At 51.5% G+C, this 70114-nt stretch overlaps 1 protein-coding gene across 5 annotated transcripts; it reads left to right on the top strand.

Annotated features, from left to right (window-relative positions):
- Positions 1-33086: 33086 nt before the first annotated feature.
- KCNK5 (potassium two pore domain channel subfamily K member 5) lies at positions 33087-69529 on the top strand. 5 transcript variants are annotated; one of them, XM_060162784.1, is made up of 7 exons: positions 33545-33631; positions 42061-42262; positions 62415-62541; positions 62841-62952; positions 64137-64303; positions 64615-64783; positions 66970-69529. In XM_060162784.1, the coding sequence occupies exons 4-7, from the start codon at positions 62919-62921 to the stop codon at positions 67833-67835; spliced, it is 1236 nt and encodes a 411-aa protein (XP_060018767.1). In that variant the 5' UTR covers positions 33545-33631; positions 42061-42262; positions 62415-62541; positions 62841-62918; the 3' UTR covers positions 67836-69529. The 5 variants fall into 5 exon arrangements, with proteins under 5 accessions (XP_060018764.1, XP_060018766.1, XP_060018767.1 ...); XM_060162782.1 differs by having other exon boundaries at positions 62415-62587; XM_060162783.1 differs by lacking the exon at positions 42061-42262 and having other exon boundaries at positions 33511-33631; positions 62415-62587.
- Positions 69530-70114: the final 585 nt, after the last annotated feature.

Raw genomic sequence — 70114 nt, 5'->3', positions numbered from 1 at the left:
GCATAGACTACTCTGGAGGAGTCCTGCCCAGTTTTCGTCTGCCCTCCAACGGTAACAGTGTTTGGAGATGATCATAAAAATTACTATTCTAATACCGAATCACCGTGTTGTGTAACAGGAATTAACATAGTGTTGTAGGTTTAATTACCCTTCAAAAACAAACTCATAGAGGGACTTCCCTGGCAGTCCAGTGGTTAGGACCCTGTGCTTCCACTGCAAGGGGCACAGGTTGTTTCTTTTTTTTAATAAATTTATTTATTTATTTATTTTTGGCTGTGTTGCGTCTTCGTTACTGCGCGCAGGCTTTTCTCTAGTTGCGGCGAGCGAGGGCTACTCTTCTTTGCGGTGCGCGGGCTTCTCATTGCAGTGGCTTCTCTTGTTGCAGAGCACGGGCTCTAGGCACGCGGGCTTCAGTAGATGTGGCACGCGGGCTCAGTGGTTGTGACGCATGGGTTTAGTTGCTCCGCGGCATGTGGGATCTTCCCGGACCAGGGCACGAACCCGTGTCCCCTGCATTGGCAGGCGGATTCTTAACCACTGAGCCACCAGGGAAGTCCGGGGCCACAGGTTTGATCCCTGGTCGGAGAACAAAGATCCCACAAGCCTCACGGTGTGGCAAAAAAAAAAAAAAAAAAACCTCATAGAATAAGAGATCAAATTTGTGGTTACCAGAGGTGGGAGGTTGGGGGAGGGGGAATTGGATGAGTCAAAAGGTACAAACTTCCAGTTATAAGATAAATAAGTACTAGGGATGTGATGTACACCATGAGGAATATACTGAACACTGCTGTCTGTTACATATGGAAGTTAAGAGAGTAAATCCTAAGAGTTCTCATCACAAGGAAAAAAATTTTTTTCTATTTCTTTTATTTTGTATCTATGTGACATGATGGATTTTCACTAAACTTACTGTGATAAGTATGTAAGTCGAGTCAGTATGCTGCACACCTTAAACTTACACAACGCTGTATGTCAGTTATAACTCAATAAAACTGGAAGAAGAAAAAAATTGCTTTTCTAATTTACTCTGCCCATCACTACACATATATTTCCTCACCTAAGTCTCTTAACAGTTCAGTGAGGTCGTAGTGTTACTATGTTATCACCCCCATTTTACAGGATGAGGACATTGGGGTGCTAAGAGGCACAGTGGCTTGTCCAGGTGGCATAGCTGGTAAGTGGTGGAGCTGGGACTGCCCTGCTCCAAATCCTAGCTTTATATCACCGCACTGCCAGTGACCCAGCTTCCGCAGCACCCCTCCCAACCTCCCAAACTCCTTCCTAGGAGAAGAGCACCCAGAACCCTGAGAGCAGGAAACAATGGCTGCAGGTGCAGGGGGAGTGGGTGGTGGTGGGGCCCCTCTGCTTCACAGAAGTGTATACTGGAAACCCATTTGGACTGTCCCCTTTGCCCACCTTCACCTTCTGGGAAGGGGAGGGGGCAGGAATTAACATTTGACATCAGGGAAGCACCTACTGCCAGCCCTGGGTTGGGCACTTGTAAGATGATATTTGACCCAGGGCAGGGCAGGTAATTTCAAAGTTCTTTGGTGTTTGAACCAGCTGTATTTGTAGGACTGGTGCCCTGAGCGTGACAGCCTCTATAGAGGGGGTCCAGGGCTCTGCCCTTAAATCTTTCCTGCTTGGTACTGTCATTAGAGCCCACCCACCGCCCACCTACTGAGTTTCTAAGAGGATCATGGAGGAGGAGGCTAATGAACACTGTGGAAGACAGAATCCAGAGGGCAGTCTCCCCCGTGAATGATGAGTCGGTGTCATTCAATGTTTATAGAACAGCCACTGAAGCCCTACTGCGTGCCAGGCCCTAGGGAACAAAAGGGACAATGAGGGGTCACTCCCCTTGATGCAGGTGGGGGGTCGAGTGGAGCTGCAGGAACCATTGCCAGATTCAGAGGGCTGCCCAGCCCCCAGGGTGGAATGATTAGCCTGGGGGTGGGGGTGGGGAAAAGGGTTTCCTGGAGAAAGGCTTATCTGAACTAAGCTTTGAAAGGCAGATCAGAATAATAGGCCTTCCTGCCCAGATAACCACAGGATTAGTGTGAAAATCAAATGAGACAATGGAGAGAGAAAGTATCTTGTGACCTGATTTTTAAAAAGACGAGACAGTTTCAAGGTCCCTGTTATGCTTCCACAAGTGAGGAAACTGAGGCTTCTGAGTCTAGCACTAGGTTTTGGATCCTCTACGCTGACTTCTCCAGAGAGTGAATTCCATTGTAAAACTGGTTTTCTTAGTATCCTGTTTTATGAATGGTAATACAGAGTGGGAGTCTTTTACACTATAGTATAAATTAGCGGTCAGCCTGCTTTGCAAAGAGACAGCAAAGAACAGGGCTGTGAGGGAAATGTAAAGTGGAGAGGGAGGTTGGGTATGAAAAGGGACAATTTGGGAGTATGTAAGGCTTGAGTGGAGGAGGTCTATTAAAAAACCCAGATGATGAGGGACAAGAAGCGAAGAGATAGCTCAGGAAAGAGAGTGAGAGTGCCAAACACAAACTTTACTAGATTATCAAAGGGCTCCGTGTCCAGACTCTTCTTCTTCAGGATGAGAAGCTGAGCCTGGTATTAAATTGTATACCCTCTCTGAGCTTCCAGCTCATCCGAGCACTGCCCTGGGAGCAAACCAGTCCTCTATCTCCATTTGCCTTCCTTGTGTAGAAGGGAAGAATAAGTGAGAATCTGAGATGATCATTCAGGCTTCCTGGGCCGCCCTTACTCCCATCCTGAATGGGGTTTAAAGAGCCTTGCTGGATTTCTTTCACCTGTTGGCTAGACACCATATGCTCCAGTGGATTCTCATTCATTATGTGAAAATGCTGATTCTAGAAGCTCACCTTCAAGTTAAATGGATAATACATTTTTTTAAATATATGATGACTTCCTTCACTCCACCCTCCATCCACCTACATCGTCAAGCCATGGAGAACAAACTCAGAGAAAACAAAAAAAGTATAAGGAAGAAAATTAAAAGTACCCATTATCCCACTCCCTAAGTGAAAAAAAGATGGTTAACACTTTGATGTATTTCCTTCCAGTCTTTATTCCATATGTCCACGTGTGTATTCCACAGAGCACCAGACCACGTAAAGGCTTTCTTTACGTGCAACCTCCTGCCTCCTAGGAGGAGAAGGGAACAGTCTCCTTTCTAAAAAGCCCCAGGTCACCCACAGAAAGGCAGGTCTGTGGGTCTTTGTGGTGGATCCCAGGTACCAAATCATTTGCATATATTGATCCTTCAGGCTGATTTACATGAACATCCCTGGGACATTGACCAAACCCTAATCCTGTAAATACAGAGGCCGTTCCACTTCCCACACTCCCCACCAAGCTCTGCCTGGGGCTGGAAACTTGAGGATTCTTGTTGTACTTCACTCTTCCAGCTTGTCCCTGGCTCCCAGGGAGCTTAGCCTTGGTTCCCAGGGAGCTTGGCCCAGCTCATGCCAGCGTTTGCTGTGGCCTCGGAGTTGGGGTCCTCTCTTATTCTCAAAATGAATGGTCTCTGTCCCGACCTGGTCCATGCAAAGCAGTTAGGCCAGTCACCTCCAATCATCCCTTACGGCACTCGTGCCCATCAATTCCATCTTTTAAAAGGTTGTGATGGGCAAACTATGGGAGTTAGCTGTTGATACTAGTAGCTGCCACTCTACTCAGGGCTAAACACTGTAGTGAGCTCTTTACATCGTGGTCTCATCTAAACCTCACAGCCCCTATAACAGGACATTCCTAGATCCCACTTGACAGATGGGGGAACTGAGGCTCAGTGATTTGCCTGAGGATACCTGGTACAACAGTCCAAAGCCACTGAGCTTCCCACTGCTCTCCTCTGCCCCAGTTATGCCCAGTGAAAAACATGTACCGATGGAAATTATTGCTTATCCAAGATAAGACTGGGTTGCCACACCGCTCTGATATCATTCCCACCAAAAGCAAAAGATCGGGCCTTTTCATGAACCCGAGTGACCTTATCTCATCTAAAAGCGTAAATTCCATGCGACCATTTAAACCGTGGAAGCAGCTCTGTCGCCTCCGTTACTGCCTACAAGTGTGCCTTGGGAACCTCAGTTTGGAGACATCTAGCAAGGTCAGCATATCTAGTCACTGGATTCCACCAGGTGTTCAGACCCTTGGGGATCTCTTCGCCATTCAGTCAGTCCTTGGTGATTTATTGAGCATCTCTGTATGCCAGGCATTACGTCCAGGACTGGGCATGAGGTACTCCCAGGGGCATGTGTGCTTTACTTTGTAATCACCAGGAAGCAGCTGCTGCGATGAAGATACACATGGGAAAGGGTCCCTGGGGAGTCACTTCAGTGAAAGGAAACAGGATTGGGCAGATCTGACAGTTCTCTACCAGAGCAAAGTTTCTCTTGAGCAAAGATTGCCCAGGGGAGGAGCCCGGCCTGAGCTGGGCAGAAATGACCAGGCCCTAGAACCACTGCTGTGCTCAGACCCGGCCGGCCCTCAAAGGCCAAGACTAGAGACAGGTGAGTGAGGTGTCTCAGGCAAAAAGTAAAAGGTGTTTGCATGGTCCTGAGAGCCAGTACCTCCTTACATTTTGTGTCCTAGATGCCTTGCTCGCCTCACCCTAGGCCCTGCACTGGGGACCAGGGAGAGGCTAAGAACTGAACTTGTCAGCTCACTACACTCCTTGCAACAGGCAGCAAGTCCTTTCTTGAAGGGAGGTCTGCAGGCACGTCTCTGTGTCTGCCGCTTTCTTTCAACAAGTATTTACTGAGCACCTCCTGGGTGCCAGGCTTTGGGGATGTGCAATGAGCAAATCAGACCAGGCTCTGCCCTGGGGACCTTCCAGTCTAGCATATCTCCCTGCACGAACCTGGTTATGTGCCCAGATTCCTTATTCTGGGGTCAGGGTGGCCACCTGTCAGGATCAGAGCCGACCTATAGCTCAGCACACGAGAGGTATGTGCACGCACGCAGAATCAAGGGGCTCTAGAAGGGTTGGGAAGATTTTCAAAGAAGCTGCAGCTTCAGGAGAAAGATGAGAGAAGCAAAGAGGAAGGAAGGGGCTTCAGGGCAAGTGGCCCAACAGGTAAGCAGAAAACCCTGGTGGGAGAAAGGGAAATTGAGTTGAAGGCCGAGCCTGTGTCTAGTGGGGCATGTCCCTGCAGGAGTGAGTAAGGAGCAGGTGACAGGGAGGGGACTCATGCAATGAGGCTGACAGCTGGGCTCAGGGCCAGGAAGGAAAAATTTTTTGCTTCCTTAGGAGCTAGGGGGTGGAGGGAGGAGAAAGCAGCCTGAAGCAAATCCACAGACCGAGAACGCTGGCTGGGAGAGTCTTTCAAAAGGAAGGAGCAGGCTGGCAAGGGGAGGGCAGGGGCCTGGGAGCCAGCTGAGCCCGGGGCAGGGCACCTGCCACTTCTATCAGTCATCACTGACTGGGAGCCACATGCAAACAATGCATTTGAATAATAATAAGAAGTAGCAGTAACATTTGTGTAGCTTCATAATATCCCCAGAGCCCTCCACCCATATTGAGTCTGTTTTCCAGGCCAGAAACCTGGGAGGCATGCTAGGCTCTTCTCTCTCCTTCACCCACTCAGTCCTCGGCCCCCAAGACCAGTCTACCTTTAGAAGACTCTGTGATTCCTGTCCTTTCCTATCCCCTTGGCCTCTGCCCTTGCCCGGACCACCCTCCCCTCCATCCCCTGGTGTTAACAGTCTCACCTGCCTGGCTCCCATCTCCCTGCCCCCTCACGTCTATTCCATTTGCTATGAAATTTATCACAGCACTCTCTTGCCTAAACCCCATTGTCCTCAAGACAAAGCCCCGTATACTTCCTTTGGCCTTCAAGTACGACCCCGTACTCTGCTTTGCAGCCACCTCTGCTCCCCTTCTGCAACTCTACCCTGCAGCTGTCATCCTCAAACTCACCCCCATGCCCCAGCCACACACATATACACCCCAGTGCTCTCTTGCCTCTGGGTCTCCCTTTTTTCTAGTTGTGGCAAGCAGGGGCTACTCTTCGTTGCGGTTCCCAGGCTTCTCATTGGGTGGCTTCCCTTGCTGCAGAGCACGGGCTCTAGATGTGCTTCAGTAGTTGTGGCACTCAGGCTCAGCAGTTGTGGTTCACGAGCTCTAGAGCGTAGACTCAGTAGTTGTGGTGCATGGGCTTAGTTCCTCCGCGGCATGTGGGATCTGCCCGGACCAGGGCTCGAACCCGTGTCCCCTGCACTGGCAGGCGGATTCTTAACCACTGCACCACCAGGGAAGTCCCGGGAGTATTGGTTTTATAAAGGGAAAAGAAAAAGTGAAAAAACGAAAGAAGGAAGGGAGAGAGGGAGAGAGACAGAGACAGGGAGAAGGAAAGAAAGAAAGAAAGAGAGAGAGAGAGAGAAAGATAGAAAGAAAGAAGGAAGGAAGGAAGAAAAGAAAGAAAGAAAGAAAGAAAGAAAGAAAGAAAGCAAGAAAGAAAGAAAGAAAGAAAGAAAGAGAGAAAGAGAGAAAGAAAGAAAGAAAGAGAGAAAGAGAGAGAGAGAGAGAAAGGAAGGAAGGAAGGAAGAAAGAAATGAGGGAGGGAGGGAAAGGTTGACTCCTGTCCAAACTGTAAATCAAGATCTTCACGATTCGGGGCCCTGCCCTGCCCAAGTTTCTTGCCTCACTTCTCTTCACTTCCCTGCACAAACTTTCTGCTCCAGAGAAAATGCAGTTCCCCAAAGCGCATGCTTTTTCCCACCCTTGAGCCTCTGACCCTGCTGGCCCTGCCTGGACCACCTCTGCTGGTCCTGGGGGTCCTGTTCCCTTCAGGACTCAGCTCTCCTGTGTCGGCTCCCCAGCCCCGAAAGATGCTTCCTCCTCAGGGCTCCCGTGACATGGGCACACACCTCCCTGGTGGCACTCACCATGTTGCATGTTAGCTGTTCACACAGACGCCGCATCTTCCTCCCACCAGACTGCGAGCCCCGCGAGAGCTGAGACCAGGTCTTACTCCTCTTGGATCCTAGAGAACCGAGGCTGTGTCTGGCACGGAGCAGGTACCTGGGTGTCTGTTGAACTGAACAGAAAGGCTTTTGACTCAAATCCTGCGCTTTATTCACCAGCGCACCATTCTTCCCAGCCCTGCTGTAGCCAACGTGCTGCTCAGGCGAAGTTGAGGGCTGATCGTCCAGCCCACATGGCCCCCGTGGGGCTCCCCACACTTCTCAGACACAAAGACTTCCCTCTGCCATGATGTCCCCCATCCCATTTTCTTGTGGGTCCTCAATCCTAGTGCACTGTACACCCTGGACAGGCACAGGAGATTCAGGGTCCGAGCCGAGAGGGGCACACACAGCACTTCAGAAACCCCTCTCCTGGCTGCCCCCATTTCCACCCTCTCTCCCCGCAGATGTCACCACAGCCTGACACCTAAGACAGCAGATTCATCATTGCTGCGCTAAATCTTTGCATAAACAGTTACATACGCCCCTTGTGAATCTGGCTTTGTCAGCACGTTTGTGGGACACGCCCAGCTGTGCTATCATTTTTATCACTGTTTGCTGTCCCATTAGAAGGATATCTTAGAACTCATTTATCCTTTCTGCCTTCCATGGATTGTTGGTTGTTTCCAATGATTGACTCTTACGCATGATGCTGTCGTGAACATTTTGGAACAGTCTTGTGGTGAGCAGACATGTGCATCTCTGTTGGAAAGAAACCTAGAAAAGAAACTGTGTGGTCATAGGATAGGCGGTGGTCAGCTTTAAAGAGATCGCCAAGAGTTTTCTGAAGTGGTTGCACACCATTGATTTTTTTAAATACAAGGGGAAGTCTAAGCTTATATAACCCTCTGCATTCTCCCCCCGCCCATTTCATATACACTGTGTGTGCTTGTGCAGGGGCAATAGTGTTTGAGGGGAAGGAGGGGAACTGGGGGTTTAGAGGACGGGGCTGGAGGAGACAGATGTCCCTCAGCACTCTTTATTTACGCCTTTGGAATTTTGAAGCATGTTGAAGTGTAACCTAGTAACGACCTCTTTAATTAACAAAGAAGAAAGGGGGAAGCCCATGTGCAATTCAGACACCTTCTTGGGGTCTTTGTAACAGCCCCTTGTTTCCACTCAACCCCAGATCCCCCGTCTGAGAGCGACACTCCCCACACGACACTCCGCCCTTAACTTTTACCGAAATGCCAACGGTTATCAGGGAACAGAGAGCACCTAGTCTGAGGGGGGAGGCACCGTCCCCATCAGGAAGGAGCCCCCAGCACGACATGGGGAGCAGGGATTACAGAGCCTTGGAGGGAACAGAGGAGACAGAACAATGGGTGTGAAGAAACACAGATTTAATCACGTTCCAGATTTGTTGGAGATAATCGGGAAAGGCTTGTTAGTTAGGAAGGGTTGGGAGGGCAGAATGACAGAAGGTAAGGGAAGAAGGGAAATACCACCCAAAAGCGCATGGAGGGAGGCGGTGGTGAGTATACGTGGACAGTGGGGTGCTGCCCCCCATCTCCTTCCCTCTCAGAAACTTCCACCACCCATCACCTCCCCGCCACAGGACCCCCCTGGACACTTCTCATTCAAGGACATCTCCCACGACCTACTCACTCAGGCCCGGGGGAATAAAGAGAGGGTCCCAACCCACCCAGCCCAGCCCCCGGGACCAGGGGGGCGCCTGCACCTCTACCTGCAGCCAAGGGGAAGTGGCTGCTGAGCTGGGCCTGGAGGAAGGAACCAGCACCTTCTGGCTGCATCTCCTCCTCTCCACCCTGCATCCTCGGAGAGGGGCTGAGAGAGGAGAAGCAGCGGGTGGAGTGTTGCTGTGACACCTGGCGGAGTTGGGGGCTGTCACTCACGCACTCACTCATCCATTCACCCCGTCAGTAAAGTCCTGCTGTGGGCCAGGCTCGGTGTAAGGAGCTGCTGGCAACAGGCTGACGTTGCTCTGCTGAGCTTGTGACTAAGACGGTTCCCTGGCTTGATGTGAAGTTAGAGACGGCAGGAAGATCCCCTCCCACACGGGGCTTTCCCTCTAGCTGGCCTGAAATCCCACCATTATTGCTGCTTAACTATAGATCGGCAGTGGATTGAGGGGCTGAAAGCCCCAGTTGGGGAGGGAGCACTCTTAGAAAAATAATTCAAAACGGCAATTTTTACAAAAATATATGACCCTGGGAGCACATTGCTGGGGTCCATCGCAGCCTGGGAAGGACCCGCATAAGCAAGGCAGATGCTGGGGCTTCTTGAGCTGTGCGGTAAACGCAGTTCACTGCTTCCTAGAAATGCAGAGATGAATGAAAGGAACCCATCCTCAGGATAAGGCTCTTGGAAAGGTGCTGGGCACTAAGGAATGGCATTCGGACAGGTCAGGAGGGGCTCCAGGAGGGGCGAGGCCCAGAGAAGATGGTAGACGGGGAGGTGCCGAGGCTCCTCCCACACCTGGCTGACTCCTCCCACCTGCACAGGCTCTGAGCACAGTCTCAGCTCCCCACGGAGAATCTGCCTCCCTGTTGCAGCCAATGGGAGCCTCTCTTCCCCTTCCCAGCAGAGTCGGGGAGAGTGTGCTGTAAGCAGAAATGTGGCCCAGTTTGAGTTCCCCTCACCTGGGGGTTCCTTGAGAAGAGAAAGCAATGCCCCCCCTGCGGGAAGCTGGGTGGGCTGGCTCTACACCAACCCTGGGTGGACTTTCTGTCTCTGGGTATCAGTCTTCACTCTGGCTCAGTGCAGAGGTTGGGATAAATCAGCTTATACCAGCCAAAGGCTTGTGAAAGTGCAAGGTCTCCCAAACTCTTCCTAGCCCGGGACTTTTAAAGGAAATGATGGTGTCTATTCCATCTCCAACTCTTACTATTTTAATACATTAAATAATCATTCTTCTCACCCTGAAGGCCTTTCTAATTAGGACACAAAAGCTAGAAGTCATAAAATAGAAGCTTGATAAATTCCACTCCAAAAAATTATATATATATATAAAAGTTCTGCATGACAGAAACTATCATAAACAAACCCAGAGGACAAACAACAAACTTGGAATAGTATTCGTGGTTAATGTCATAAACATACAGCTAATTTCCTTCATATACAAGAAGCTCCTACAAATTAATTAAAAAAAAAAAACTTACAATCCTCAATAGAAAAAAGTGAGCAAAGGACATCAACGATCTACAGGGGAAAAAAAATTCAAATGACTCTTAAACATTTGAAAAGATGCCAACCTCATCTGCAGAAAGAGAATTGCATATTTAAACTAGCACTAACATACCACTTCCACGTATCAGATTGGCCAAGATCAAACATTCGTCAGCACCCTGAGTTGGCAAAGATGTGTAGAAACAGCACTCAGATCTTTCTGCTGAGCAAGTAAATTGGAACAAACCCTTTGGAGAAACAGTCTGGCAACAGCTATTGAAATTATAAATGCGTGTTGAATTTAACCCAGCAATTCCACTTTGCTGTGGTAGTTTTGGCATTTAAAACCACCTAACCATATTAGCTACTTAAAAATAAATTAAAACAAATTAAAAAGCTTCCCGCTAGAGCGAAGGGAGTGCTCACTGAGTGAGCAAACAGTTCTTGTGACTTGTCTCTCTGGGACACATCTTCTTACTCAACTGCACATGATAGTCGATGTGTACTTTTTGACCATTAAACAACTTTAAATAGTTTTTCAATACTGTCATTTATCGTTTTATGTCTATCCACAATGGCTGGTTGGTTAGTAAGGGGAAAGAGAAAAAAATACTGATGTTGAAGCATAGCAACTTCACAAGGAAGGAGTCTTGCAATTTGCCTCAACGTATTATCGCCAGGTTTACAGTTTGCATTCATCTGATTGAAATTATTTTAAAATACAACAAGACATCTTGGGTTCTTCCAAAATAATATTAAAACAAAACCAGAAAACAAGCTGATTCCTTCCAATTCGGCTTTGCTTCGATTGGAAATGGAGACTATATATAGTGTTAAGAGTGGAGACGTGCTTAGAAAAACCAGCCTGAAACCTTCCTCCCATCTAGTAGAAACCAGGCTTGAAAGGTACGGGAGGGGACCGGTTGCTTTTTCATGATGGAAAATGCAAGAATTCCACATACCACGTCCTGAAATTGTTGATGTTCTAACATATAGAATAGTATCAACCCACTTTTAAATACATTCAATCCCTAATCTAAACATGATATAACTTGTCAGTTTGAAGTTGTCCAACAAATCATGCTTTTCCTTAGATAGTAAGTGTCAGTTCCATTGGAAAAACTCAAAGTCTTTAAACATTATGTTTAATTAAAATGAACTCTATAATATAATCTTTAATAATACATTTCTAAGATATATATTTTTTTACTGAAAAACACTTAAATAAAAAAAGTGCTGAAATGCCCCTTTAACAAAATGTTGGCAGCTCTCAGTACTCTCAGTTGAAAGTGTCAGAAACTTCTGAATAATTGAGAAACGCTATCGAAGCTATGACATTCTTGGCTTATAAGACTTCACAGCCGGACATGTGTTCCCGCAGCATCTGGCACCACAGCTACACAAATGCTGATAAAAGAAACCAGGTGAGAGTTAAACATTTTCTTGTAGATAGTCCCTATTTTCAGCAATTTAAAAGTACTCATGATCTTCCTTGAGGCTTGCAAAACTTCTAGTATCTATCTATCTATCTATCCATCCACCTACCTATCTAGTTATTCCCATTTTATAGATGAGGACGTGGGGGCCCAGAGAGGTTTACATCACTTGTCTAAGGCCACATGGATGTGAAAGCCAGGTCTCCAGCTCCCTGACCTGTCACTCAGAATGGCTGTGGCTATAACAACCACCAGCCTCCCCCATCTACCCCTCCCCATTCCCCTTGTATTCTGGGGACAAACCTGGTGCTTTTGTGGTAAAGTAACTCAGAGCAATGGCTCCTGGGAGTCTGGGAGGTAGGCCAAGGCTGAAGGGTTGTCTAGTGGTGTGGACCTTAGTGGGGGCCTTTGTAGGGGGCCGGGGGCAGAGGGCATTGAAGTCAGCGTCAGCAATTCTGCTCCGTGGACCGCTGAATGACGCTCAGCGCTCATCAGTGCCTGACGGGGCCAAAGCTCCTGGAAAACCGCCTGACTAGGCTTTGGTAAATGTTTAAGCACTGGGGGTGGTGGTAAGGAGCAAATCTTGGGGTTGGGGGGCAGGGAGGGTTCAGGGGCAAGAAGCACGGAAACAGAGACTTGTGGGTAGTTGCTCCCACCTCCACTGTGTTCGTTGGAGGCCAAGAAGGGGCTGCCGGTCAGGCTGGCAAGGCCCCATCTCAGGAGTCCTGCTCTAAGCCATTCCAAGCAAGGAACCCCTTTCCCCACCAGCAGTCCTACTCAGTCAGTTAAGCTGGGACTGGCCACTGAATTGGGGTTTGGCTGCTTTCTTTTCGGGGTCAGACTCTTCGGGGTACGCAGCTGTCTGGGCTCTCTACCCCCATCCCTTTGCCATCTCCTGACAGGGCCAGTCCACAGGCCTCTGCTTTCCCGCTCCACCTCAGATTCCTCCCGGGTATGAAGCCACTGATCCCTGAAAGTCCCCTGGCCCAGGCAAGTGGAAAATAGTAAGAGTTCGTGTGGCTGAGTCATGGAAAAGAGAACGCAAGCCGGACCCATGAACGAGGCCTGCTCTCCCCTTGACGGAGGCCATTCACTGGGCTTCCCCAGTGGCCTTGCCGCCGGCTTGAAGCCCTCGCCTTAAACAGCCAGCACCCCTTCCTCACCATCAGTTTCATCACCACCACCATCTGATGGCTGGGCAGGGTATTGTCACACAGCTGGGGCTTCCTTCCACATATTCTGTCTGCCCTGGATTTGAACCAGTTACGTTGGGGCCAGGAGATCTCTTAGCCCTCTGTTAAGGCTATTGGTTGCCACTTTCCCTCAGTGGCCCAATGTTCGCTAATCTGGTGTTTGCAGCGACTTTATAAAACATAACCACTGCAAATAATGAAAAGTGTATACAAACATGTCCTAGCTCTGTCTTTTCAGGGGGCCGAGAAGTAACGATACCCCAGTAACAGCAGCCCAGTAAGCACCCAGATCTCAGTATCTAAATGCTATCCTTCACTGAAAGAAACCAGGGCTCCTTGAGGCAATGGCTGATTCCAGGGCTGGAGCAGGGAAAGTACAAATGAGGCTGGAATATTTTCTTGTGCCAGAAAGTAAGGAAATGCTCAAAGAATGATGAGGACATGTCAAAGGACACAGGAGCCAGCTTGAAAGGGGTCTGTCTGGCCCAATCTGGGACAATTTGATAACCAAAATAAACATAATATTAATGCATTTCCACCAAATAAGTAAAATAAGAATAAACGAGTCCATGCAGATATAAACAAACAAATGGAGAAAGGAAGGTATTCCTTGTAGTAGAATGCTAACTAAAAATTGGTAGAAGGAATGCTGGGTATAGAAAAATTCCCATTTGGTAACCACCAAAGTGGTGTCTAATTCAGACAGGATGGTCAACAGAGGCTAAAGCTGGTGTGGAGAGAGTCAGTAAGGATCAGGATATTGGCGTAATTCCATAACATCTCCCTACAAAGTATAAATTAATTACAAAGGGGAGATGTTGACTTTGTGAGGTAGGAGTCTGGCGGCCAGCAACCTGACCAAATGATGAAGACACAGAACCATTTCTGTGGTAGTCCTGTCAAGACTGTTTGCATGGTCTGGGCTGGTCGGAAGAAAACATCAGATGATCCCAAGTTGAAGGTCATCCTGCAGAATACAAAGTCTGATTTCTTTTTTTTTTTCTTTTTAATTTTTTTTAATTTTATTTTTTGGCTGCATTGGGCTTTTGTTGCTGCGTGCGGGCTTTCTCTGGTTGCAGCAAACAGGGGCTACTACTGTTCATTGCGGTGTGCAGGCTTCTCATTGCGGTGGCTTCTCTTGCTGCGGAGCATGGGCTCTAGGCACCTGGGCTTCAGTAGTTGTGGCTCACGGGCTCTAGAGCACAGGCTCAGTAGTTGTGGTTCACGGGCTTAGCTGCTCTACGGCACGTGGGACTTTCCCGGATCAGGAATCGAACCCATGTCCCCTGCATTGGCAGGCAGATTCTTAACCCCTGCGCCACCAGGGAAGTCCTGAATTCTTTTTTTTTTTAAATTGATATAATGTACCTTATTTTATTTTCAAGTTTTATTGAGATATAGTTGAAATATAATGTTATATTAATTTAAGGTGTACAGCATAATGACTTGATATATGTATATATTATGAAATGATCACCACAGTAAGTTTAGTTAACATCTATCCCCTCACATAGTTACAATTTTTTTCTTGTAATGAAAGCTTAAGATCTACTTTCTTAGCAACTTTCAAAAATACAATGCGGGGCTTCCCTGGTGGCGCAGTGGTTGAGAGTCCGCCTGCCGATGCAGGGGACATGGGTTCGTGCCCCGGTCTGAGAAGATCCCACATGCCACGGAGCGGCTGGGCCTGTGAGCCATGGCCGCTGAGCCTGCGCGTCTGGAGCCTGTGCTCCGCAACGGAAGAGGCCACAACAGGGAGAGGCCCGTGTAGCACAAAAAAAAAAAAAAAAAAATGCGGTATTGGTAACTATAGTCACCATGCTGTACATTATGTCCCTAGAACTTATTTCTCTTATAACTGGAAGTTTGTACCTGAACTCTTTAGGACTGCTAAGGATGCAAAAGTCAGAGAAAGATGAAGAAACTTAGATTAAAAAAGATGGATGAGGGGAACTCCTTGGCGGTCCAGTGGTTAGGACTCTGCGCTTTCACTGCTGAGGGCCAGGGTTTGATCCCTGGTCGGGAAACTAAGATCCCGCAAGCTGCGGTATGGCCAAAAAAAAAAAAAAGATGGCTGAGCCATGACAACATTTAGCATTGCATGGTCCGGGATTCCATCCTGAACCAGAAGAGGAAAAAGACATCGTTGGGACAGTGGCCATCTGAACAGAGTCTATGGGTTGAATGGTAGGGTCTTACCAATGTCAATTCCCTACACTGGAGAGCCCTAGAGTGACTCATACAGGAGATTATTCTTGTATTTTCGGGCAATCATTTCTGCAACTTGCTCTGAAATTCAGAAAAAGATTAATGGGTGTATATTAAAAGAGAGAAGGTGACAAAGCAAATGTGGAGAAATGTTAAAGAATCTGGGTGAAAGAGACAGGGGGGTTCTTAGTACTGTTCTTGCAGTGTTTCTTTAAAGTTGAAATGATCTCAAAATGAAGTATTTAAAATTTTTAAAAAAGAAGTGTACCCGAGTGCTTTGCAAACGACACAGAAGGTAAGGGGGGACTGCTGTTATATGAGGTGTTCGAATGTGGGATTATTCCCGGAGGGTATGCAATGTGTGTGTTTGTGGGGGGAGGGGGTGGCAGTGTTGCCATGGAGTGTGTGCTTATTTATTTTCCATCCCCCCAGATTAACCCCTTCTTCCCCAGGGCAACAGGTGATGCAATCCGTGCTGTGGCCAGGGAAGGGTCACATCTGAGCAAACACCAAGCCCGGGCTCAGCTGGGCTGAAGACTGCCAGAGTGTTTGTGACTCTTCATGCCTTACCCTCCCTTCCTGTCACAACTGAGTGTTTCCCTGCCATCTGTTTATACAGACACTTATAAAACAGCACAGCCTCATGCCTGGCTTGCTCAAACCTTGGGAATATCAATATAGTGATGCTGGCTGAAACAACTTGCATCCTGTTTCCCTGGCTGAGTTTTCCCACCCTGTGTGGTCCTCTGTCTTGGATCGGAGAGGGGACTCAGAAGAGAGAGTAGGGAACCTCCAACTTAAAGTCACCCAGCAAGGTCATGGCAGGGTAGGGTTGACTGCAATTCCATGCTGTAGGTATTCACTATGGGCCTAAAACGGGCAAGGTCTGACACCAGGCAATGAACAGGAATTTCTTTATACTGTTCAATCAGGCATAGAGAGGCAAGAGAAAGGAAGGACACCATCACCATCATCATTATCACTGTTATGGGCTGTGTCTCTCCAAAAATGTTGAAGTCCTAACTCCTAGTACTCAGAATGTGACCTTATTTGGAAATAGCCTCTTTACAGATGATCAAAGAAGATGAGGTCATTAAGATGGGACCTAGGGCTTCCCTGGTGGTGCAGTGGTTGAGAGTCCGCCTGCCGATGCAGGGGACACGGGTTCATGCCCCGGTCCGGGAAGATCCCACATGCCGCGGAGCGGCTGGGCCCGTGAGCCATGGCCACTGAGCCTGTGCGTCCGGAGCCTGTGCTCCTCAACGGGAGAGGCCACAACAGTGAGAGGCCTCTGTACCGCAAAAAAAAAAAAAAGATGGGCCCTAATCCAATATGACTGGTGTCCTTATAAAAAGGGGGAATTTGGACACAGACACACAGACTGGGAGAACACCATGTGAAAGTAGAGCTTGGGATAATGGATCTACAAGCCAAAGAATGTCAAAGCTTCCATCCAACCTAAGAGAGAGGCAGATTCTCCCTCACACTCTCAGAAGGAACTAATCTTGCCAACACCTTGACCTCAGACTTACAGGTACTATGAGACAATAAAGAACAGTGAGACAGGGAATTCCCTGGTGGTTCAGTGGTTAGGACTCTGCGCTTCCACTGCAGGGGGCACAGGTTCAATCCCTGGTCGGGGAACTAAGATCCCACAAGCCATGCAGCACAGCCAAAAAAAAAAAAAAGAACAGCGAGACAATAAATTTCTGTTGTTTAAGTCACCCAATTTTGGTACTTTGTTAAAGCAGCTCTTGGAAACTATTACGATCTCCATCACCATCAGCAGGGGCATCACCACCACCACTACCATCATCTGCACCAACATCTTCACCACCATCACCACCACCATCACCATCACCATCACCATCACTGTCATTACCTTTGTCACCTAACTGTCCTAGATGGAGCTCAGCATACACCATCGCTGTTCTGAGCACTTTATTTATCTGAGCTCATCTAATCCTTATCATAACACTATGAGGTAGGTCCTATTACTATCCCCACTTTCCATAGAATATGAAACTGAAGCTCAGAAAGGTTAAATCATCTTCCCAAGGCCATACAGCCAGAAAGTGTCTGTGCATTCGCCCCCAGGACTGCTCCTTTCCTCTTACCTCAACTGCCATCTTTCTCCCAAGTCATCAGCTGGTGTGTCTATGTCCCAGGCCCGTCATCTCCTGCCACAAGCCTGCTTTAATCAAGCAAACACTTCGGCCTCATTCCCATGCTTCTCTGACCCTTAGGGTCACATAGGAGCACGTGGGGATCATGCATTGGGGTGGTGTCATGCACGGAGTCCTGCCTCCAGTCCTGGTCTACTCTTTGCCCTTAGAGTACCTGTGTCCCCACAGACAAGACTGTCCCAGCCCTGATGCCATCAGCCATCAGCAGGGGTGTGAACCTCCTTTGGATGCAGTATTCAAGTGGATTGTAATATGCTTTTATTGCTCCAGTTGATAACCAGGGGCATTAGCCAGGTACACAGTAATCATGACTCAGAAGGAAATCAATCTGTGCTGTGTGCAGGTATTCCCAAGGGCTATCAGAAAGGCCCCAGGGGGAGTTTGAATTTCCATGATCAGTGAGAACACATAGTTCCCCACACTTCTCATTGTCCCTCGCACCATTCTCAGCACATCAAAATGCCCCCATCAATGTTTGTTGAATTATTTTTGACACATTTTCAACCCACCCAGAGCCCCTAACCTTTATTTATCAAATTTACTTGCCCTTCTCCCATCCCTGCCTATCTTTATCTTAATACGTATTCCTCGTGGAAAGGGTAAGTGGTGACCAGTTTCAAAAGCTCTAATAGTGTTCTCAGCCTTGGGTCTGTAGTTGATACTTTTAGCCTATTGTCCAACTGTTTGCAGAACCTGTAGCTGTTTGCAGAGCCTGCAAGCACTTGCAGATTGCAGTTGTTCACAGAGCTTGCCTCCTTTTGCAAAACCTATAGCTGTTCACATATCCCATAGCTGTTTGCAGAGCCTACACCTATTTGCAGAGCCTCTGGTCTGTAAATGTATTTAAATTTTTAAATCACAATTAAAATTTTTAATTGTGTGAAAATATACAGCTGTTTGCAGAGCCTAGAGCTGTTTGTGGAGACTGTAGCTGTTTGTGGCGCTCTGTGTCATTTGCAGATGCTGTTGTGTGCAAAACTTGCTGAAGTTATCACTGTGCTTGCTGGATGCTTGGTTTCTGGCTGGGCTTTTCTCCTCAAGCTAACAATGAGCATGTCTTATAAAGCAGAGACTGTGTGTCCAGTGTGATGCCAAGAGATTCAAAGTTTACTGAAGTAGGGACTCCCCTGGTGGTGCAGTGGTTAAGAATCTGCCTGCCAGTGCTGGGGACACGGATTCGATTCCTGGTCCGGGAAGTTCCCACATGCCGTGGAGCAACTAAGCCCGTGCGCCACAACTACTGAGCCTGCACTCTAGAGCCCACGAGCCACAACTGCTGAGCCCATGAGCCACAACTACTGAAGCCTGTGCACCTAGAGCCCGTGCTCCGCAACAAGAGAAGCCACCGCAATGAGAAGCCTGAGCACCGCAACAAAGAACAGCCCCCGCTCACCGCAGCTAGAGAAAGCCCGCACACAGCAATGAAAACCCAATCCAGCCAGAAATAAATACAATAAAATAAATAAATGTATTAAAAAAAAAGGTTACTGAAATATAAGGAAAGGCCCCTGGAAGAAGAGGTTTTCTATACAGTTGGGAAAAAAAGCACGGAACATACATGGACCACTCAGAACAATTCACAAAGCACGTGGAGGATGTGAGCTACTTGTAGGATCAGCTCAGCTGGTCCCCACATGCGTCTGGAACAGCTACACTTCATGCAGACCCCTCCCATGCTATACCCCACCCCCACCTCATGCCCACAGCTTTCAAGCTGCACCTCCCAGCCCCCTCCCTCCCCCTGCATCCGACCAAATTACACAACTGCCTCTGTCCTTTCCTTCCCTCATTAAAACTCCTCTCTACTCTCAGGGTGCTGGTCTAGCAAACCCTCAAGGAGAAAAGAGAACTGAAAAGCAAATTCGCAACAAGTTCTTAGCTACTGGGATGTGCTACCCTGATGGGATATTTACATTTTGAAATAAGATTCTTGGAGGCTGCCATGCCTTCCCCCAATGGTACACCCGCTGATGGTGAGATCTGGGGCACAATGACAGGCAGCAGGCGTGAACAGGGTGCAGGGCAACCTGGCTGCCCAAGGGGAAGGCTTGCCCTGCAGGCATACCCCACTTTTTGGCCACAGCTGTAGTCAAATTGAATCTTTGTTAATCGAATCCTCTTTTCCCAGTGACTCATATGCCCATTTCAGAGCAAGGACACACTAGGAATGAGAAGTGGTTCCAGTCTAGGCATGAGCTGAAGGATGATTCAGTTGGTCCGAGGCAGTGATTGTTACTGAATAGAAATATCTGCCTCTGTATGTTCCTATGTGCTTGTTTTCTTAAACTTTGACTTGGACTCTGACTCAGTACATGTAACTGATGGCTGTTTTGCTTCTAGTCCTGAGTTCAGAGGCTAGACCAGTTCTCCCCAGTTTCTGCCTCACCCCGTGGGATCGGTTTGCATCCTTGTCTCAGCAAAGCTTCCTCTTCCTCTCCAAGAGCTCTGAAGCAAGCCACAGCTGGCAACATCTTGGTGTTCCAGCCTGGGAACAGGAGCAGGGCAATTTGATCCACTTGGGAGAAGACAGCTGCCAACAAACGCCACCTGGGCGCTGTGGCCCCCGAGTATGGCTCTTCAGTGTCCTGAACTCCCAGTCCTTCATCCTCACTGCCCTCCTGGCTTTTTCATCCCGGTGTGCCAAGAGCATCTTACATGTAAAAAGCCCAAGGTGAGCTCATTATCTCTCCCCCTCCGCTGCACTCTCTGCCTTAATCCCTACTTCACAATCCACCCAGTTGTCTACGCAAAATGAATTCTTTCTCTCTGTATCCTGCTAATCGTACCTCTGAAAGGTCCCGTACTCTCCACCTTCTGCTGATCGTGCAGCACCCCCATCTCATCCTTATCGGGGCAAAACAGCAGCCTCCTTCCTGCTGTCACCAGCTCCCATCTCTAATCCAGACCCCAAGGATCAGCATTTGGTCAGTCAACAGTAATGACCGAGCACGTATAATGTGCCCATCACGAGGGACACCACAGAGAACAAGATAGACACAGCCATGCTTCAAGGAGTTTGTAGGCAGTAGAGTTTTTCTTTTAGTACTTGTCTGGAAAGAATGCTTCTCTGCTGTTTGGTTTTAATATTTTTAAGACACAAGCAACAGGTGGTCATTGAGAAAGAACTTGAAAATGCACTTAAGTATAACCAAGAAGATAAAAATCACTCTCTTTTTTTATTGAGACATAATTGTCATATAACGCTGAGCAAGTGTAAGGTATACAACCTGTTGATTTGATACATTTATATATTGCAATATGATGACCGCCATAGCATCAGCTAACACCTCCATCACATCACACAATTATCATTACTTTTTTGTGGTGAGGACATTTAAGATCTAGTCTCTTAGCAACTTTGTAAAACTCACTCTTAAACCCACCACTCTTTCTAACTCCTACTACCTCCCCCCAACCCTCTCCCCCACAAAAATAAACATTGTTAACCTTTTGGTGTATTTCTTTCCGGACATTTTTGTTTTTCCTATTTGAATGTTTTAGAATACCACTGATGTCCCTTCCCACCTCAAATGTATTTATTTCTTCAGCAAATATTTATTATTAAGCACCCGGCACTGGCCTGGGTGCTGGGATTACAGAGATGGACAACCTAGCGGGGGAGACAGCAAAGGATCACACACATTAATACATGATTCTCAACTGTGATGCTTCTCATGAAGCCAGGGTGTAGGGAAGCATGAGTGCACATGAGGGGGCCACGAGCTCACCGTGGGGACTTGGGAAAGTTAGAGAAGGCTTCTCCAAGGAAGAGCAGGGCTCGCCAGGATGGAGGTGGAGGAGAGGGGAGGTGGAGACTGAATTCGTGACCAGGCTGATTTCTCCGTTAGCTGTCGCCAGTACAGTGTCAGGGGCCCACAACACTAAAAGGAGCCCATGCAAATATTTTAATTTCTTTTAAAACCAGAAGAAAAAAATGGACTTTGGGTTGAAGAAAATGTTTTAAATATAATATTCATGCATTGGTCTTTATATTAATACATTTGTAAAATATAATTTACAAAAGAAGGAAACTCACAAAGGCAAAAGTGCCCTTGAAAGTCACCATGTGGTCCTGGCATGAAGACCATGTGGCTGAAGCAGAGAGAGTGGCCTGAGAAGGTGGTGGGAGATGTGACGAGAAGGGCAGGTAGGGGCTGGATCCAGAGGCCACATTAGGAATGTAGGACATTATCCTCTAGCGATAGGAAAGCAGAGAGGTGACAAGATTCTCTGAACATTTTATTTAATCTCTAAAAAGGAAATGTCTTTTAGACATAATGCCATATTATACCTTAAAATTATGCCACAATGCCATATTATACCTTAAAAATATGAATATCTGGGAATGAATACAGTGATGGTGGCATGACACTGTGTATGTAATACCACTGAATTGTATGCTTAAAAGTGGTTAAAGTGGTAAACTTTATGTTATGTATATTTTACCATAATAAAAAAAATAGAGGCAGCAGATAGCCAATGGTCAGGCAAGAAATTAACAAAAACTCCTTAAAAACATTAAATGTCCATTTGGTGTTCACATTTTCAATTGTCTCTTTTTAAAAACATTTTTTTAAATGGTAGTTGATGTACAATATTATATAGGTTACAGGTGTACAGTATAGTGACTCACAATTTTGAAGGTTATGCTCCATTTACACTTATTATAAAATTTTGGCTATATTCCCTGTGTTGCACAATATACCCTCGCCGCTTATTTTATACAGAATAGTTTGTACTACAATTGTCTCTTAAATGTTACAAATAGTTAAGCTGTTTTGTTTTTGTTTATTACTGTTTCAGTCAAGAACCAAATGTAGTCTATACACGTAATTGATTGCTCTCTTCAAAGTCCCTTGTAATCCATAGGTCTCTGTTCAATCTTCCTCCCTCCCATCTTTTTTCTTTCTTTCTTTTTTTTTCTTGTGACTTATTTGTTAAAGAAACCAAGTCATTTGACCTGGATTCTGTCAGTTATACCCCTGTGGTGTAGTTTAACGTGTTCCTCTGTCCCCTGTATTTCCTAGGAATGGTAGTAGTATCTAGAGACTTGATCAGATTCAAGCTCAGTTTGGCGCCAGTCTATTTCAGGGTGGTGTTGGCTACTTCCCACGGGGGCACTGCTTTGTCTCTCTTCCGGGGAGGTTGACGGCCACTGACAGTCATTGCCTAGGACATGAGTCCATCAGGGGGTCATGGCCCTGTGGCACCAGATGAAGAGGGGAGAATAGGATGAAGGCTGGGGTGGTCCCAGTGTCTCCCTGTCCATCAGGGAAGGACTTCCTGGTGAAGGAAGGGGCAGCTATGGTCCCTGGGCCTTTTTCTCTCCACTACCTCTGAGCACCAATAGTCCTAACCCTTGGTAGGGAAGCTTTCCTGTATAGGAATCTGCTCCTGACAAATGAAGACAATTTCAGATGGGCTTTCCTTGTGCCTAAGGTTTACAGGTTTTTTGTTTTTTTGTTTTTTCCCCAGGGTGCTTGAATTTTTTATTATGGAAATATTCAAAAATAGAGAAAATAGTGTAATGAACCACCAGGTACCCCTTAACCAACTTCAACAATTTTCAACATTTTGTTAATCTTTTTCACTTATCTGTTCCTCTCCTTTTCTTGCACTAGAGCTGGGATTGGCCAAAACGATGGGCCAAATCCAACTTGCCTCCTCTGTTCGTAAAAAAGTTTTATTGGAACACAGCCATGCCCATTCGTTTCTGTATTGTCTATACCTGCTTTTGCATCACACCAGCAAGGGTGAGTAGTCGTGACAGAAATCATGAGGGCCACATGCTTAAAATATTTGCTATCTGGCCTTTGACAGAAAAAATTTGCTGACTCTACAGTAAAGTATTTTAAAGCAAATACTAGTCAGCATATCATTTCATCTGTAGATGCTTCAATATGAAACTCTAACAGATAAGAGCTTTTTTAAAGCCATATCTGTAGATTTTCAGTTTTAAAGTAGGCAGCAGAGCCAGCACTGCTGTGGCCCAGCAGGAAAAGCCTGGTTTTGGAGGTACATGGGACTGGATGCTGGAGGAGCTAAGCTCACTTGGGTCCCACCCTGTTTAAGTACTCAGAGGCCTTTGCCATCAGACGCCCCTGGGTCTCAATCCTGGCTTCCCCATTTACTGGACTGGGCAAGTTACTTCCCCTCCCTGAGCAGCAGTTTTCTCGCAGGTAAAATGGGAAAAATTGCCAGGCTTACCTTAGAGGGTCCTTGAAAGGTTAAATGCAGTGACGTGTTTAAGTGCTGAGTTCAGAGCCTGGCACGTGAGAAGCACACAGTGCCTGTGACTCATATCATGGCATCACTTAGACTAGTCCCCTCCTTGCCCTGACAGTAAGGTGGTAAGAGGAGAGGGGCTAGATTGTTCACCCCAATATGTTCACCTTAAGTAAGGTCCCAATCAATGGCTTTTCCAGACCAAGCCAGCTTGGGTCGCTGACACAAGAATAGGAAGATTTCGGTGGTTGGTGTGAGGACCGGGGTGTTTTATGACCAGGACAGGGATTCTGGTCTCTTACAATATTAAATGAATAGTGGCTTACGTGTTGCAGGTCCCGTAATAAGGTTTGGGCTCCAGCGCCTGGTGAGCCATCGCCCGGAAGCACATCTCAGGACTCCAAGGCTGAAGTCCGGTGTGCGCCCGAGTTCTGCTTATTGCCCGGCTCGCTCTTGGCACTGGCTCAGGAGGCAGAAATTCCAGGAATCCTGGTTCCTCCTTCCCCTTGGCATCCTCCTCATCCTCCTCCCTGCCCCGCCCCCTTCTCCACCAATCCTCAGGCCCCTCTCCCATCTGGTGGACAAGTGGCCGGTTGTCTCTGGGATCTTTATGTCTCTCTCGGGGGCAGCCACGTTGGGGCCGGATGGGGCTGTCGTGGGCATGACACAGTGGTTTTGAGCGAAGCCTTCTGGGGTTACTTAGAGCAGCCGGGGGTGAGGGACGTTGGGGAGGCAGGCTAGGGGAGAGGCTCCCATGCAAGCCAAGGACTCAGGCAGTGGGGGATGAGAGGCAGAGTATCCTGGGTGTCAAACTCCGGGGTGCTGCAGGTCTTGCCTACAGCAGCGTAAAGTAGGGGAGCTCCGAAAACAGTGATGAGACCCCAGAGCTTCTTAGCATCTCCTGAAGCATCCCTGCCTCCCACTGCCCCTGTTCCTACCTTCCTTCTGGGGCCCACAGTCTCACGTCTGCACTGGTGCCATTGCCTCCTAAAGGGCACAGATGCCTGGGTGAGCTCTTGAAAATGCTGCAGTGATCAGGGCACTTGCCTGGCTGAAGCCCTTCCAGGCAGAGTGCTTCAACTGCTTTTTGTTTCACACACTCCTCTAGCTGTCTGGTGAGGCCTGTGGACTTCATCCTAGTAAAATGTTTTTAAATGCCTGAAATAAAATGTGCCGTGTTCCAAAGGCAACCAATTATATCAAAACACGATTGTCAAAATAGTTCTTAAAAATGACATCTGTGTAGGGGCTTCCCTGGGGGCGCAGTGGTTGAGAGTCCACCTGCTGATGCAGGGGACACGGGTTCGTGCCCCGGTCCGGGAAGATCCCACATGCCGCGGAGCGGCTGGGCCCGTGAGCCATAGCCGCTGAGCCTGTGTGTCCGGAGCCTGTGCTCCTCAACGGGAGAGGCCACAACAGTGAGAGGCCCGTGTACCGCAAAAAAAAAAAAAAAAAAAGACACCTGTGTATAGTAATATATGTGGTTTTAATTAACGTGTTGTATTGCAAGTTATAGCAGTGGGTCTAATAACAGACATACTTTGTTTTTGTAACAATATTTGAGGTATCTGCCACGATTTTCTTATGGTGCCAAAGAACCACGATATCTGTGGGTGACCGAGTCTCAGAGGCTGTTAATGCTACTGCGATTTGTTATTGAAGTGGATGCTGAGTTTCAGATAGAGGTGAATGCAAGTAAAGATGGAAAATATTGCTGCGTTCAAGTTCATGGAGTCCAGCTCACGTCCTTGCCTTCTGCCTTCATGATTTATTTCACACTGCCGCCCTCACCCAGTGCATCTGGTGAAGCTTACCTAGCTTCCGAAATGAATGTCAAGGTCAGCCTCTCTTTGAAGTCACTTGACTCTAACAGATACAGCCCACCACCTTTGTGCTCCCTGCCCCCAACCCTGGATAGACTTTTACTGCTGTTTTGTCTCCTGGTCATTCAAAGGACCTTTGGGACAAGGACAGTGCCCAGTGCTGGGCACGGAGTCTGGCATATAGCAGTTGCTTAAAAAAAAAAAAAAAAATTGAAGGAACGAATGAGTCAATACCCAAATGTATGAATATGAGGCGTTGTAAACAGTCACCCAAAGACACCGGCAGGGTCAGTATGGTACCGTCATCCTACACACAAAGAGCAATTCTTCCACTGACCATCCATACTTCTTATCTCTAAAATCCCTATCTGTGTTAAGGGTGACCAGCAAAGGGAGCAGGCTGGAAGAGAACAGCAGGGACAGGCCACCATCTCCAAAAGAGGCACAACAGGCTACAGAGGAAGTTGCTCACTGATGGATAGAAGGGCAACAGAGATATCCCCACAGGGCTGACAGGCACACCCAGTCACCCCAACAATGCGTAGGGGAAGACCTGAGCCAGCAGGGCAAGGATTCTCAACACAGAAGGAAACCAGGAGGCTGCAGGAGAGTTGGAGGAGGCCATGGGAAAGGGGGTGGTGATGACACGTGCCCAGGTCAACGAGGAGAGCCACGCTCTCTGGGCTCAGGTCACCCTGAGCAAGTTACCTTGAGCAAGGTTACTTCACCTCCCTGAACCTCAGCTTCCGTATGTGTAAAACGGGCTAATAATCCCCCATGGTGTCATTGCAACCATGAAATGAGAAAAGAATAATGACTAAATGCTTTATTTACCTGCATTATCTCATTTAGTGTTTATTAAATTTCTAGCACAGAGTGAACACTTAAAAGCTACCTAATTGTTATTGCTACAGGCAAATTTGAAAATACAAATTAGCTCCCTGGGCCCCCCACCCTCTCCACTCACCTTTCCCTCTTCTATTCTCCTTCTCAACTAGCTCCACTCAATCACCCCGAACCTCCCTGCCCAAGGTGCTTACAGAGTCACCCAGCCAGGAACAACTTTGGTGGGCGGTAAGGGTGGTGTGTTCCTGTGAACCATCAGAACTTGTAAGAAATTATTTTGGTTTGTTCATGAGTGCTTTTTTCTAAGAAAATGTCGCATAAATACTCAAAGTTGTGACCAAAACAAACAAAAGAAAAAGGTTAAGATCCACAGAAGTAAAGTGATAGGGTCAATGCCCTACTCCTTCCCTGAGTTTGAAAAGAGATCTTAGTGGGTAGGACAATGTTTAACGCAAAGGAATGGCTCTCAAATGGTAGAATTTCAAGGTCAATGATAGTTGGAGAGAAAGGTTTGGGGGTAGGTCCCATAACTGACGCCCTGCTATGTTACTCTAAAAATGACCCTGTCTAAGGAATAGCTTCGGGTGACCTCTGAACTGGTCAGAGTGGGAGCCTCTCTTGTTACTAAGTTGTTTTGGGGACAGTAGAAATTTTAGATGTTGCCACAGAGCAATGAAATTCTAATATTATCATGTTCCACTTTTAAAGGTAAAGACATTGAAATGGCAATAGAGACCTATCTGAAATCTTCAAAAACAAATAATTCAGAATCAGTGCTCAAGCTCTACCCCTAACTCATAAGGACACGTTTCTCCACAGCTTAATTGGCTCTCAGAGCGAAGGACATGTAGCTTCGGTATTAAGAGTAACGGAAATCCTGCCAGGGAAACCCTTATCTGACTTCATTATTGTCACTTAGCCATGTCTCTCTCCTCAATACCTGGCTAATTTTTGTCCCTTCAAATATCTAACATTGGATTTACAAGTTCAACTTTCACTACTTGTTTTTATTGTGCTTTTCCCATAAACCTTATACATAACATTTACCATCTTAACCACGTTGAGGTGGACAGCGCAGTAGAGTTAACTATGTGTTTGTTATGTGTATCTTGTTGGGCACCAGATTCCTAGGGCTTTTTTTTCTTTTTTTTTTGGCTGCATTGGGTCTTCGTTGCTGCTCACAGGCTTTCTCTAGTTGTGGCGAGCTGGGGCTACTCTTCGTTGCAGTGCGCAGTCTTCTCATTGCGGTGGGTTCTCTTGTTGTGGAGCACGGGCTCTAGGCATGTGGGCTTAAGTAGTTATAGCTTGTGGGCTCAGTAGTTGTAGCTCTCGGGCTCTAGAGCTCAGGCTCAGTAGTTGTGGCGCACAGGCTTAGTTGCTCCATGGCATATGGGATCTTCCCGGACCAAGGATTGAACTCGTGTCCCCTGTATTGGCAGGCGGATTCTCAGCCGCTGCGCCACCAGGGAAGTCCCCTAGAACTTTTTTATCTCACAAAATTGAAGCCCAGTGAATAATTCTTTATTCCCCTCACCCCAGCCTTGGCAATTACTATTCCACTTTCTTTTTCCAAGAGTTTGACCACTTTAGATACCTCATATAAGTGGAAGCATGCAGTATTTGTCTTTTTTGTAACTAGATTATTTCATTTAGTGTTATGTCCTCAAGGTTCATCCATGTTGTAGCATATGACAGGCTTTCCTTCTCTTTTAAGGCTGAATAATATTCCATTATATGTGTATACCATTTTCATTACTTTTTTTTTTTACTGCAACTATATGGCTCTGAGATTTCATTTTGCACAGTGATTTTTTAATTTTATTTTTCCTGGTATAAAACATGAAGGTAACCTTATCACATACCTTGAATTTACTGCTCAGAAACCTTTCTAATTGAATTAGCAGAGGATTTGTAGACATGAAAATTTAACAGATACTTTCCCCAGGTTTCCAAATGATCCATTAGAAACAAAGCAAGTTTATAAATTAACTGATAATCTTTCGTAATGCAAGCTATTTTATAAGGCATTTAAAACTGTCTCTCTTCCAAGCAATATGAAAAGAACAAAAATGAAAATATAATCTTTTGACCTTTTGAGTTGAGAGCTATAAAGATTTCTTTTTCATTTTTTAAATTATTTTTTTAAGGAAACAAGGTTTTCAGGTGATGTTGAACCACTTTATTCTTTTAATGGCTTTTTATATGCCTCCTTAGATCAGCCATGAATTTCAGAGGGGGATTATTCCCTTTGAAATTCCTGAACAGAATACAACAGAAATAATCTTAAACAGAAGTAAAACAGTAAATGTCTCAACATTAGGAAAGGATCATCAAGCCATCCATTCACCAAGAGGATAAACCCTTCACCTAATTGAACCGAGGAAGGAATGACGAAAGTGGGTAAGGATCCTTTTGCGGCCAGAGCTTGGGAGCATGGCCTTGGAGAAAATAACTCATCTGCTGTGCCAGTTTCTCACCTGGGAACCAGCTGAGTCTAGTGATGTGTTGCTACCAAGGTGAAACTCAATCATTCTTAAAGCTGATTGCCTTTCAAAGGATGGCGCTCCGGAGTGATTACCATCCATAAGCATAATAATAAAGCCATTGGAATGTATTTATCAGCCGTTTAAGAGAATACACCCCCTCCCCCAATACCCCTTTTTCCTCTTCTGTCCCTGAGGCTCAAATTGTCCAGACGTTCATTTGTTTCAGTACAGTTTATATTTCCCAAAGCCCCCACTGGCTGCTGTGCAGAGAATGGGCACATCTCCTGATCTCCATCGGAAACTGTTGATCCAAAAGTGTGGATAGGGCCAGGGAGTGAGGGAAAGGGCGGAGGAGGGGAGGAGAACATTCAACGCAGAAGGAGCCAAAGGAAAGCAAGGGAGGCAGGAGCAGGGAGAACGGAGAGCTGGGTTAAGGGGGTTGGGAAAATGTGGGAAAGGAAGGAATGGGGCCACAGAAGGAGAGGGTGAGGAGAATGAACGTGACATTGAGGGGGCAAAAAGAGGAAGGGGTCAGGGAATGGAGAAGTAGGCAATGTGGAAAGATAAAGCTGAAATTATAAAAACTTCAAATAAAACCCAATTCATCCCAAAGTCTCCTGCAGTGTTTCTGTGAGACAGTGAGACTGAAATAGGAAGAGGCCCTTTATTTTCTTAGGAAGAGAACGCAGACTGGAGGTAGGAGAGGAATGGGAGAGAACTTTGCAAACAAAGAGAGCCTGTGGCCTCTCAAACTGCCCCCACCCCATGCTGGATGAACTGTTCACACCACAGTCCCTGACTTTATCCAGAGAGGGGGGTCTGGGACAGAAGCCTGGTCTCCCTACAGGCTGAGGACTGGAGAGTCACAGTGCAGAGTTGTAGGAGGTGGGCAGGGGTTAAGGAAGAGGGCCCTGAAGTCTTCAGGAATGCAGAATTAGGAAACCTGGGGCTTCCCAGCTTCCTGCCCCAGGCTCCAGGGGACACACGTGGTGCCACAAAGGAGAGACAGAAACATCTACAAACCCAGATCATTCCTTCAAACCTGCATCCCTAGTCCCTGGGCTCCAGCCTGATTTGGAGATACCACAGATACCATCCCCCAGCCCCCAAGGAAGACTCCCCATCCCGCAATGGGGGAAAAAAAAAGAAAAGGCCTTGGCCAGGGGTCAGTGCACAGCCCGCTGCTCTACCTGCCCACACAGAGGCACCAGGGTCAGGGCCAGCCTTTCCAGCCTTTGATACGAGTGCTGGAGGGAGTGTGCCCCCTCCCCAACTTCTGGCTGTTGCTGGTTGAGAGACTTTGAACAAACTAACCCACCCAAGCTTCAGTTTCCTCACTGCAAAGTGGATGGAATGACAGGCCCTGCTTAAGATGCATGGAAAAGATGTATTTTGGCCTCAGGTTTACGAACCCTTGGTAGCAAGGTGCGTGAGAAATATCCCAGGTGAGTGTTTTCTGTTTTGTTTTATTGTTTGTGTTTTTAAGAGATAAATTTGGTTAATTTTTTAAATTCAGGTATAATTGACATATAACATATTCATTTCAGGTGTACAACATAATGATTTGATATTTGTATGTGTTGCAAAATGATCACCTTAATAAGTCCAGTGGACATGTGTCATACACAGTTACAAAAATTTTTTTCTTCTTGTGATGAAGACTTTTAAGATTTCCTCTCTTAGCAACTTTCAAATATGCAGTACAGTATTATTTAATTATAGTCACCATGCTGTCTGTACATTACATCCCCAGAACTTATTTATTTTATAGTTGAAAGTTTGTACTTTCTAACCCCCTACACCCAACCCTCAACCCCCATCCCTGGCAACCCCCAATCTGTTCTCTGTATTTATGAGTTTATTAGGTTTTTTTTTTTTTAATTTTACATATAAGTGAGATCATATGGTATTTGTCTTCTCTGTCTGACTTATTTCACTTAGCATAATGCCTCAAAGTCCATCCATATTGTCGCAAATGGCAAGATTTCTTTCTTTTTTTTGTATTTCTTCCTCTTTTATGTATTCAATTTTAGTATTCCATTGTATATATATACCACAATTTTTTTATCCATTCGTTCATCAGTGGACACTTTGGCTGTTTCCATGTCTTGGCTATTGTAAGCCGCAATGAACATGGGGATGCATGTATGTTTTCGAGTTATTGTTTTCATTTTCTTTGGATAAATACTCAGAAATTGAATTGCTAGATCATATGGTAGTTCTATTTTTAACTTTTTGAGGAGCAGCCATACTGTCTTCCACAGTGGCTGCATCAATTTACATTCCTATCAACAGTGCACAGGGTTCCCTTTTATCCACATACTGGCCAACACTTGTTATTTGTTGTCTTCTTGATGATAGCCACTCTGACAGGTGTGAGGTGATATCTCACTGTGGTTTTGATTTGCATTTCTCTAATGATTAGTGATGTTAAGAATCTTTTCATGTACCTGTTGGCCATCTGTATGTCTTCTTTGGAACAATGTCTATTCAGATGCTCTGTCCACTTTTTAATTGAATTGTTTGTTCTTGTTGATATTGAATTGTATGAGTTCTTTATATATTTTGGATATATAAAATATCTGCAAATCAGATACATGATTTGCAAACATTTTCTTGATTCAAAAGGTTGCCTTTTCATTGTTGATGATCTCCTTTGCTGTGCAGAAACATTTTAGTTTGATGTAGTCCCACCAGTTTATTTTTGCTTTTGCTGCCTCGGCTTTTGGAGTCAGATCCAAAAAATTATGACCTGATGTCAAGGAGCTTACCACCTATGTTTTCTTCTAGGAGTTTTATGGTTTCAGGTCTTATATTCAAATCTTTAATCCATTTTGAGTTAATCTTTGTGTATGGTATAAGATAGTAGTCTAGTTTCATTCTTTTGCACGTGGCTGTCCAGTTTCCCCAACACCATTTATTGAAGAGACTATCCTTTCCCCATTGTATATCCTTGACTCCTTTATTGTAAATTAATTGACCATGTTAATTTTGTGGGTTTATTTCTGGGCTCTCTTTTCTGTTCCATTGATTCATAAGTTGCTTGTAATGCCAATATTTTACTGTTTTGATTACTATAGCTTTGTAATATAGTTTGAAATCAGGAAGTGTGTTGTTCCAGCTTTGTTCTTCTTTCTTAAGATTGCTTTGCCTATTCTGGGTCTTTTGTGGTTACATACAAATTTTAGGACTGTTCTATTTCTGTGGAAAATGCCATTGGTATTTCAGTAAGGATTGCATTGAATCTGGAGATTGCTTTCAGTACTACGGAAATTTTAATAATATTAATTGTTCCAATCCATAAGCACAGGATATCTTTCCATTTAATTGTGTCTTCTTCAGTTTCTGTCATCAATGTCTTACAGTTTTCAGTGTACATGTCTTTCACCCTATTGGTTAAGTTTATTCCTAGGTATTTTATTCTTTTTGATGCAATAAATAGAATTGTTTTCTTTATTTCCCTTTCTGATAGTTCATTATTAGTGTATGGGAACACAACATATTTTGTATATTGACTTTGTATCCTGAAACCTTACTAAATTTGTTAATTAGTTCTAGCAGTTTTTTGATGGAATCTTTAGGGCTTTTTATATATAAATAATATCATGTCATCTGCAAATAGTGACAATTTTACTTCTTTTTTTTCCAGCTTGGATGTCTTTTATTTCTTTTTCTTGCCTAAGCGCTCTGGCTAGGACTTCCATTGGGTGTGTGCTTTTGACAAATATGTCTTTGACAAATTCATGAATTTATTCACTCCACTGCACAGATATTTGAGTGTTTGCTATATAACAAGCACTGGGGATATGTCATCAAACAATCCAGACTCCACCCCCGAGCTGTCATCATTTTAGTGTTTTATATTAGAGGGAATTTATTGCCAGGAGGAAAATAAGACCAACAAGGGGGATAAGGAGTGTTTGTGTATGTGAGTGTGTGTGTTTATGTGTCTGGGGCAGGGTGTTTGCAATTTTAAATATGCTTGGGAGTATGAAAGACATCAAGTGTTTCTTGTAGCATTGCAGTGCGTTTGTGGGGAGGGATATGAACAGTGCTGCCTCTGACTGCTCTTTCTCAGATGTTCACCAGGGCAGGTGAGACTGGGGTGAGAGGAAGGAGTCACACCTTTGTGACTGGTTTAGTTCCTAATATCCTCTGACTTTCTCCGGTCCCTTTCTAATGTCCTTTCCCCAGTCTTACAGGAAGGTGTGTGAGGCAGAAAGACCGAGAATCAAGCTTTCTTGGCAGAAACATCAATAAATGAAAACTGGCTTATAATGAAAATAACAATAGCAATAACTTCCTGACCCCAGTCATTAGGTACACATTCATTTTAGTTAATACACCATCACTAGTACGAAACGTGAGTCCAAGAGACCACAACGCCTCCGAGCATGCGGGGCGCGTAGCCTACCCTGGCGGCGGCGGCCCTGGGGGAGCGAACATGGTCCGCAACTGCTTCCAGCGCGCACCTAGCGGTAACTCTGGGACCAGCCGCGGGGCCTGCACGGGGCGGGGCCTGCACGGGGGCGGGCCCTCATCGGGCCCCTCCTCCACGGGCAGAGCGCAACAGGCCCGGGTTAAAGAGGCGCGCGGAGGCGGGCGCCGCGCACACTGTTGTGGCGCGCGCAGAAGCGGCGCACGTGTCTCCGGGAGTTCGGCCTTGGGTTCACCCAGCTGCTTTAGCTCCCGCGGTCCAAGGTGCCCCCTCGGCCCCCTTGGTGTCCGCCCACCTCTGGCCCGCGTGAGGAGGTCCCGCACAGTTCCCTGCGCTCAGTGGGCCAACTTGCAGGGGCAACTGTGTCGGTGGAGCGGCGCCGGGTTGAACGGGGCACTGCGCATGCGGAGCTCCAAATTCAAACAGCTGTTTCCAGAGGCTGGAGGGCGGGTGAGACCGGGAGCCGCTGGGGTTAGCTGAGGCATTCTCATTCTCCAGGAGGTGGCCTGTCGGGAGCCATGGTGGACCGGGGCCCTCTGCTCACCTCGGCCATCATCTTCTACCTGGCCATCGGGGCGGCGATCTTCGAGGTGCTGGAGGAGCCGCATTGGAAAGAGGCCAAGAAAAACTACTATACGCAGAAACTGCATCTGCTCAAGGAGTTCCCGTGCCTGGGCCAGGAGGGCCTGGACAAGATTCTGCAGGTGAGCTGGAGGTTTAGAAGTGCTGAAGGGGAGCGCCTCGCAGCTTTGGATAACCCTCACTCCCTGTGGGTGGTCCCGGGGTGACCGGGGAGGATGTCTCCCCATGAGTCTGACTGCTGGAATCTGCCGTTCACCCGTGGGCGCAGGAGTCTCCCACGCGCGCGGAGACTTTGGAACCCAGTTTGTCCGGAGGGAAGAACTTAGGCTTGACCCCCGGGTGAACCAGGGCCCGCAGTGGCTCGGTGTGGGCGTGCGGGTACCTCCCTGGTTGGAGGAGGCTGTGGGGCGGATAAAGGCGTTTGTCTTTCCTTGGAGACGCTCCCAGAGTTCGGGAGACCCGCCGGGTGCCGCCTCCTCGCGTCTCTACCTCCCAGCTCCGGGGCCAAGTGCGGCACCCGGCCGGCTTTTTTCGGCGTTTCTTCACCAGCCCGGCGGAGTGGCGCGAGGCTCCCCCGCCCCCGCAGGGCTCGGGAGCGGGGGGGTCCGGGGCTCTGTCGGGCCTGAGCCCCCGGGATGCGGGCTGGTGGCTAGAATGCTGGGGACGCGCGCAGGCTTCCGGGAAAGCTTATCTCGCGGAGACATCCCCGAAGGACTCGGAGTTCAACTTTGTGAAAGTAACAGGTTGAACAAAAGAACAACACCCGGAGAGCCCCTTTTCGGGGGACGGGGCGGGATGGGGGTGGGGCGGCGGGCAGAGAGGTTGTATAGAATGGGGGGTTGTGGGAGAGTTTCTCCTCCACGTTGGCATTGGTTCATATGCCCTATGGATGGCATTGATCTCATGTGGATAAACTGTGGGGCTTGTTTGGGGATCGAAGACTTCTACCCCAGTTTCTCGAAGGTTCTTGGCCTCAACCATTCACGCTTCTTGGCCTGCAGGGATGGCCTCCCTCCAGTGGAACGACCAGACCCGGGTAAGAGCCCGTGAAGGCTCTAGGTTGTGAGGTGGAGTAAAGATATTGTCCAAGGTGTTACATTTCTCTTGGGGTAAAAGATGCCAGAAAGGAAGTTTGATGAGAAACAATCTTTAAACTGCTGTGGCTCCCCAGTCCTTTATGGCTGTGTAGTTGTCTCTCATTTTTCTGGCCTCAACAGCCCGTATGCAAAATGGGAAGAAATGTGTAGGTATCTCACCTGTGGTACCCCCTTTTTGTCCCCACATCGACGGACATTCCCACAGGTGAGCATATAGGTGCCTGCTAGCAGCCGGGCAAATAAAGACGTGTCCTCTTAGGAGCCAGTAGAAGGGGAGGTTTAGGCCAGAAGGTTGGGTGTTGGATTTTAGTGGGGACCCTCCTGTCCGGGAGCAGTTCCCAGGACGGGAGCCGTTGGTAGGTGAGGCTGGTGGGAGTGTGAGCTTCGGAAGGGAGTAGGGTGTTTTAGCTCCTGATAGCAGGAGTTCTGGGCAGCCCTGCCTTCCTTGAGATGGGTGTCTGCCCTGTGTGTGTGTGTTGGGGAGGGAGGGTCACTTTATAATTTCCCTGAGGAAACAATTCCTCTGGAGAACGCGTTGCTGTTTACTTGGCTCCAGGGCTTTGTTTAGAGGGGGAAGAAGGCAGGCGGGGATGATAAAGAATCGAGCTGCCCTCGAAGTGTTTGCCTCTTCTCCGCTACTGCAGGGGAAGGAAGGAAAGAATTCAAGGCTGAATGTGGGAAAATAAAGTTCAAAACATGAGGAGAAGGGAAAAGGAGGGGGGGGTCGGGGTGAGGCAGCCGGGTGCAGCTGGTGGTTATAGCTTTGGAGGTTAGGCAGCTTTCTTAAGGTGTCTTAAGCTTTCTTAAGGAGCAAGCAAGATGCCTGGTATTTTGAGGTCCTTTTAAACCCGCCAGCGATTACCCCCCAAAAGCCGGCAGGTAGCTTTAGGAAAAGGATTTGGGTATCAGGCCAGTCTGATTTGGAGGTGATTATGCACAGGCCTGTCCCCATCCCCAGCCAACCTCTCAAGCCATCTGCAACTTGGCGAATCCCCTCCCTTCATAGGAAGAACCCCAGAAATGAGAATGAACCAGTGGAAGCATTTCGCTAGCATCACTTTCAGTCTGCAGAAACCTGCCTGGCTTCGCTTGCTGATCTGGGACTTGGGGCACTGCTGCAGGCCACAGGAAATTGGTTTAAGGAAAAATGAAACTCAAAAATCTTCTTTCCCATCTGGCGGCTCCTGCATTTTCCACTGAGTTCTGTGTTTTATCAGGTTCTGAATAATCACCTTTGTAATCCTAAAGAAAGTCCCTCAGTTGGGAATTCCTGGGGTAGGGGCCCACCCCCGCCCCCGGGACAGGCTGTTGGAAGGGGGTGGGGTGCAGCCTGGGTTGGGGTTTTTCTTAGAGTGGAAATTGTGTGTGTACTTTCAAAGGCGTGAGAAAGGGAGTTAAGGCACCTTTCTTTAGATCTTTGGAAATAGTCCCTGAGTTGTCAGGTGCTTCCTCCCTGTTCATGCTGTGGTTGAACTGAGGTGGAGGCTGACTTTCAAAGGCTCAGCGCCCCATTGGCCTCGGACCACGTGGCCGCCCCTCCTTCCTGCCTTCAGAACCATCCTGAACCCTTTTGCTCTCAAGCCTGCTCCTGCAGGTGCTGGTGACCCGCTCCCCCAGCCTCCTCCTAAATTGCAGAGGCTCCCACAGGGGGATTTGGCATTGACCGAGCGTCTAGCGTGTTGGGCGCTGTAGGCGGTCATCGGCATTTTATGAGAGGGCGCAGGCTGGTTTTGCCATCCGGCTTGGCCATTTACCCATCGGACCATTTAACTTTGCGTCTCTTTCCTCATATGCAAAATGGGGGTCTGGTGAGGGTCAAGTAAAGTGGAAGCATTAGGCGTTGGGTGTGTATAGGTGAAACTGAGGAGTGCGAGCCTCTGCTGCACACATTGAGGACACGTTGACTAGGGCAACTTGCTAGGTGCTTTATAAGTCGGGTACTCTTTACAGCACCCTTACGTGTTCAGATAAGGAAACTGAAGCCCAGGCGAGTTACCAGGAGGGCACAGGCTGGGGTGGGACCCAGGCAGTCTGCCTCCAGAGCCTGCTTCTCGTACACCCTTGCCCTCCCCCTTAGTCATGTGAAGCTGTTGAATGGTGCGTCTGTCAGTGAGCTTAGTAAATTGGTTCAGCTGGACTCTGGTCTGCTGGGAAATTCTATTTTCTCTTTCCCCTAGAACAGGCATGGGCACGCAGGTGTCTCCTGTGTTGTGCCTGGCTGAGCCACACCTCCTCCCTTACTGAAATAAGCAGCAGTCCACCCCGCCCCACTTCTCCTTTGGGGGTGCGGTAGGGGTCGCCCCAAGCCCTGCCTTTCGCTGGCACACCCCATCCCTAATTGGGTTTTCTTAAACTGCGCATGTAGCTGACCTGTTCCCAGAAGCCTCTTTGATCCTGCTGGCCTCTAACCTGCATTGTCCTATTCTGAGGTTTTCCGTGTATGCCAGACCTCTCTCCTTTTATTTTCTGGGCCCTTCGTACTCCCCTACACATGTTCCAGTCCCTAGTAATAAGGCTAATTCCAATTTTGAGGTTCTGACATCCTGTTATTAACGCCAATCCTCCTCCTAAAACTTAAAGAAATATAACTATGGATCATGTAGTTAAATTACATCTGACCAAAATGCTCATACTGGGCACGTGACTTGAATTTTGGGGGGAACCGAGGGTTAACATGAAAACCTCTTTTGTTTCAAACCTTGCTGGAAATTGGAAAGCGCGCTGGTTCACTTAACTGCCTTTGTATGTAAAGGGAACACAATAGATCTTTTGATTATCCAGAATCACGGAGGCCTCTGGGTCATTCATTCGAAATGGAACTCTCACTGTCTAAGACTGCAGAAATGGAAAGTGGAGAAGTTGGGTTTTTGAAAGGAAATAGAAGAAAGAGGTTCCTTCCTAAAGGCTCATTTTCTTATTTATGTTCCGCTCAAAGTTGAGGGCAGTCAAAACAAAACAATTCTCCAATCGATAAATCTGCTTTAGTTAACTACTCTGGTTAGTTTTAACAGTTAAGGTGAATTTTTATTGAATCGTTTTGAGAGTTTTACTAGAGCCCTTAGGATGATTACAGATGGCACAGTAATAGAGGCTTATTGAGGGCAGAGATTAGCAAGTGTTGAAATGTTCTAGTGGGGGCGGGGGGAGTCCTATAGGAGGGGGTGTAGGGGAGGTGATGACTGCTGCTTCTAAGTATTTTCCTCAGGTTTTGCTCTATTTATAGTCTGGCATTTAAAAGAAACACAATCCTCTGGTTTTGGATGCCGTGCTTGGCTGGCTGTGACCCCAGGTCAAGAGCTTTCATCTTGAACTTGGTTGTTTGCTGTTAGGTTGGCCTCAGCCTCTGAACTCTTTATGTCTGTGGGGTGGGGGGAGTGGGGGGCAGGGAAGTACCAGGCTTTGGGGAACAGCCGGGCTGCTGAGACAGAACCCCCAAGAGAGTCTTTGTACAAATTGAGATGCTAGATCTTAGTGGTACCTCAGGAACCACTTGACTGGCCTGAACTGGGGTGATAGAGAGAGGTCAGATGAGGTAGGCGTGTGCAATAGGTTCACCTCCTGGTGTTCCTTTTGGGGAACGGAGAAGGTAGAGGTGAATCCCCTTGGAGATTTTGCTGAGAGTCCCTCTGAACCCCTGGAATAAGTGGAGGAGCCCTGACCTGTCGATCCTCCCCACAAGGGTGGGTTGACACGGATGAAAGGACACGCTGCCCTCCGCAGGATCTTTGTTCACGTGCCACTCACCTCACTACTGCAGGCCCCTTCCTGTTGCTGAAAGAGTCACCCTCCAAGCACTGGGCCATGCCGTCCTATCACCCTCACAGGTTGCTCAGAACAGTGCTTGGCACATAGCAAGGCTCCTCACGCGTTAGCTGCTGCTCTGCCACTCACCTCCCAGATGCCCCTACTGTGTGATGGGGCCATCCACGCACAAGTGTGGTGAGCATGGAGTCAGGAAGACCTTAGTGCAGGAGAAAGGTCAACTGACTTTTTTTTTAAATTATAGTGAAAAATACATAACAAAGTTTACCTCCTTCACCTTTTTTGAGTGCTGTTCAGTAGTGTTATGTATATTCACATTATTGTGAAGCAGATCTCCACAATTTTTTCAGCTTGCAAAACTGAAACTCTAGACCTGTTAAACAACTCCCCTTTCCCCCTCTCCCCAGGCCCTGGTAACTACCATTCTACTTTCTGTTTCTGTGAAGTTGACTACTTCAGGTATCTTATAAGTGGAATCGTACAGTATTTGTCATTACATTTTGTGTAAAATGGTGCGTCCACTAAGGAAGACCATATAGAGGTTCCTTAAAAAGATTAAAAGTAGAACCACCATATGATCCAGCAGCTCCACGTCTAGGTGTATATCAACCACCTTTTTAAAAAGCTGGAGAGAGAAGGGAGGATGGGAGGGTGGCTCTTTCTTCACCGCAGCCCGCAGGGAGGTGTAAAACTGCACGATGGTCCTGTATTGCAGCCAGGGGGCAGAGGGGTGAGGGCCAGATGACGAAGCTCTCTGGGTTTAGCCAAAGAATTTGAACTCACCAAATTTTTGCAATTTTCAAGTAGGGGAGTGAACAGCATTTCAGAAAGTTGCCTCTTCCTTCACAGCTGTTTGCAACTTAAAAGAAGTAGAGTATTCTACTCTAAATTATCGGCTGTTTCTGTGGGCTGATCGTTTCACCCTATGGGTGTTCTGATAAGGATGCCTCCTCCCTTTCTCCTTCCAATGTGTTGGAGTGTGGGTCTTTCCCCAAAAGCCCACAGAGCTCACAGCACCTCCCCCAAAAGAGCCCACCCGCACTCCCTCACACCCAGCTTGCAGTTAGGGTACCTCTGTCTTCCTTCCATGAACCCCTTGGGAGGTCCAGGTCTGGGTCCCCTCCATTTGATGACCTTCCCAGATTACACCTTCTTTGCTTCTGTAGGTGACAGTGCGGGTAGCGTGCTCCAGCTCTGTACAGCTCTGCCTGAGGCATCTCGGCTTTTTGTGAGCAGTTAATCTGGCCCCCAAACCTCAGAGACCTGGGCAAAGTTAGGGGATCACAGAGGGGTCTCTCCCTGCCAGCTGTCCCTTCTGTGTGCACTGAAGCCTCAGAAACCAGGTGGGGCTTTAGCCCTCGGGAGCTCAGTCTAGTTGGGGAGAGAAACAGGGCCACAGTGGTGAAATGAGGAAAAATGTAGTCCTGGTGCCCAGTGATGGGTTGCATATGGTGAGGCTGGAGAGATGGACGAGGGTCAGAGGGCCTCAGAGGATTCGGTTCCCGTTTCCTGAGGCCTGTAGAACCCTGTGGCCTGTGGGGCATCTGGCTCTGAACAAAACATAGCCCCTGCCCTCAGAGAGCCCCTACTCTAGAGAAAGACAGGTGAGGAGCTTGTTACCTGACATTGGTAGGTGCACCTGGAGCTTCCAAGCATGTACTGTTGAGAGATTAATTTCTGCTCTCGAACTTAAAGAAGGGGGAATTTGAGGCAGCCAGGAGGGATGGGTGGTGTGAGCTGCAGCCCCTGGGAGCTCTCTGCTGCGTACCTCCCACGTGCCAGACTGGTTCTTTACCTGTTGAACCTGTCCTGTGGGTGAGGTGTTACTTCTCTGCCCATTGTCTAGGAAACTGAGGCCAAGGGGTTTGCCCAGGGCTGCATGGCTAGCCAGAGGCTAAAATTCACCCTTCCTTGCTGACTGCAGAGCCTTGGGGCCTGACCAGGAGTGGAGGTGGAGCCAGGAGGTAGAAGTGATGGGAGTGGGCAGGGATTGGGGGCCGGAGGTGGGGGTGATTCCAGCTAACGGTTACTGAGCACTTGCTTCACCACAGGCAGTGGGAACTGTTTATGTGCATCGTCTCATAATCCTCACAGCAACCCTTTGCTGGAGGTACTCTTACCAGCACCACCTCAGGGCAGGAGCAACAGAATGGATAGTTCAAGTTCACTCATTTGCCCGAGGCTGTACAGCTAGGAAGTGGAAGAATGTGGATTTGAACCCAGAGCCCACACTCTATCGGGCGGTTCTCTGTGTGGCTGGCTGATTACTTAGCCTTGGGGCCTTGAGCAAGTCAGTCTCCTAGTCTGTGAAATGGGACAATAGTTCAGTATTGCCCTCATGCCTGCAGAATCCACATTTGACTGAGTGCCTGACACATGCAACTGGTGATTTGCTATATGTTAGCTGTTCTCTGACACCCCGTCTCTCTAGGGTCGGGGGTGGGGTGGTGCTGTTCCTGACGCCCAGTTCAAGCCCCACATGGAGACACAGATGGAGACACAGATGATAAAACCCACCAAAACTCCTGGTGGAGTCCCCCCACCATTTTCCATTTCCTGCACATTCACCCAGCCCCTCCCTCAGTGGAAGGTGTATTTCCTCTTCCCTTCCAGCAGAGCCCTGCTCCCTCCTCTGCAGAAAGGGGACCAGGCTTTCTCTGCTCAGTCCTGGCTTATCCCAGGCGTTTGTTTAAAACTCTTCCCTTCCAGAGGATTCCTGGGTCCAGGTGGCCTCACGGGTACCATCCCCGGAGGGTGGTCACACAGGATGTGGGGTCAGAGTTGTGCTCTCCCTGGGGCCAGACACCACCCATCTCCCCTCTCAATAGGCCCTTGCTGGCCAGGTCCCTTGGATTGCCTTTGAAGTGTCCATTCTGTTTTTCCCCTCCTAGCTAAATATTTGGGTTTCCTGCCGAACTATTTAGGCAGTATTGTGTACTTCTGGCTGTTGTCACCTCCCATGGCCACTGTAATCTGGCTAAGGTTGCCTAGCTGACACCTCCCATTAGGGAGAGCCTTGCCCCCAGGCTAGGCTAGAAGCTGTGTGGGGAGGGGCTTACCTGGGGGGCAGGGCCAGCTTGGCTGTTCCTGTAGACTGGTGGCGGGCCCTGTGGGCTGCCAGGGGTATTGTAGGCCACAGCAGCTGAGGAGGACACAGCGGAGCCCCTCCCTTTGTCTGTGTGACCAGAGCTTGGGGCTGGAGCTGGGGCCGGGAAACCCTTATCTGAACCACTGTGCAGGGAAAAGCTGATTCTAACACGGATTCTGATTCTCCCCCCAGTACTGGTTTGTGCTGTGTGACCCTGGTCAGACTTCACCTCTCTGGACTCTGCTTCTTGGGAGTAAGTTCAGCCTTTCATTCAAGAAGGCTTGGAGAGCCTGTTAAATTAGGCCCAGCTAGACTGCAGGAGCCCTGTGTGGGCAGCGCCATGTCTCCCTACCCAGTTCCTAGCTCAGTAAGTGACTGGCTCAGAATGTGTCTGTTGGGCCCCCGGGTGCCCAGTGGTGTGCCTGGCTCGGACGGGGAGGCCAAGATTCATGTGGACCTTTGGGTTGGAGTCTAGTCATGAGGGGCCCAGCCTCCTGCCAGGTCAAGGTGGTTACCTGGGTGAATTGAGCCAGGCCGGGCTCTGGCCCCAGAGAACAGAAGGGGAGCGGCTTTATCAAAATTGACGCCCATTTCCTCCTTCTAGCCTTCCAGCCTCACGAGGCGGTGCCAAGTTGCCTGGTGGTCAGCCACAGGCTTTAAACTCACACCGCCTTTGCAAGCTGCGCCCTGAGCCCCTGGCTTCATCAGAAAGTAGGAGTGATGGTATCTGTCTCTTGGGGAGTGAAGACCACAGGAGAACACAAGAGGAAGGCGGGCTACGAGTTCACCTTTAAGACCAGCTCAAGGTTATCTTCTCCCTTTTGAGGGACTTTCCAGAGCAAACAGCTCTGCGTCTCTGGGTCTGTTCATCTCCAGGAGTCCCCTTACGCCTTTCCCGTGGGGTGAACAAGGCCTGTCTGCGTGAGCACGCCTAGCAGGCCTGTCCTCCCCAGGGTAGGTGGTTTCTGCTTTCAAGGAACTTGAGAAAGAGCAGAGACCCAGTCCTTTGTGCAGATATTTACCAGGCACATACCATGTGCCCAGGCCTGTTTTGAGACCTGCTGTGAAGGGGATAAGCCGTCCCCGCCTGTCAGGGAATGTCCTCAGACCATGTACCGCAGAAAGCACGAGGGCACGAGGGGTGGGGGGTGAGGGGGCGGAGCAGGGGGAAGGCCAGGCTGTTTGTAGGGGAGAAGGGTGTGTTCCTATAGCCCTTGGGCATGACTGCAGCCTGCAGGCATTAGGCCTTTTCTACCCCATGGCGCACCCCTTGGGGCAGAGCTGACTAGGGATGTTGGCACCAGAGGATGGAGCAGAAGTGTTGCCTGCAGCACCTGGGTGACCTCTAAGGGGCATGCAGATACCCAGGCTTTGCACCCTCCTCACATCCCCACCCTTGGCCTTACCATGGGTCTCTGCAGACCTACTCACCTAAAGTGCCTTCCTGTGCCCTCTGTGAGGTCTGGCAGTGAAATGTCATCCCTTTCGCTATATGGGAAAACTGAGTCCTGGTGAGAAGCTGGGACAGACCGTCTCTAGAACCAAGCTCGGGTTAAACTAGCTGTGCCCGCCCAGGTCCAGAGCCTCTCTTCGCCAAGCCAAGTCTGTTACCCCACCTCGAATCCCCTTTTGAACAGCCTTTAAATCAAAATCTTGATGTGTGTTAGGGTGCAGAGCGCTTACTTCACTTACACTAAACTGGCCTGATTCCCTAAATTGCCCCAGCGCACCCTTTCCTTGAGTGACAGCTTTCCTACGCACCAGTGAGTTTTTCTGAAATAAGAGGCAAAGGTTGAAGTTGTCGTCAACCATAGGCTCAGAAAGGCCCTTCAGAGCCTGGGGCAGAAGTAGTCTGATGTCTCCCCAGGGAGTTTCCCCATCACAGGACCCTGCTCCCCAAGTGTCTGAGCCCAAGGAGCTGTTGTTGGCTGGTTTCTTGGAGGCTGGCAGGGATGGGGGAGGAGGGTCAGGCTCTGGGTGCCACTCCTGGCAGCAAATCATACAATGGGAGGCTGAAGGGAGCTTAGTGGTTATCTAACTAGCCTCCCTTTAGAGCCCTGAAGCCAAGGCCTAGACCTCGGGAGGTTATGTAACTTTTCCAAGGTAACTGTGCTCACCAGGGCGGGGAAAGTACAATAAAGGAGTAGGTAGAGCTAAGTGGGGCAGTTAGGGAAGGCTTCCTGGAAGCAGAGGCCACAGGAGGTGAAAGGTAGTCAATTACTGCCACGGCAGTCAGGGATCCTGATAGAGTGAGATTGGAACGCTTGACTCAGAAAACCCTCCATGGCTTCTCCCCCAGACTCAGAGCCAAAGTCCTTGCAGCAGCCCAAGTGATTTGGACTCTGTTCCCTGTGTGGTCTTGCCTCTGTCTGGAGCCCTACCCTTGATCCCAGCTACAGACAGGAGGCCATGCCCTGAGGGTGGGGAGGCATTCTGAAACCCTGCACACTCCCAGCACGTTTCAACTTTTACCAAGAACTCAGGTCTATGTCCACTGATACCATAAGTCACCCTGCAGGTGGAGCGGAGGGAGGTGTTCCAGCAGTCAGACCACAGCAGTGACTGCAGCTAGCACCTGGTGAGGGAAAGGCAGGTGGGGGCCATCCCACACCCTGGGGACTCCCGGCAGCGGGACCATAGACAACGTGGAAACTCATTTCGCAGATAAGGCAACTGAGGCGAATAAGTTATTCAAGGTCACACAGCTAGTTAGTGGCCTGGACCCAGGCCTTCTGGGTCCAGAGCCAGAGCCCTGCCCCACTTAGACCCCGTGGTGTCCTAAATCAGCTTTCCCCTGTGCTGGGCCACCAGCCCCTCCTAGAGACTGAGTTTTCTCCTTGGGCCCTGTTGGCTCCAGCTCCCCGGAAGCGGGCTGTGCATGCTTACTGACCCTTCGCTGAGAACTGCTCTCTTCAGCCTTTGTGGGTTCTGACACTGGTCACTGTTCTGACCGCATTGACCATATATAGGTTTGTTTGCTCTTCTCAGTGTGAAAAGTTTTAAAGCGGGACAAACCTGCGTTAGCGAAGTAGGTGCCGCAGCTCAGGGCGGAGGCCATCAGCTCCATCCGTGCCCTCCAGCCTGTTCCCCTGGCATCCTTACGGACCTGTCAGGCTCTGACCCTTCACTGCAAGGTTTGTGGGTCAGGGGACCCGGAGACCGAGCTCTCGAGAAAGAATCAAAGACCTGGAGTCGTGAGGTGCGGTTTAGTCCGCCTCGGCTATAGGGTTCCTGTCCGAGTCCACACATTACCTGCTACCGCCCCAGCAGCTAAACCCACACTTGCGACACGTCCCTGACTTGGCTTCCCCGGGGCTAAGCCCTAGCAGCGCTGCGGTCTGCACCTTGGGAGGAAACAGCTTTCGTCTTGCCTTTCTCCTGGGGTGTAAGCGCTGCTCAGATCTGCCTGCGTGACTGGGGACAGACTGGCCATTTTGCAGCCTGCTGAGGACCCCGGGGCAGGCCCTTCACGGACTTGAATGTTGATTTTTGGCTTGGGTGCTGCTCGAGTCTGATGCAAGGTTCTTGCTCCTCCCATGCCCCCGGGTACAGGATGGTACCTGTTCAGACCCACTGGAGGAGAAAGAGCGGCAGCCCCATCCCCTCCCCATAGCTCCTGTTCAAATAAAACTCTTGCCTCCCGGGTCGAGGAATGCATCCTGACAGTGTTGGCTTTGGAAGGGTGCCCTCCCCTCCTCAGCATCCCGCCCCCTTTGGAGCAGCGGGTGGAAGGGCTGCCTCTGGCTGAGGGATAGTGCTGAGTGGGCTGAGCAGAGCGCGCTGATGCGGTAATGTCTTGTCAGCACCCCCCGGGGAGCAGGAAAAGGGAGGGTGTCCTGACTATCAGCTTTTCAACACCCCATCCCCCAGACTCCAGCCGCAGCCCTGAGATCTACTGATGAGTGGCCCAGGGACTGAGGATTGCAAGACAGAGCCAGGTCCTGGGCCTGGCTCAGCTGACTTGCTGTGTGACTGGGCCAGGTCACTGCCCCTCTCTGCGCCAGGGACTTGTTCACTAAGGCCAATTAGACTCTTAGCGCCAGCTGTATGCCCAGTGCTGGTTCAAGGTTGTGGGAATTATGAGACATTATCCCTATCTTTGAGGTTGGGGCCGGGCCCTGCGGTGTATATGAAGGATTATTAAATAGGGGTGCAGCATGTTGTAGGGGACTCGTGTGCTCCAAGGTAGAAACGTTGCCACAGGCTGGGGCCGCCAGGGAAGGCTCCCCTGACCCTGGAGTTGGCCTTCTTTTGAGCCCCATCATTCTCTGGGCACCTCCTTCTCCCCCACGTCAGAGCACATTGCACTGGGGGTTGTGCCTTGTCTGCACTCCTTCCCCCTCCCATGAGGCCCTCGACTGCCCCATTGGATCCCAAACCTCACACTGTGTACGAGGGTAATGATTAATGAACATCCCAACCGTGAAGCTGTGTCTCTCTCTCCTTTGGCCTCTGTCCCACCAGCCCCCAAAACCCAAAGGCAGGACTACCAGCGCCCACCTCCAATCTGGAAAACTCCTGCCCCGGGCCCTTCGCATGGGGACCATGCCTGGCCAGATTCTACCCCAACCCAGCAAGCACTCTGGGACGGCCCCCCACCCTGCTGCCCGTCACGTGCACAGGGCACATGAGTGGGGACGCTCTGCCCTCTGTTGGGACAGGTCGATAGGTTGCCTGGGGAAGGTGCGTCAGCATCCCCCCTACCCTCCCACACCCCTGCCCCGGGCGTGCACCTGTCTGGACCCAGGACTGGCTCCCCAGGGCTGGGGCAAGGCAACTTCTGAGTCATGAGGGGACATTTTTGAGTCCTGCTCTAGGAAGTTTCTGTCTCCACGATGCCAGGGCTTCAGAGTTGGTAGGTCTCAGTCTTGGCACGCCCTCTCTCTTTGGAATGCCCCAGGGCTGAGGGCTGCCTGTGGCCAGACCCCCCCGTCTCTTCCACCAGCTCTGTGTTGGGGTCACTGTGTACGTGTCTTAAAATTTTCGCTTGCCAAAGCCGGTTTCCATCTGTGTACACACTCCACTCCCAGCCACCACTGCACTGCACACAGGTTGATCCCTGCTTATTGAGTGACCTGGTAGGCTCTGGCCTGTGGAATAGGAGACCCTCAGACAGACCAGCAGGGGCACCTGCTGGGGCCCTGGGGCAGGGGTGGGTTCCCAGGGCTTCGATTTGGTGTTCTCAGGGGGGCTGAGCTATGAGCCAGACTTCAAGTGAGACAAAAACAAGACGGGGGTGAGGGCAGCGGGGGACTCTAGTTTCATGCATGGCGCTGTGTTAGCGTTGAATAATTGAAACTCGACGTGAAAACAGAAGGCGGGAAGCAGGGTTATCTATGCCTTTTCTTTCTCTGCTTCCCTAGTTTTCCGAAATGCTGTTGTATTGCTTTTAGAGCAAAGAAATCGAATTTTCTGAAAGGGTAAGATGCATGCATATAGCGTCAGCCACTTCTACACTGGCTATTTTTTTTTCTTTTTTTTTTTACACTGGCTATTTTTAATGTGCGAGTACACAAAGCACAAATAAACATGGTTCTAACGGCGCATACTCCGAAAACCAGTGTCGCTTCTGAAACTGCTAAACAACATGTTATTTTTCAGTTTAGCTGCCAGAGGGGTGGCTTCCTGGGCAGCAGTGCTGTTGAACACTTTTGAGGGGAAGGGTCTCAAAGACTGGGGAAACCAGGTGGGCTTTCGGTCTGCAGACCAAGAAGTTTGAGATTGGACACGATCTGATGGTCACCAAGGAGAGAGTGTGGTTCCCCAGGAGAGGCCTGGCAGAGCTGGGGGAGTCCCAGGGGCTGTCCCCAGTGTTGGGCTCAGGGTCCCCTACAAGGGAGGGGATCCTCCAGAGACCCACGGACAAGTATTGTCTTAGCCTCTGTGTCTATCCAGCTCTTCCGACTCCTGTGGGGGCCCAAGAAGACTTTGCCCTCCTTGCCTTTTAGACTGACAAAAGACACAAGCACAGGAAAGATTTGGGACAGCCCAGGACCGTGCGTGTAATTCAGAGCCCAGAGCATGTTGCAGACCACGGCCAAGGCTTGGGTGAATCCAGGGGTCCAGGGTAAGGCAGACCCTGCCTAGGTAGGATGTGTTGTGTTTGACTGCATCAGTATGGTAATTACCACCCACAGGTCCCTAATTAATTTAATTTTAACATGATATTACTAACTATTGTGGCTGTTTAATTTTTAATTAAAATTCATAAAGTTTGAATTTAGTTCCTCCATCACACTGGCCACAGTCCAGAGGCTCAGTAGCCACATGGGACTGCTCAGATAGTGTCCCAGCAGCACAGAGAGTTCTCTTGGGCAGTGCTAGAGTGCTGATGGAACCTGTTGAGGTTCCTGAGGGCACATGGCTTCTCTTGGTACCTAGTTAAATTCCATCCTGCTCTGGGGCGGATGAGGTCAGAGCTGGCCGGCAGCCTTGGAGTGGGGAGGGTGATGTGCCGAGAACCTGAAGTGGGGGTTGCCCCGTCCCACCCCCCGGGAAACTTGCAGGCTCCTCTGAGGTGAGCATCCCCACCGGTCTGGTTCACAGAAAGCGCGGGTTGGCCAGGGTCTGCTGACTGCGCTGCCCGCTGTGTCCCGTCAGGCTCAGATGAGTGTGTATTGAGCAAGGACAGTCCTGGCCTTCCTTGCCTTGTCTGCTGTTTCTTGTGCTGTCTTCCTCTGTCGTGGTAACTCCTCCCATCTGCCTGTCTGTCTCTTGTTAGACCCAAGGCCCTCCTGGGCAGGGCCTGTGTCTTGCTCTTCCCTTATTTTGCCCACATCGGGGCACAGGGCCGGTGCTCGGCAAATTCTTAAGGAAGCACTCGACCTGACTTCGAGCTGCGTAACGTGAGAAAAGCTTGCCCAGGACCCTGGTCGCATCTTTCCTTGGGTTAACTTAGGTTGGTAGATCTGTACAGGGGTGTTGGGGGCTGGTATCTGGCCTGATGTGGCATGTGTATCAGGCAGGAATGGCTCCAAAGAGGGGAATGCCCAGAGCCTCGACGTGGGAGGGAAGGTGAAGGGAACCCTGTTCCCATCTTGTCCTCTTGTCCCCCTGCTCCTCCTGGGAGGTAACCCATGGGGCAGAGGGCAGGCCATATCCTGGAAGCCCACTGCTCGATCTTTGGTTTAGCCCACAGTAGCCCAGGCCAGGTGGCCATCTTCAGCAGACGCGAGGGCAAATGGACCTCCCTAGACAAGCCTGAGAAGTGGCCACTCCAGCTGCCGCTCAAAGTGTTTCGTGGGAATCTGGGTTCTGCAGGGGGGCAGGATGCAGCCACTTGAGGAGCGGGTCTCGCTCCCCTGCTGACCCTTGCGTGACTTAGAAATCTGGTGGCATTTGCTTTCCTGTCTCTGAGCCTCCGCCGTCCATGCACAATGCACCGGGAGGCTGGGGGAAAGCCTACCCCCAACGGCAGTGGGTGTTTAGAAACTAGAAGTTCAAAGTCAGGGGCATCTCTAGCTCTGCTGGTGCACCTACTTCACGCTCTTCACGTTCACATCTGCTGAGCCTTCGGACCCATGGCCCTGTGAATTGGTGGGGAGACAGCATTACTCCCGTTTGATCAGTAATGAAACTGAGGTCATGACTTGCAGGGCTGAGGAATAGCTAACGCTGTGCAGGCGTGGGTGTCAAATGTTGCTGCGCGCTCCTAGGAAGGTTGAGGGCAGCCAGAGCCTGGGTGGGTGTTAGGGGACTAAGCAGCTTTAGAAAATGCTCTTGTGTAAAGTTGCAGCCCGGCTGAAGGGGAGCGAGAGAATGTGTGTGTTGAAGGCCTGGTCCCGGTCCTTTCTGCCTCCCGTGTTTCACAACGGGGCTGCCTCAGAGTTAGGACTTTCCTGACGCGCCATCGGGAGAGTTTCCATTTCCTGTGGCCCAGCCTGTCCCTGGTCCTGGGCCCCAGGTGGGAGGATGGGAGGTTTTCCTAACCACCCCCCACCCCAGCTCCCCTCACCTCAGCCCAGCCTCTCTGTGCGAGGAGGGCTCGCTGTACTTTTCCATACCTTCAGCACAAAACAGCTCTCTGTTGCTTCACCCTGGTTATGCCCCAGTCAGCCGGGGATGGGAGGCGGGTGGGGGACTGTCCCCGCAGGGTGGAAAAGCTGAGGCGGCTGTGCCTTTGTGCTTTTGTGGCAGCGAAGGCAGGGGAGGCGGGTGGGGGGCACCGGTTGCATGGATCAGGCTCTGTTCCTTTCCCACTGTATTTGGGGATCCCCTTTGTATCTCATCCCTGTGATCTCCAGGTGGGGGCCTTGGTGGCCGGAGCCCCTGGTGCAGCTGGTGTGGTGAGAGATCCGTGTCCGGCTGTCTGGGGCTTGGGGAGTCTGCACTTTAGGGCACAACCCCCCTTGCCTCCGGCCTCGCGATGTTCAAAGTTGTCAGCATCGTGGTCTGTCTTTGCTCTTGTCTCTAGTTGTGACTCAGTCTTCCAGCGGTGAGATTTGATCTGGGATTTGATCTGCCATTGAGGCAGAAGGCTCCCCACCCTGCAAAGAGTACCATCCACCCCAAAATGCCTGTGCCGTTTCGCTGGTCGTTTCTTGTACAATTTATTCCAGAGACGACGGAGACCAGCTGTTGTCCGTCTCCAGCTGGAGACTGAACCAAAGGAAATGGGCTTGGACTGCAGCCGGGGGGATTTAGGTTAGAGTCAGACAATAAGGAAGGGTTTTGTGACAGGTGGCTGGCCCTCAGGAGGGCCTGCAGGGGGCTTCGTGGAGAGGCATGGAGGTTGGGCCATGCTTGGAGGCAGCAGGGCCAGGTTTGGGGGGGAAGCGGTGGTTTGTAATAAACAGGCCTGGAGGGTTACTTCATAGGCATGGCGAGACTCCACTGCCACCTCTCATGCGGGATTAACACCAGCGCCTAGTATCCCCCGGCCTGTTTTCTTTTCTTTTTTTTCTTTCTTTTTTTTTTTTTCCCATTAGTGAAGAGATTTACAGTTTAACCATCTGGTCGTCTTAAACAAATTATAATAAATGGGTAGACTTAATAATCCCTTATCATCAGAACCCTAGCCTTCAAGGATGGGCAGTTACTTATTACCCGGAGCTGCCAGCCGCAGGTGAAGGGAGAGGGGAAGGAGCAGATGGAGGGGTCCCTCTTTTGGGCCCCTGGGTGGAGACAGTTTGACGGTGGTCTGGGGTGCTGTCCTCTGCTGGGTAAGAGGTGAGGGTGTTGGCCACATCCTTCTCCCAAGGGCGTGGGTGTACCCGGATGGGATGAATGTGGTGAGGCTGCGGGCAGCTTTCATCCCGTGGAGGGGGAATCTGGGGGTGTCCGTTGCTGGAGAGCCTTGTCCTCAGGTACCCAGCAAGGGGGCCCAGGGGAGGCGTCTGTGTCCAGAGGAACAGGGCTGGCAGCTCCCAGGGCTCGGGAGAGCTTTATGGAACAGAGCATCATTTTCCCCTCTGCTGGAGAAGCCACGAAGCAGCGGCATGCATGGGGCCCGGGGTGTGGCCCTCAACCCTGACACCCATCCTGGGCACCCCCTCTCACCGCCTGCCGGCCTCCTTCCTCAGGAATCCTGATGGTTCCAAAGTCTGCCGTGCAGCTGACTCACCAGGGCTAGGACCTCTGGGGGCTCTGGCCTGGCAGACAGGTAGGGTGGGGTGAGGTGAGGAAAAGGCACTGGGCAGAGAAACACAAAGCCATCACCCCGGGTGGCCACACCTGCCAGGACTGCCCACCTCATCCAGCCAGAACACATGTTAAATACAGCAGCAGCACCCATCTTGGCCCATCTTCGTGCCCTGGAAGCGTGGTTGTGGAAGGCATACATCTCGGAGACTGAGTCGTCATTTGGCAAATAGCGAGTACCTGCTGGTGCCAGGTTCTGTTCTGGGAATGAGGGATGAGTGAAATCTCTGTCTTCAGAGCCCGTCGTCTCTTCGGGGGAGATAAATAGTAGGCCAGATAGCAGATACCTGATAGAATGTCACGGGGCGATAAGTACCGTCCCAAGCCCTGATCTTCCAGGTGGTGGTCGCCAGGAAGGAGGGCATTGCAGGTGACAACTGGCCAGCCCTGTGTTCACAGCTCTGGAGGTGTGTGCCCAGGCACAAACCCTCGGAATGGAGGTGGCCTCCCCACCGCCCTGTTCTTCCCAGTTTACTTTTCCACCCAGTGCGCAGCCTGTACGCCCAGCCCCAAGCTGTGCATTTTCACATAATCTGCACCCCAACCCAAGGAAGTCTCGGTCCCCCCGCTTTCCAGAGACGGAAGGAGAAGCTCAGATGGTGAGAGGACATGCCCCAGGGGACCTGCTGGTGGGCGATGGAGCCAGGAGTGGAACCCACGTGTGTCTGCTCCAAAGGCCAGGCCTTTCCCCGCTCTGCCCCCGTGCTGCCTGCAGACGTGTGTGATTTTGCAGTGGATCAGCAGCTTGTGTCGTCCAGGCTACTGTGTGGGCGGGGGCTCTGGAGAACGGGAAGCATAAGGTGGCACAGACAGGGTGGGGCTGCTGAGCTGTTGATGAATCTTCAGGTCATCAGCCCAGGATGGGGAGACGGCAGGTCAGCAGTTCCTGCGACCTCCTTTGTGGCCTGCTTGAGGGCTGTTTTTAGAAACCTTGAGGGGCTGGTGCCTTCCTGTGTTTGCTCCTTCCACCCTACTGTCAGGTTGGGGTAAACCTAAGGCATCTCTGGGTGAGGGGGGAGCAAAGCATACACTCATCCCAAATCATGTCAGGATTAGATCCACGGGTGTGACTGCACACCCTTTTATAACTCTCCATCACCTGTCACCCGTGTCTGCCTGTCTCCCGTCACTCACCTTCCCTGATCCACTTTGGTTGGCATTTCTGAGCCCTGTCCCAGGAAGGGGGATGGGTGGCTTGCTTGTTTGGTGCAAAGGGCCCTCAACTGAGAGTCAGAGGGCTTCCGGCTGGTTCTTCTCTGTGCTTTGTCATCAGCTTGCTGTGTGAGCTCTTCTGTGTCACTAGCCCTCTCTGATCAGTTTCCTCAGTTACAAAATGGGAATAACAATATCCATTTTGCTTGCCTTGCCCACAGGGTCTTGAGTCTCAGATGAAATTAGGGCCAGAGGAGTGGTAGGTATGAAAGGTGCCTGATGAATGGGGTTTTGGCCAGGAGGAGGGAGATGCCGGCTTTGCCCTCCTCAGCCTTGTTACAGAGGAGTTGAACAGGACCCAGAGAGGTTTGCCGGCTTGCCTGGAAAGGACAAGCCAGGAGCCGAATCCTCTGCATGGATCTCTCGCTCCCTAGTGACCCATACCCCTATGGGGAAGGACGGGGGTAATCTGCACACCTGGCATGTTTGAGGGGTCCTGGCTGAGTAATTTCCTGCCCTCGAGTTGTTGACCCACTAGTAGGAAGATGTCTGTTGTCATCAGTCTCAAAGTAGAAAGATGTCAGATACTCCCAGGATCTGGATTCTGGGGGCGGAGGTGGGGCCAGGTCATGAATCCAGGCCAAGCATCCCAGAGAGGGAAGAGATACTAGCACAAGGCCATGGGTCGGACCACACAGAGCAGGGCAGCGGTTGTGAATTGGGGGTAGGGAAGCTGCAGGTGGATGAAAGGTGCCCCTCTTGTCATTTAAGCCTCACTGCACGTTCCCCCTGCCCCAAGTGCTTCAGAAGATGAGGCAGGGGGTGGAGTTTCAGAACATGGCTCCAGGGGGTTATCTGGTGTGTGTGTTTGGGTGGGAGGGGGCTCTTTCCCATTCCCCAGGGCCGGCTCTCAGGCAGCAGGACTGTGGAGGTCCCCTGGGTCTGCACACACAGGGATTTCCAGTCTCACTCATCAGCTTAGCCCTCCAGGTGCCTGAGAACGCTTGCTGACGTCCCATCCTGAGCTCAGGCCCCACCAGCCCTTGTCTGTTTGTTTTAGCCAAACCCCCGCAGCCCACCCGCGGGGGCAGCCAGTCCCTGCACTGCTCTGCCCTGGCCTCAGCTCTCATGGGAGGGGCGCCCAGCTGCCCCGGGGGAGGGGGGAGTGTTACCGTCCCAGCCTGAGAACAATGGGGGCAGGGTCACCTGCCTTGTTTTCATTGTCCCTCCTGAGTGCAAGCAGGGCTCCCGGGCCTGAGAAAGTCGGAAACCCAGAGGTTTCTGCTGAAAACGCGCTCACCTCTGGCACGGGCTTTCCCCGTGAGCGTGAGAGCTTGCAGCACCTCTGAGCTCTGCAAAGGCTGCTGAGAGATGGCCCAGGAGGGGAAGCCCAAGGGTGGATGGGAGGACAGTCATCCATCCATGGCTGCTGTGCTGACCCCTGGGGCGGGGCTGGACTAGGCCTTCCCCCTAACAAGGAGTGAAGGTAGTTCGGGTCTGGGGCAGTGGTTTTGAAATCGGCTGTACATAATATTAGAGTCACCTGGGGCAGCTTTTAAGCATCCTAGTTCCCAGTCCACACCCCAGGCCATTTCTGCCTGAATCGCTGCGGGTAGGACCCAGGCATGAGTATTTCCCCAGGCTCCCCCTGGGTGATCTCTACGTGCAACCAAGTTAAGAAGCAGTACTGTAGGGACCCCTCGAGCGTGCGTTGAGGGTGAGGGTGGGATACCACTTTCCACCTTGCCTGATGAGGGTGTGTGGGTTTCTGGGGTTGGGGGGATTGTATTTTGTACACCAGGCGCGTCCTCTGGCTGGCTGCTTCCTCCCTGGGCTGAGGGAGGGCAGCCTGGCCAGCACCAGGCAGGTTACTTTAGGGACCAAGGCGAAGTGAGGCGCTTTCCTCATCCTGCAGTGGGATCTGGGAGGGAATGAGGAATAGGGCTCGCTTCTGACTCGGGCAGCCCGGCTTGCCGGGGGCTCAGGAAGAGCTGGAGCTGGTGGCCAGTGAGCTGAGTCCTGAGAATGAAAATGTATTTTCTCGAATGTGCTGTGGATTTTCCTGGAGCTTGGGAGGTGCTGAACTGGGCCCTGAAGTCGTGGTTCTAGGCAGAGGAAAATGTGAATTGTCCCCAGACAGGGGGACCCCTGTAGTCATAGGCCAACCTCCTCATTTTACAGAGAAGTCACGTTGGCGGAAGTCAAGGGTTCCTGGAGGGTCTCGGTAAGCAACGCGAGCCGTACCGGGGGTCTTCCTGGCTGTACATTGACTTCCTAGTGTACCAACCGAGGCTCCAACAAGTTGTCTTTCCTTTGTTCAGCTAAAAACATTATAAATATCTGGGTAGGCATTGGAGCAAAACTGAAAATGCAGATAAGCAAACCAGAAGTCTGCCAAGTCCACATTACAAGAGCCCAGGTCTGGTCGTAACTGAGATGAGGTGCGGCCCTGCCCCCAGGTCCCTGCACCTGACCCGCAGACACCTGCTCCCCTCCTGGGAGAGACAAGGCCCGGGTGAGCCAGGCCTGCAGCTGGTGTAGGTGTCAGGGTGGCACCACTGGACCCTCGCCAGTGCCCCGCTCATAAACTGGGCCCGCCCTCCGAGCCACACCTGGTCACCTGGGCTGCAGGGAGAGGGCGGGAGGAATACCGAGGATGCCTGCTCCCTGCCCGCACATCCTCCCTCCTGGATGGGGAGCTGGAAGGCTGAGCCCGGCACCCACACCCATCACCCCCACTTAGGCAGCGGTGAGGGGATGAATCACCTGTGGAGCTTGTTAGCCACTCGGCGCCCAGGTCCACTGCACAGAGTAGCTGCGAGCGAGGCCCAGGCATGGTATTTATTTAAACTCCCAGGTGGTTCCATTGGGCAGCTGGGAATGAGAGCGGCTACCTCAGGGACCGGGTGGTATCCAAGGTCTCTGAGCCTCAGTTTAGCATCTGGAAACGATTCCGATGCCCCTCCCCCGCCCCCACTTTAGGAAGGTTTGAGAAGCTGAGTCAGCGCGAGAGAGGGAGAGTGAGAGGAGTGAAGGTAATTGAGGGCTGTGATAATAGTCTTCAGTCCTCTAATTCGTCTTGGGGATAAGAGAGGTAACAGGTGCTCACCTTCTTGCCAAGGTACTTTGGGTCTGCCAACAGTCCCCGAAAGACGGTCAGAGGGAGGGCTGGCCAAATAGCTGGACGAGTGAGCTCTACCCCCAGCCCCCTGCCTGCCCATTCCCCCTCCTTACACTGCGGCAGGGAGCCCCAGTACATGGGATCTGGGGCCCTCCCCTGCCCCCTTTATCTGTTCATCAGTTCGTGGTGTTAAAGGTCAAAAACATTGTTCTGAACGAGCCCAAACTCTAAATATATTTGCTGAAAAGTTGCCTGCGTTAGGTTTACTCATCTCCACTTCGGTCTGTTCTGTTCAGAAGCGCCCCCAGCTCCCTTGGCCCCCTACCCTGAGGAGGTTCTTTGTTAGGTAACAGATGGACGTGCAGACAGATGTGGACACACAGGAAGGAAGAGCCCAGCCCAGAGCAGGGGGCGGATGGGCATTCGGCTGCCTTGTGAAGCTGGGGGCAGCTTGGCGGGGGCTTCAGGACTGGGGTTCAGAGAAGCCACCACGCCTGGCCTCGGCCTCACCTGGGGAACGCAGCGTGAGGACCAGCGTGTGGCCTTGCTCCCTCCGCAGCCGGCCTGCCTTGCTTGGCTGTGCGGGAAACCGGCCAGGGTGGCGGGGAGCCTCTGGCGGGCAGAGGTCCGGAGAGATGGGCCTTCTGACGGATGGGGTGGCACATCCTGGGTGTGCCTCTGCCAACTCAGGGGGAGCCTTAACACCCCCCCCCGCCCCCCAGGTCCCCGACTCGCTGTCCGGGGGCCCAGGGCACCTACCTGCTAGCCTCGGTGTCCCTGTTCTCACCCAGGCTTGTCCTGCAGGTGCAGAGAAGTAAACCCCTCGACCTTTGATTTACCTTTGGGGACAAGCGGTCTTCCCCCCGGGGTGTCGGGTCACCACTGGGTCTGGTTTCCTCATGACACTGGCTGCAGGTGCGTTCAGTCAGCGCTTCCAGTGTCCTAGGTGCTTTTCGTGTTTGGGGAAGGTGCTCTTTTGGCAGATGGAGGAACTAAGGCTGATAGGCCGTCATTTACCCAGAGGCTCGGTGCCAGCATTTGAGAGAGGACCGCCGCCCGCCCAGGTCACGCCCAGGGCAGCCCCACGTTTCCATGATCTTCTCCCAGGACAGGGCCAGGTCTGGTTCGAGAGAGAGGCCTGTCGCCCCCCTTTTATTCCTTTCCCTGTTCTCCACACGTCCACAGCCCCCTAGGAGAGTTTCCGGAGGGGGCAGGCCTCCCCTTCCTGCAGGAAGGACAGTCCCTCCAGTCACCCCAGGGACTCTCCCAGCCCCACTGCCACCCGCTCTGCCCTCTTGGACAAGGGGGCTTTTGTTTGCCTCCCTCACCTCACCCCTTCCCAGCCCCCGACCCCCAGGACCTTCAGCCCCCCTGCCCTCTGTTCTTGCAGCCTGCTGACCCCCCACCCTCCCCTCCCCCCCGACACGTTGGATGCCCTGCATTCACCCCCTGACCCCGCCAGCCACACTCTTACAGGGGTCTGACTGTGCTTCCCGCCCTCTTGCTGGATAAAGCCCTGCCCCTTGTTGCTGATGAATTTATTAAATCCACCTGCAGAATAATGCTAGGAAGGTGCTGAAGGAAGGACGTGAGAGGGTGAGTCAGTCGAGGTCAGAGAAGATATCCTCATTTATTCAAGTTTGTTTACTCACTTCTTTAACAAATGTTTGTTGAGCACCTACTATGTGCCAGGCAGTGTCCTCGGCTCTGGGGATACCGCAGATAAAAGTCCTGCCCTCATGGAGCTTACCTTCTGGGGGGTGGTCTCTGCATTCCCATGGATGTTTCCCTTGCATTTGCCTGGTTGTGTTCTAGAGACCCGGCTTCACTTCTGTAGCTGAGAAACCCACCCTGCACCCCCTGTCCCCTCTCCCCAGCTGTGGACAGCACAGGGGTTACGAGCCAGACTGCCTGGGTTCACGCTCCGGCTCCACCACTGCCTAGCAAGTTACTTAGTTAGCCTCTGTGCCTCATTTTCCTCAGCTGTAAATGGAGGTGAGAGTACCTACATGACAAGGTTATAAAGACTCAACAAGCCGAGTGATTTAAAGTGCTGTGATTGTGCCTGTCATAAAATAGTGCTCAGGTATCAGCTACTATTCAAATAGGAGCTCTCATCTATGAAAGGAGGAGGAATCCACCATGCCCTGCCCACCTCCCAAGGTGGCTGGGAGGGCCAGGTGAGAGGGACATTAAAGGTTCTTCCTACTCCGCCAGGCACCGTGCACACATGACCTTAGTCTCATTCCCCTTCCAGGCCGGAGGGACCAAGTGAGTGGAGGCGGAATGAATTAGGGATGGATACAGCCCAGGATGGTGAGGGGCGTCCGCTTGTACCTTGACGCAGCGCGGATCCAGTGCAGGCTGGCATCCAGGGCATCCTGGAGGCCGATCCCACATGGCAGGAAGGGGCCCCTGCGACCTGAGAGTGAGGTCTGCCGCGGGAGCTGGAGGCAGGCAGGGCGGCGGCCCTGTGGGTGCCCCTAGCTGCTGTCCGCAGGCAGGGCGGCGGCCCTGTGGGTACCCCTAGCTGCTGTCCGCTTGTTTTCCCCACTGGCCTGGACTTGTTTTCCCCACTGGCCTGATGAAGGCAAAGGCCCGACCTCAGCCCCGCTGCCCGTGTCTGCAGGTGGGCACCAGGTACGGGATGTGCCCTCCCTGCAACTCTGCAGAATGAATCTCCAGGATGGGGAGGCCTGGCACTGCCTCTGCACAGGAAACCCCGGACCCCTGGGGGATGAGGCGCCGTGGGGAACCCAGATTGCATGGACAGCGAGATTCTGGGAGGGTGGTGTCTGGGGCAGCACGTTGCCTGAGCCACAGGCAGGGGTGGGAATGTCTCCTCCCGGAGGGCTCAGGTCTGAGTGGATGGGCTGGTTTTAGGGCACTGTTCTTCCAGGTGGTGCGAAGGGGTGGAGGTATGCACTGGCCTCCTTCCTGTGGCCCGTGTGGGACAAGGGTGGGGTACCAGCGGCCAGGGCCCAGATGAGGCAGGCTGTACTCCTGGCTTCCTTGCTTTTAGCATCCCGACCTTAGGCTACTTTCTTAACTTCTCAGCCTTCAGTCCTCGTTTGCAAAATGGAGAAGATGATGGTGCCTTCCCAGCAGGATTCTTTCCTCCTTAAAGATGGGCTGGAGGCACCTAAAGTGCTCAGCGCATTCGGTGCACAGTCACCTCTCAGTAAATCACAGCCGCTTTATTACGAGGGTGACGGGCGGGGAGGAGAGCTCTATTCCATCCTCAAACCAGAGCCGGGCCTGGGCTGTGTGCGGCATCCCCCCTCCCATCACTCTCTAGGGATATGTGGAAAATGAAGATATTGTCTTGTGTGAATTTGGAAGCCAAGTTAAAGAATCCTGTGAGTGAACAGGGGCCGTCTCCTGAGAAAGCTGTTTCCCTAACCCCGGGGGACGGGATGCTGTGTCCAGTGGCTCCCCCTCACCCAGGGATGGCCTCAGTCCTGGGTCAAGCCCCTCTCTTCTGGGGGACCTCTCCACCGGCCAGTGGGACCCTGACCGTAACCAGTGAGGTGTTCCGACTGAAGCCACAGCAACACGGGGTGGGAGCAGGGAGCAGGCAGCCCAAGTTCACATCCGGACCTCTGCTCCCCAAGCCTAGCTTTCCTCCTCTGTCAAGTGATGCCTGGCAGAATCGCAGGAAGAGCCCGTCAGGGAACATATAGAAAAGCCCCAACAAGAGGCGTCTGACGCACAGCAGCACTGAAATCCTGCCTGTCTCCCCAGCATTGGGATGGAGCCAGGCTGATTCCCAGGCCAGCTGCTTGGGACCCGTGGGCAGAGAGAAGGCAACAACAGGGGTGCTGGGGGCATCCAGGGACAGGGAGAGCAGCGAAGGGAGAGAGGTGGGGAGCCGGGCTGACTTGCAAGAGACAGTCTAGAACCTGGGCCAGTTCTGCCAGTTCACCTCTCAGCCACAGTCGCCTGACCTGACCATTGGACGTAACTTCCGCCACTGGCCTGTTGTCAGGGTGAGTGGTGCTTCTGGCCCTGGGGGGCTTAGGGCCCTTCAGAATGTCACCTTTGTCTGCGCCCCCCCCCGGGTGACCATGGAGAGATAATGGAGGTCAGGGGGACAGCACATGGGGCTGTGGCTCCCTGATAACCCAGGGCAGAGGCTGGGTCTGAGGGCTGTGCCCCAAAGGACACACCACTGGTGGGGTGAAGAGCAGGAAGCCAGCTTTTCTACTGCAAAGCTCCCAACCATAATGCCCTCTTCAGTTACCCTGCTTTGCCAGCTCTTACGTTTGTTGTCTCCTTCGCCCTTACTAAGCGACCCCCAAGTCGCAGATCACCTTTGGCAATCCATCCAGTGTTATCTCAGTGGGGGCAGCGTGGATGTGGCGTGTGGGGCTGTCCTGTGGGTGGCAGGGCATCTCACCTCTCTGGTCCCTGCTCGCCTCATGTCAGGAGCACCCCCGGCATCCACTAGAGTAGATGTGTGGGAGGACAGGGATTTCGTCCCTTCACTGCTCTCCCCCTGGTGCCCAGACCGGTGCCCGGCACGTACAAGGCACATACTCAGGCAGCATTTCCAAATACTTCCAGAGGGTGCTACCACCCCAGTTGAGAACCCCTGTTCCAGTCACACCTTCACCATCACTGATGTGTGCTGGTCTCCCTGGGTCTAAACACTTTCCATGATCGGAAATGGATGACTGCCAAGGGCAGTGCATTCTGAGGTAGCTCGTTAGCCAAAACAGCCACCCCCGTTCCCTCTGGCACCTTGGCCCACTGGTTAACATATCATGGCGTCCGACACCCAAGAATGGAACAGAGTGACCCCCCCATGTGGCCTCACCTGCAGAGGACAGTGGGCTCCCAGCCCTGAAGAGATAAGGTATTGACACTGCCTGAGATTGTATTTGCTTTTCTTTTGGCAGCCATACCAGTGTTGGTTGGTTTGTGGTCAGCTGAAACCCAAGGACTTTCCCTTTCAACCCTGTATGGGTCAGTGCCTTCTAACCCAAAGTGTAAGACATGAAAAATTTAAAAGACAGCCGTATCTTGTTAGTTTGGGCCCATTTGTCCAGTCCAGATGATTTTGAGTCCCAAACTGCCATTGCAGTGTGTTAGCTATCTTCCCATCCCAGCCTTGTCCCAGTTTTGCATCCTTTGCAGATTAAACTGGTCAGCCATCTTTGTCCTTACTGTGTTGTAGATTAAAAGACTGAAGAGGCCTGGCCTTTGGCTTATTGGAGACCTCAGGCCAGGCAGATAATGATCAGTACTTCTTGGGGTCGTTTATCTGCCTTTACGTGGACCCGGATTAACCCCGGTTCCTCCCTACATTTCTCTGTCTTGTCCACGTGAATATCTTTAAGCCCATCTGTTCAGTTGCCTTGTTGCTATCCAGACTGACTGCATTCCACTGAACTTCAAGGCTTTGCAGCCTCTCTGGGGTGGGAGATGCACTTAGCTGAGCATGACTTGCTCTGGTGAACCTGTGCTAGTAGCTTCCAGTGCCCACCACTTCCTCTGTGAATATGCCAAACGTTCCGCTGTCTCCCAAGAAGAGTCAGCAAGAGTTCAGGTTTGAGTTTCTAGAATCCACCCTTTTCGTTCGTATGAGAAGGTGGGGGTAGGGTGGCGGGGGGCAACTTGCCTTCTGACATCTTTCCTGTTCCTCCGGGATTCCATGGGGATGACCAGGGGTGGTGCCCCAGGCCCATGATTTCCTGGTCAGTTGTCATCCGTCTTGGGCTGTGCTTCCTGACAATGCTGCACTCACCCCCCCATGCACCCCCCCCATGCACCCCCCCCCGAAGATGGATATCTGAGATAACAAAGGCTGCGGCCAAAGGGAGCTGAGTAGTTCTGCTTTCCCTGCCATCTGTTTAACATTAACATCCAGGGCCCTGGGACTTTTCATTCTCCTGTTTCGAACGTGGATTTCATGGTTTAGAAAACCTTTTGGGTGGACCTCCAACAGGATAGACCTGTTGGCCTCTTCGTATCTGAACGTCCTGGTGCTTTTGCGTGGAAGTGGCCTGGCTGGCTTGGTGGCCGCTCTTTGAGGGCAGGTGAAGGCAGCCGTCCCCACTTCCCACTTTGCAGAGAGATGCTCAGGAAATAGCAGGGGGAGGCAGGGCGGTGAGCCCTGTGGTTTGACGGCCTGTCAGATGAGCACGTCATCATGGAAAATTCCTTACAAAGTCTGCAGATCCGTTTACACAGGCCTGCTGCTGCAAACTGCACATTCCTTCAGGACAACCCACCCTTCCCTCTTTTCTCACCAAACTTCAGTCGTGCTGCAGGGAGAGCTCCGGTTTTTCCGTCTCCCTCCTGCTTCCATCCTTCACTCCTCTGTCTTTTCTCGGTCCTAGGCTTGATTTTTAGAGGCAATTTGGCGAGTTTCTGGTTTCTTAGCTAGTCCATCCTGGGGCTCTCCTAGGGGGCAGGGGCAGGACCCCAAATTGAGAGTGGATCCTGGCCCCTCCTCGGGAGCCGCCTTCTGAGGTCCGGGTCCTGCCAGTGGTGGGTGTGGGTGAAGGGAGGTAGCGCAGGAGGATGGGGTACAGGCAGGGCCTGGGCGGTGAGCAGGTTTGGCAGCTGCCTGTGTTCCTGGAACAGGTAAGGAAGGCCTCTCTGGGGGCCTCCCAGTGCACTTCCCCAGGTGACCTCTCACCTGCTGCCACCCATAGTTGCCGGGAGCTCCGTGGGGACTCATAGCATGAATTTGTCACCCTGAAAAGTACACACCACCTTCTGATGACGTGTCCTGGCCCAAACCTTGAAGTTGCTCAGCCCAGGGCAGAGAGAAAGAGATCCGGAGAAGGGAGGGAAGGGGGAGCTTGTAGGGGGGAGAGGACAGAGTCCCAGGCATGGGAGAAAGGAGGCCAGCTGATATATGTCCGCCCTCGGAGGACAGACCCAAGAGCTTACCGAGCTGACCTTAGCAGGTGTCCTGACAGTGGGGGTGAAAGGCATGTTGGCTGTGGGGGGCGGTCCCTCCCAGGCCAACCCTGCAGTAGAATGCTTTTCCGGAGGTCCTCCTGTTTGTCTGCATCACATCTGCCTTCTTTCAGAGGCAGAAGAGTCTGCTGTGGTTCTCAGACTGTGGTCCCGGGATCACAACATCAGCATCACCTGGAACCTTGTTAGACATGCACATTCTCTGACTCCCTCCCAGACCTACTGAATCAACCTCTGGAGGTGGGGCCCAGCAGGCTGTACTTAAGAAGTCCTCCAGGTGATTCTAGTAAGTTTGAGAAGCACTGGCTCAGTGAGAGAAGGCACTTTGGAGCCGGATTGCCAGGGTTCATATTCTTACCAGCTGTGTGACCTTGGGCAAATCACTTAACCTCTCTGATCCTCTATAAAATGTTTCACCACCCCTAAATTGGAGACAGTAACTGTCACTTTGTTATTGTGATGATTAAATAAGAATGCTTATGAGGAAGTTTATAAAGTGCTGACCTCTTCTCTGACCTTCATTGTGTCTCTCTTTTTAGATAGTATCTGATGCTGCAGGACAGGGTGTGGCCATCACAGGGAACCAGACCTTCAACAACTGGAACTGGCCCAACGCAATGATTTTTGCAGCCACGGTCATTACCACCATCGGTAAGTCTTCTGGGACCTTCAGGATACCTACTTCCACGTCCGAGCTCCCCAGGATCTTGTAAGAGTCCAGCTCTGGTCACATGGCCTTGTCAAGGTTAAGATCAGGCCAGCTGCACTCTGTCCTTCTGACACGTCCCTGGAGATTTAGTAAGTCCTTGGTGACTGGCCATGCTTAGGAGACTGTTTTCTGTAAGTCCTGACCTGGGCTTTGGAGTAGAAACAACACAGCTTGACAGCCAGAGTTCGAGCAGGTTGCTCACTGCACAAATGCACCCCGTGCTTATTCACCAGTCTGGGTGTCTGTTCTGGTCATCTATGACTGCATTACCAACCACCGCAGAAGTTAGTGGCTTAAAACACAATTTATTATTATTGTCGGCCATTCTGTGAGTTGATGGGGTTTGGCTGGTTGGTTCTTGCTTGAGGTCTCTGATGCCGTGGTAGTTGGAGTGGCTGGGGCCGTGGTCATCCACAAAAGCCCAGTTGGCTGGAAGTCCAAGATGGCTTCTTCTATCGCATGTTTGGTAGTTGATGCCGGCTGTTGCTGGGGAGCTTAGCTGGGGATGATTGGGCATCTCACAGTATGGCAGCTGGGTTTCAAGAGGGAGACTCCCCAAAGTGAGCATTTCAGGAGATCAAGGGGAGAAGCAACAAGGCTTCTGATAAGGACTTAACTGACTCAGGGTCCCTTCTGCCACATGCCATGAACAGGTCACTAAAGCCCAGATTCAGAGGGAGGGGAATCAGAGGCCAGCTGGATGTGAGCATAAGAAGGGACGGAATTAAGAATCGCCGTCTTTGGAGACCGTCTACCACAGTGCTTCTGGGGTGTCTACGCAGAGAAACTACTAACTTGTGCCTTGTAGCTTGCGCAAGGGTGCCACACGGACTTGTGGAGGACTTGCTGATGGTGGAGGCTTAGTCCGCCTTCAGAGAGCTCCCAGTCTGACGGAGGAGACATAGCCCACACCGTCATAATTGCTATAAATGATCCTGATCATAGCATGGTCAAGGGAAATTTCATCTCTGAAGCACTGATATTAATCAGTGTCAAGTGACCTTAGGGAATGGGCTTTCCCCGGGCTGGCTGTGTGGCGGGGGCGGCGGAGGCAGGTGCCACTCCGAGTCTGGGTCCATCACCCCCGCCGTGGCTCTGTCGGCCTCACCCTCTTCTTTTTCCTCAGGCTATGGCAACGTGGCCCCCAAGACCCCCGCCGGGCGCCTCTTCTGTGTCTTCTATGGTCTCTTTGGGGTGCCGCTCTGTCTGACATGGATCAGTGCCCTGGGCAAGTTCTTCGGGGGACGTGCCAAGAGGCTGGGCCAGTTCCTCACCAAGAGAGGCGTGAGCCTGGTATGTCCCCACCCCTAGGTCCTGGGCAGAGATGGGGGGGACCCTGGCAGGTGATGGGGGGGGTGGGAAGGATCTAAGAATTGGACAGAAGTGTCAGGACAGGTGGCAAGGGAGCAGTTTCTGAGCCCGCTGCCCTCCTGGGGGAGGCTGGGAGCATCACCACCAGCCCCCGCCCCTGGGCAGTGAGCCTCCCGGGCCTGGTGCCCAACTGGCCTCACCTCTGGCTGCCTCCTCGGCCCTCTGGGTGCTCTGCTGGGCTCCCCCCGGTCTCCACCGCCCTCTGACTTGGTCTCCCTACCCGTCCCCCTCAGCGCAAGGCGCAGATCACGTGCACGGCCATCTTCATCCTGTGGGGCGTGCTGGTCCACCTGGTGATCCCACCCTTCGTGTTCATGGTGACAGAGGAGTGGGACTACATCGAGGGCCTCTACTACTCCTTCATCACCATCTCCACCATCGGTTTCGGCGACTTCGTGGCCGGTGAGTCCTGCCCCTTGCCTCTGCCTCCCCACCCTGTCTTTCTCTGCTTCTCCTCCAATTTCAATTCAGTTGACCTTTACTGGGGGCCCTGGTAGGCGTCCAGTGTCCTGGGCCTCCACCCAGTGGGATCCTGCCAGTTGCAAGAGGAAACCAAGGCACAGAGTAATTGCAGACGTTTTCTATTTCTCTTTCTTGGAACGTGGCTTTTCCCTCCTTCTTCTCTGTTCGTGTTTGGCGTCTGGTCTCTTCCTCTCTTCTCCCCCGTCTCCTGAGCTTAGGTGCTTAGGTGCACTGGGGGCTGGAGGTAGAGCCTTCTGCCTGCAGGGTCCACGTCACAGCTGCCTCCTCCCATCCTTCCCAGGCGCTGAGGGGGCTGTGCTGGATGCTTGGCTCAGAGACCAGAAACTTTGCTCTTGCCACTGGCAGCTTAAAGACCAGAGAGGCCTTCCCCCAAGCTGCCCTGCTCCCTCGGCCCGGACCCTCCCTCCCTCCCACTCCTCCCCTACTTAATCCACACGGGCGGGCGATAAGATTCTTTGGCCCCTTTGTCTGTCGGCTCCAGCCACTCATGTCCTTGTGCCTGTGGCCTGCACAGCATCTTGGTTCTTAATCTTCCTGACACCCCGTTTGGCTGCACGGGCCCAGTGGCTGCTCCCTCAGTGCCTGCTGCCCTGCCCAGCTGACCTTCACCTCTGTTCCAGGACCTCCGATCTCTCCCCTCCCCCTTCCTAGGGCCAGGGACAGGTCACTACCCTCCTGCCCCATTGTAAGGGGAGACTCGGAATGCTGGGAGGGGGCGGCTGAGTGGGTGGGAGAAGCAGGAAAGAGAGGCCTGAACACGCCACTGACCCTGGCAGATCTGAGCTTGCTGTCTTGAGAGAGAAATTTAGACGGAGGCACGACCCTGCCATTGTCTAGCTGTTGGGGCCCAGAGCAGGCTAAGGAGGACCCTTCGTATCAGGGAAGCACAGAAGGGTGTTTAATCATACTTTCTCAGCTCCAGCAAGACACCAAATCACTGCCTCAGTTTCCCCATCTGTAAAATTGGTTTAAAAAAAAGAAGTAACGGTGCATATCTCACAGGGTTCTGGACAATCAAATGAGTTGCTATTCATGAGTGCAGTGGGTAGGGCCCGGCTATATTAGTGTGCCCCGGTTGTCATCATAACCTGCTTATGACCGGAGTCCTGAGCAAGATGGACAGCACCTCCTGGCTGCAAGGGAGACAGCCCTGCCTTCAGACTCCCTCCAGTCTGATGAGGGGGTTATAGCCCTTGCTCTAAGGGAGCCCCACTCCGGAAGTGGCCCCCTTCCTCCAGTTCCTTTTCCAAGTTTCTCCCCAGTCTCAGGGCAGGAAGGGGGACACAGGATACGTAATAATATGGATCAACATGCCTGGAGGTGTAAAGTGAAATCTCCGTGATCCTGGAGGGTAGGGGAGTGACCAGAGCTGTGCAGGGTGACCTGGGAGGGCTCCCTGGAGCAGGTGTCTGGAGCCTGGCCATGGAAGTGGGGGTGTGGAGAGGGCAGAGCCCTCCAGGCCATAGGAGGAACCAGTAGGACGAGGGTAGATACAGGAAGTCAGGAGGCAGGCCAGACGTCACCAGAAGGAGAATCAAGGCCGTCCGGGATATTTCCTGCTAGGACCCGTGCTCTTGGACATCCCAGGCCCAACTGTCAGCCTCACTTATATTAAATTAGTGAGTCCATCCCCAGCAGGAGGATGCCAGCTGCCCTGTCACTTAATTTCTATCCAGGTTTTAACTGAACTGTAACACGTACACCCAAAAAGTACGCAAAGCAGCCAAGTGTCAGTGTCGGTGAATCTGAAAGGCCGACGTTCATGGCTTAGCTCCTGACCCGAGTGCTGGCTCCATCCCCAGCCTCCCCAGAGCCCCTCCCCCTTGAAGCTCCCCCACCCCAGGGAGACACTCTCCTGACCTTCGGTAGTTGAGGAAGCTCAGGCAGGGGTCTGGGACAGGCACACGAGTGACCAAGCCAGGGTTCTCGGGACGATGGGGTGTCCGGCTTCTAGCACAGGCCTCCTTTCTTTCCTGGTGCGTCCGCGTCGGTGTTCTGTGTTCTTGCGGTGTCCACTTTCAGGTGACACGGCTTTTGGGCTTTGTGTGTTTCCGGGTCCCCGCTGGCCCTTTCCTGACCCTCTGGGCTTCCTGACCCGTCCTCAGGTGTGAACCCCAGCGCCAACTACCACGCCCTGTACCGCTACTTCGTGGAGCTCTGGATCTACCTGGGGCTGGCCTGGCTCTCCCTCTTTGTCAACTGGAAGGTGAGCATGTTTGTGGAGGTGCACAAGGCCATTAAGAAGCGGCGGCGGCGCCGGAAGGAGTCCTTCGAGAGCTCCCCACACTCCAGGAAGGCCCTGCAGGTGGCAGGGGGTGTGGCGTCCAAGGACGTCAACATCTTCAGTTTTCTGTCGAAAAAGGAGGAGACTTACAATGATCTCATCAAGCAGATCGGGAAGAAGGCAATGAAGACGGGCGGGGGTGGGGAGCGGGTCCCAGGGCCGGGCCTGGGGCCCCAGGGGGGTGGGCTGACAGCCCTGCCCACCTCCCTGACCCCCTTGGTGGTCTACTCCAAGAACCGTGTGCCCAGCCTGGAAGAGGTGTCCCAGACGCTGAGGAGCAAAGGCCACGTGTCTCGGCCACCAGGCGAGGAGGCCGGGGCGGGGCCCCCTGAGGAGGGCTCCCCGACCTCTGAGGTGCTCATTAACCAGCTGGACCGCATTAGCGAGGAGGGCGAGCCGTGGGACGCCCAGGACTACCACCCGCTCATCTTCCAGAACGTCAGCATCACCTTTGTGAACGAGGAGGCCGGCCTCTCGGACGAGGACACCTCCAAGTCCTCACTGGAGGACAACCTGGCTGGGGAGGAGAGGCCCCAGGAGGGGGCCACGGCCGAGGTGCCCCTGAACCTGGGCGAGTTCCCCTCGTCGGATGAGTCCACCTTCACCAGCACTGAGTCAGAGCTCTCCGTGCCTTACGAACAGCTTATGAACGAGTACAACAAGGCAAACTGCCCCAAAGGCACGTGAGGTGGGGCCGGCTCCCCACCCCACCTTCCATGGCTTCTCTTCTCCTCAACCTGGGGTGTCCTGCTATGGCTGGGACCCTGGCCCCTGGTGGGGTGTGGCCCTGGAACTGGGAGTAGGGGGCCAGGGGCCTTCCTCACCTTCATCCCCTGCAGCTAGATGCTACCGGTCAGACACGGTGCACCCAGGACAGGGCCTCTGTTCCTCAGCGGAACGGGCGCCCTGGCAGCGGGAGGCGTCTGTCCTGAGCATGGTTGGGGGATCTGGGGGTTCACGGACACGTGGGCTGGCAGGACTGATCCCGGGGAGGCCTGCACCTGCGTGGGTCTTTGCCCAGTCATTCGGTTAAGACTGTCTCACGGTTCTCTTAGGTTGGGGGCCTTGGCCGTTTGAGTTCACCAGTATTAACAGGTTGCTGTGCGCCCAGCACTGAGCCAGGCATTTCAGAGAGAGGGTGAGGGTGGTGTAAGACCCTGGTGGGGTTGGGGGCTGGGCACTTCAGCACCTCAGCAGTAGTGGGGCCCCGCCTGGGGCACGTGTTTAACCGTCCCCCAGTCCCACCTCATCCGCCTGGCTGTCGCCCATACTGCAGACCTCAGTAGGGAGGAGGCCATCTGGGGAAGGGGAGCTAACAGGCAGGTGCTGAAACACTCCCGTTACGGGGGACTCAGAGTAGGTCCCAAGTGTGGCCCAGCATCTCAGCCCTTGTGTGGACTTACTGGGATGGAGTGCAGCCCAGAGTCCGGTTCCCTGTCCCAGACACCCTTTGGCCAAGCAATGGCAGGCGTGGGCTTCTGCCTCCCAGGAAGTGGTGGCAGAAAGAGAGGCTGGGGCTCCTGGAGCTGGCAGCGGGGGAGCTGCAGGAGTGGGCTCAGCTCCGGCTGAACCTGCCTCCACCCTTCCGTCCCGTGACCTCACCGCTCCCCAGATCACCCTTGGCTCACAAGTGGGGAATGTCCAAATATGTGAATCAGCCTCCTCCCTCCAGCTGCTGTTTGGTGTGTGTGTGTCTCTGTCCGTCTGTCTGTGTAAGAAAGAAAGGATTTGCCATGGGAGGAGCAAAAGATAACGTGAAACTGCAGACGGACTGTTTCTGGTGAGGGGCTGGCAGAGTTCTTGGGTTCTTCGTGAGGTGCACCCTCGGGCCAGCCCACTCTGCCCTGCATGTTGTGTTTTGTTAGTTTTTAAATGAATTGCTGTTTTTTTTTTTATCTCGTTGGCTTCAGAGCCAGAGGGGAGAAAAGGTGCAAGAGTGGGGTCCCAAGGATCGGGATGTCCAATGTTCACCCTCCTATCCCCCAACCCGGTTGGGCCTTTCTCGGTGACCTCAGCTAAGGTCATGGTGTCAGAGTTGGGGAGGGGCATTGGTCGCAGGCGACCGGATGCTGGGCAGGAGGTGCCACCCAGACACCCTCTCTGCCTCTCAACCCCCTCCCCAATGCTGCAGGACCAAAGAGGGCCAGAACCCCACCCATCCCCACTTAGCCTGTAACCCAGGGGTATGATGGCCCAGCATCAGGGTGGGAAGGAGCAGCCTTCTGTTTTTCTGTGAAATGTTTTAATGAGCTCGTCTTAGTTTTCCTGACCCCACTTGGCTGGGGTGTTGCTGGCTGTCCTGGAATCACACACACTGTATGTACATACTGGCAATGATGTCAAATGTAATTTATTTTAACATTTTTACAATAAAACATGAGATGGACAAGCCAGTCTGATGCGTGCTATTGCGGGGTGGGGGGAGAGGGGCTGGGGGCGAGATGGGGGGCAGTCTGGGAGGACTGAGGACAGCCTGAGAGTCAAGGGGAGAACTGGGGTGGTCTGGAAGGGACAAGAAAATGAAAGAGGTGGGGAGGCGGAGAAGGGGCAGGCTACGTAAGATGTGGTCAGGGCGGGCTTCTTGGAGGAGGTGACAGTTAACAGGTTGGAATGAGGACGGGGAGAGGAGTGGGGGGACCGTGGCTAGCAGCTCATGTCGCCAGTCTGCCAGACCCCGTTCTACACACTTTATGCTCAATAGTATGTGAATGGACTCATTTGATCTTGCAATAGCCCTGTGAGGTGGGTATTACATCCCCATTTTATAGGCGAGGAAACGGGCACAGAAAGGTGACTTAGGCAAGATCTCCATAGATGGTGAGCCTGGGTTCAAACCCATGCAGCCCCCATGACCAGCTAACAATCACCTGCTCTGTTGTGGCACGTCTGGCGTCCCCTGAAAGGGCCTCTGTGTTCAGGAAGGTGGGCCAGGGAAGGACCCCGGAGATCAGGCCTTCTGAGCTCAA

The sequence above is a fragment of the Lagenorhynchus albirostris genome, chromosome 10 (genome assembly GCF_949774975.1).
Source record: "Lagenorhynchus albirostris chromosome 10, mLagAlb1.1, whole genome shotgun sequence".
Lineage (NCBI taxonomy): Eukaryota > Metazoa > Chordata > Mammalia > Artiodactyla > Delphinidae > Lagenorhynchus > Lagenorhynchus albirostris.
Note: the sequence above shows the minus strand (reverse complement) of the source record. Positions and strands in the feature narration are given on the sequence as shown.

Bases quoted from the DNA above. Each gene is read 5' to 3' on its own strand.
- KCNK5 (XM_060162781.1), top strand. From the start codon at position 33,446: ATGGTGGACCGGGGCCCTCTGCTCACCTCGGCCATCATCTTCTACCTG. The intron at 33,632-62,840 runs GTGAGCTGGAGG...CTCTCTTTTTAG, and splicing joins GCCTGGACAAGATTCTGCAG to ATAGTATCTGATGCTGCAGG. The intron at 62,953-64,136 runs GTAAGTCTTCTG...CTTTTTCCTCAG, and splicing joins CACGGTCATTACCACCATCG to GCTATGGCAACGTGGCCCCC.